At 41.7% G+C, this 72,089-nt stretch overlaps 1 protein-coding gene across 1 annotated transcript; it reads left to right on the plus strand.

The window, feature by feature from the left end:
• Positions 1-1,261: 1,261 nt before the first annotated feature.
• Positions 1,262-24,572, plus strand: CDH17 (cadherin 17; the record flags this gene model as incomplete). Its single annotated transcript, XM_079533419.1, has 17 exons — positions 1,262-1,306; positions 4,408-4,506; positions 5,193-5,330; positions 6,857-6,995; positions 8,125-8,283; positions 8,576-8,775; positions 10,625-10,756; positions 11,538-11,688; positions 12,438-12,653; positions 14,459-14,535; positions 15,623-15,814; positions 16,888-17,132; positions 18,941-19,071; positions 20,276-20,512; positions 21,902-22,018; positions 22,124-22,240; positions 24,460-24,572. 17 exons carry the CDS (start codon positions 1,262-1,264, stop codon positions 24,570-24,572), a joined length of 2,508 nt encoding a protein of 835 aa, XP_079389545.1.
• Positions 24,573-72,089: the final 47,517 nt, after the last annotated feature.

A 72,089-nucleotide genomic window follows, 5' to 3' on the forward strand; every position in this document is an offset into this window, starting at 1 on the left:
CTATCTAATTGCAATATTGGGAGCAGGAGGTATCTTCACAGGTGGTTCAAAATGACTTCTCTCCATCTTGCTTGTGCACAGTTCCATCTCCTCTGGCTGCAGGCAGGGCAGTGAGGGACCTGCTCAACAGCATCAGTGCCAAGCACTGAAGGTTTGCCCTTCAGCCATACTTTTCAGACAGATCTAATGACTTTCCTCATCACCTCTAGTTTCAAAGGTGTGCTGTTGCATTTTCTTCCAGTACCCACCCAGCTAGCTCTGGTACATGGAAAAAGCCCAGTAATTTCAAAGGGTGCAATTGCACACATTCCTCAGAATGACATTTGCTAGAGAAAACACTGTGTCACACTTCAAAATAAGAGATAGAGGGAGCAGCAATGTGGACAACAATTTCTATATTTGCAGGTCCTATTTTTAGTCAGACCTTAAAGAAAATAAAGCTTAAAAAAGGTATGATGGAATGGCCAAGCACCAGGGAGGGTGCTGTGCCTCCATGCTGTTTTATTTCAGTGGACGCCTCTAAGGGACAGGGCTGAGGTGGCTGACTGATACCTACAGGTGTGAGCCAGGTGAAAATGGATCTGCACTGGAGTCATAAGCACTGTACCCCCACCTCACCTCTCTCCAGGACAAGCCTCATCCTTTTAGTTAAAATCTGGTAGCAGTGAGGAAGTAAGATTTCATTTCATTTGCAGGAGGATGTAACACCGGTCACTGCCTTTTTTGGAAAACCAGGTTCTCTTGAGACATGCAGTGCTCTCTGGTTTGGAAATTTCATTTTCAGTAGCCAGCTAATTTTAAGGGGTGCTCCCTCTGCTTCTGCAAGGTGCAAGGAGTGGTTTTGTGACCAGAAGACAGGGCCCTTAGGGCAGCTTCCACAAAGATGTACAGTTTTCTGTGATTATATGTTCCCTTTCAACATGCTTTTGCATTTAGTAAAGCAGAAATGAAGAGGGCTTGTGTGGTGCTGACCAGCCCAGTAGTGAGACCACATGACTTGACATTTTGTGCTGATTTTGACTTATTTCTAGCAGTCACCTGGGGCTCTCACAGCACCTGGGACCTCCAGCAGCCTGGGGACAAGTGTGTTGTTCCCATTCCTGCAGCCCCTGAGAGGGGTGAGCAGTCCTTCGGTGTTCATCTTTATAACTGTATAAAGGTTTACCTGTAATCTCTACGCACAGATAGAGTTGGCCAGCTCATAGGCTTAAAGTTTCTCTCACCTCTTCTTTGCAGGAGCTGAAGTAAATCATATTCCAGTATGTTTAAGCTGTGTGGACTTCAATTTCTGCTTGCCGTTCAGTGGGTGAGTTGCAGCTTTTCCTTCATTTATCTTGGAAGAAAATGTCAAAGGTTGCCCAGGGGCCTCGGAGCTCTAACATGAAAAGAGCTCAGCTAAGCAGCCGTAAAACTGGGTGCTGGAGGACATCGCAACCGTGTATGTGATCCTATGGCCAAAGGTTAAGCAGCCATGTCACTGATGAGGAAAAAATATATATATATTTGGAAGAAACCAGTTTATCTATTTTGCCTCTTAAGTTTCTCCTTAGATACCACGTTTTCCAATAGATTGGCTTTTTTGCCAGTTAAGATTTAAAAATACTGCTGCAAACCATTAAGCAATGCAGACATCTGTCACATCCTAGTGCACTGTCCTGTATTATAACTCGTACACAGTAAATGAATGTTGACTGAGCACTGGAACAAGTTGCCCAGAGGGGTTGTGGAGTACCCTTCTGTGGAGATATTCAAGACCTGTCTGAATGCCTACCTGTGCGACCTATTGAAGGGTACTTGCTTCAGCAAGGGGGTTGGACTTGATGATCTACGGGGGTCCCTTCCAACCCCTGCAATTCTGTGTTTCTCTGTATTCTATGGCATATAATGGCATATGGTTTAACCCACACATATTAATTATTCAACCTCATTATTTCAAGTACATAAATTCCTTAGGTAATTTTGTGGAGATGAAATGTGTAAATTTTGGCATTTATGGACCTCATCTTCTACATTCAATAGATTTCCTGGTGTCCATAAAGGCTTCACTGACTGTTTGTTCTTTAGAATTGAAATCAATAGGAAAGCTAGAGTGAATCAAATTCAAGTCTATGAAAAAATGCCTTAAAATGTGGAGACTCCGGGCGTAGGACTGGTGTGCAACAGGAAGCACTTTGCTGCATCTTCCCTTACCAGAGGCAGCGGCACTGGCAGTGCCAATCCCAGGAAGCCATGCCACAGCGTATGGCTGTTTGAAACTGAGCTGTCAGCCAGCTAATGGGTCAAGGACTAAACCTTATTTCCCCTTTAGGCCCCTGAGGAGTGATTCATACTGTAGACATACGTTTGGAAACATTTATGGTGCACATAAAGCAATTTTAATTGACAGGAAGAGATATCTCATTTGCTTCACAGCCTGAACTTTGAACCTGTTGGGTTTTATGGTGTCAGCCTTTGTTCCTCACAGTGGGGCAACTCCCGCTGTCAAACACAACCAAGGAAAACCCCTCCAAAAAATGGCCCTGGGAAAACCTCCAGAGATTTGCGGGGGTCAGGCTGTGCCCACCAGTGCCACGTGGGGAGAACCAGAGCAATTCAGATCTGGGCTCCTGCTAATCCCCTGTCTTGAGATGAGCTATCAACATCCAGAGAAAAAGCAAAGGGCAGCCATAAAGTATTGTATCCTGATATGCGTAGCTATTACATGGTTTCTTTGGGTATGTTTCTACGGTCACTAATGCTCACTAGAATTCATTCCTCTCACCTCACAACTCTTTCCCCAGTTCTCACAATATTCCAGTTTTCCCATTTGCAAGAAGTTACCCTTGCAGGCAAAGAGGGCAAAATCTCTGGCTATTTATAAGCACAATCTGGTGTTATTCAAATGCAGCTTGTGACACACACACACAGAACAGCGCTTTAGGGTAAATTGTGCTGAACTTAGCTATGTCATAGTTGGAATTAAGTTTTCCCTTGGTGATATATAAACTGCGCTTTTCTGTGAGAGGCTAAATAGCTGTCCTGGCAGCATCAGAACCAAATCCAGGGGAAAAGTCATGCAGCACAGTGCCTGACTCCAAAGAGCTGTGAATAGTGTGGCAATGTCTCTCTGAATCCATAAAATAGAATAAACTCATTTTTCTTCCAGAATAAAGAGAGGAAAACTCTGGGAGGATCTCAGCAGGGAGTGCAGCCCAACAACAGCACTGTAGTCCTGGCAGGTAGTTTGTCAGCACTGATGTGACTTTAGAGACAGAGAGGAGAATAGATGTACTTTAGGATTTTGATTTTGCCCTTGCAGAACTGCAGGTTGAATTGTCTCGTATGCTGCTCTAAGAGACCTTGTCTTTTTCATTTGGAAACAAGAACTGCCCTGAAACTTTAGGGCAAGCGTGTGCCTGGAGATCTTCGGGCGCCAGACAGGGATTGGTTATAAAAGTCATGAAAAATTTGTGAAAAAAAAGCAGCCTGCGAAGGGATTGCCAGCAGGATATTAGCTGAGCATGTTTGCTGCAGTAGGGCTTTACACTTACAATGTGAAAGCATAGGACCTGTGTGGTACAGACCTGTGTGGCCTGCTCTGATGTTGGGAATGGTGGAACTGGGGACCTGAAGATGCCCAGCTTGTTCCCTCACAACACATTTCATGATTCCATTTGAATTATCTGAGGAAATAACATGGGGTACATCTCCAGTTCGTTTCCTTCTCCAAATGGGGTGCTGGGGTTCCCATAGCATTTGTGCTACAGGGTTGCATGGCTCCTGGATGGATGTGTTGGTTCTGCTAGGGACATTGGTGTGGTCCTGTAACACTTCTGTTTATTTTCTTTTGCTCTTAGTCTAACGTCAGCTCTTCAGTGTGCCTGTTTGCTCTTGAAAGTTGGTCAAATCTCAGTTCATTATAGAATCATAGAATCATAGAATGGCTTAGGTTGGAAGGGACTTCAAGGATCATAAAGTTCCCAATCCCTGTCATAGGCAGGGTTGCCAGCTGCTAGACCAAGTGCTAGATCAGACTGGCCAGGCCCCCTCCAACCTGGCTTTGAACACTGGCAGGGGTGGGCATCTACAACCTCTCTGGGCAACCTGTTCCAATCCTTCACTGCCCTCTCAGTAAAAACTTCCCCTGACATCTAATCTAAATCTTCCTCCTTTAGTTAAAACTATTCCTCCTTGTCTTATCACTATATACCTGTGTTTAAAAAAGAAAAAGAAAAAGAAAAAAAAGCATTCTTTAAAAATGAATACACACTCAGAGATGTTCAGTCAAATATCTCTTCCGTTACACTGCAGCAAAATGACTTGCAATGGGCTTGGAAGTGGAGGGTTTCTGTTTGTGCCTGATGACAACAGATGTTCCTAAGCTGCTCTCTTCTTCTCTCCTCCTTCCCCTCCTCCCCCCCCTCACAGGCCACATGCCAGAATTTGGGGGACCTGCATTTAACTGGACCTCTTAAAGACATGAATTTTTCAATTCCAGAAGGAACGGGAGTGCGGGCCATTTACCAGGTAATCAGTGTCTCCTGATATCCACTTGTCAAAAACCCATAGTCTTCACGTGCTTACCTCAGGGACAATTTTACTGCCTGTGCTGATGGGACAAGCAGTCCCCTGAAAGGATTTGAAATTAACTTTGATTTCCTTTACCTGTGAATTCAAGAGTCTATATGCAAACAAACAAACAAACAAACAAACAAACAACAGGAGACAACCTCTTCTCTTAAGCAAAAATATTAAGGGCATATTGTATGACAGAGATTAATAATATCAGCATTCCTCGAGAATGGCTTTCCATGCAACTGTGTCATCATTTTCCTTAGGCTCTGAGATTTTCTTCCCAAAACCACAACCACAGAAGGACAGATCCAGCTCCCAGGCGAATGGAGGATGTGTGTCATTATTTTCCATTCCCGTGCTCAGACAAAGTCCTGTCCTAGACAGACGTTTGCTTTGGAAAGAAACCACACTTGGGATTTCCTGCAGCATTCAGGAAATGGTGTGAAAACGCTGTGTTTTGGAGAGGGATCAGAAAACAGCAGATTTTTTGAGCAGACTCTTGCAGTATCATTCTTCAAACCAAGCACACTATTGGCAATAGATTTTAAAAGACACAAAAGCCCAGAATTATTTAAATTATGCTGAAAGTTCTGGAAAAAAAAAAAGTTGATTTTTCTTCTGATTTTTCCTCATTTTAGTTCACATCCGAGTCTCCCAATGTGATATTCAGAGCAACTGGCGAAAAGGATGGACTAATTGACATTCTGCCAGATACAGGAACACTGTATCTCAATGGGTCTCTGGACTGGGAGACCAAAGCTGTGCACAATCTGCAGGTAAAAACTCAATGAAAAATAAAAAGGAAGGGTTATTTGCATTCAATTTATTTTGGGGGAAACATGAAACAAATAGAAAACTGTGCTGGAATTTCAAATTGTTTATTTTGTCTATATTAATAGCCAGCTTTTTATTTTTTTTATTCTGAGTGTTGCTCAAAGATGTGATTTTAGAGTTTTGAAAGATTTTGCACAGGAAGGTTACACTGAGATCAAGAATTATCCTCGTGTCAAAACCAATCCATTAATAGTCCTAACATGAGGAGAAAACTTGATTAGAAGTGAAATATGGTGCCACAAGTGAGGCTTGCCTGTAACTGCTGAAGACTGTTGTGGTGAATCCTATGGCTAGAACATGAAAATAAACTATCATAGTCTATTTAGGAAGGTTATTATCTACTACTTAGTGACAAATGATGTGACTAGAAGATATTTAGACTCAGAAGCACAGATGTAACCTGTGTTAGCAGCAGAAAACTATTTGGCAGATGTTGGAAGCTACTAGAGAAAAGATGATAGTATGTTTGCCCTGTTATATTAATTCCATAAGGATCTTATCATGAATGCTGTTGGGAGTAGGACAGCAAATACACATCTTTTTGACTCAGTGCAGCCTTGTGCTCTTATTCTATGTCAAAAATGGCATTTCCTTCTTTGAGGCACTGACATTGGAGAAAGAAATGATTATGAGAGGATCAGTGTCTGAGCAGACAGAGAACATGATGATGCTTTAGCTAGGCTTAGCTATTTTTCTACAGAACAAGATGTCTAGATCTTCAGGTTTAATGGTTTCATGTTATCAGCTCTAAAGCACACTTGGAATGGCAAGTATTAGAAAGGACAATTTCCTAGCCCAAGAAGTTATTAACTCTAAATTCGTAAATCCTTTACAGACGAGAAGAAAAATGGCAGAACTGAATAATGATATTTGGTTAAGTATAAATAATTGTGATTTGATCGATTACATGCAAACAAAATAAAGTCTGACAAATATAATATATACTTGGTGCTTGAAAGTCAAACAAGGCTGAAAAAATGAGAAGTCAAAGTGTTTGGAACAAAAATGTAATCAGAACTAAGTTGTATTAACAAACTTTTAGATCAGCTTACTTTTCTGGTTGATGTTAACTATGGCACACTTGAATTCTCTATATCATATTGAGTTTTCTCCTTGTTCTTTAGAAAACTTCCATTTCTGCTTAAAGGAAATCTTTAGGCCAAAGCTGTGCATGAGCAAAAGTACTTTGCTGAGGCTGGAACATAGAAATTGCTCTCTGAAAAATGTCAGCAAATGCAGGAGGGGGTTATTCTCTTTTGCTGACATTGCTTAGTATGGTGAATCATTGTAAGTGAGCTATTGCGGTGAATTGGTCCCTGTTGTTGGAACCACTCGATGATGACTCTCACCAGATTTGTAGCACAGTAAGAATGACCTTGCATTTGACAATCTGATTTTCATTTAGGTTTTTAAATCCTGAATTTATCTGCATTGAATTATTCTTTTGTTTTTCTTTCTTCAAATCTAGGTGGAAAGCCTGGATAAAAATGGAGAAGTAGTGAAAGGTCCATGTGCTGTTACAATATATGTTGAAGATATCAATGACAACCCACCAAAATTTGACCAAACACAATACACTGGAATTGTGAGGCAGAACTCCCGTGCAGGTAATCATTGTAGTAATTTAATATTACAGTCAGTAAGAGTTAGATAGAAAAGTTAAGTGGTAAGATGAATTGGGTATCATGCTTCAACAAGCTGAAAAAAAAGTTTTCCTTCCTACAAGATTGTACTAAATAAAGATGCAAGCAAGTATAATGTAAATGAATATGCAAAAAAGTGACTACTGTGTGGTGTAAAGGGATGAGTGTAATCAGAAATTTTTCATTCTACTTCTTGCTTTGCAAGTATTACTTAATAGGGAAATATTGCTGTCCTCTTCATTGCACTGAAAAGGAAAAACAAACAACTCTATGCTTGAAGAAGTCCAAAAGTTAAAAGTTGCCTAAGTTTATGCAGAAGGAGAACGTTAAAAGTATGCAAATCTTTGAACATCAGAGTAGACAGTATTTGCCAGAGAAACTTGGATTATGGACTGCAGAAATCTATTCCAGTCTTAAGGAAGTACCAAAAAGCAGTTTGAGACCCATATTTTGGAAATGAAACAAATAGCTCAGCCAGCTCTATCACTGTGACCATGGAATCAAGAGGAAACATTCAATAATATGCATATTAGGCTATATGGAGCTAGAAAACCATTCTGCAATATTTTGGTGTATACTTTAACCTCATCCAAGGCAAAAAGATTTTGAATGTTACATAGGTGCTCAAAATGCAAAATTTTGTTTATCTTACCGTGCATCTCTGTGGGTTTTTTTTTCATTTTATGATTGCTCCTTTGTTTACAGGGAGCGTATCACAACTCCTTGTATGGCATTCTTCTCAGAGTGCTTTGAGTTGAACTGATTTGCATAAGGACTACAAAGTGACTCTAAAGTAAGAGATATCAGTGAGCTACAATCCAGTTACAGGCACTCTTTGGCTGGTAGAGTTATCTCTTCCACTTCTACATCTACTGGTTTTCACCCCCGTTGTGAGCCTATTAAGCAGAGATAGTGGACCCATGGGGTGGCACACAAGAAATGTAATCTCCATGCCCAAACATAGCTTAACACAAGAACTGTGAAATGAAACAGAAGCAGCTCACTGCAATCTGACTTCTTGGCTAGTGAGCTCTACACAGATGGACTATGTGTTGAGACTAAATTGTTATCACTGTCTCTCTAATCCAAACAGGCAAGCCCTTCATGCGTGTCCATGCCACTGACCTCGATGATCCTAGAACTCCCCATGCGCAACTGAACTACAGCATTCTCCACCATTTTCCCAATCCTTATGCAGAAATGCTTTTCCAGATTAATAGTTTAACTGGAGAAATCTCACCAAGTAGGACAGGTATGTAAAATTGTTTGTCTATCAGAAAAGAAGCATATATTTCTGGATATGCATAGAAACAAAACTCTGAATACACTAAGCCAGATCCTGGGGTTAGTTCTGCTCTTTGAAATCTAGAAAACCAAAAGCAGTAACCTGAAAAATATAGCTTGCTGAGATTTGTACAGAGATCCATTTGAGGAATAAGCCTCCAGCAGATGCAGAAGCAAGATGCATATAGTAGGCAACAGTCAGGTGGAACATCTCCCAGCCTCTGCTTCATTTCGCTTACAAATTTTTGCTCTGTCCCTAGGCTCTTACTACTTAGACCCCCAAAAGCAGGACACCTTCACACTCGTCGTCTCTGTGAAGGACATGGCAGGGATGACAGAAAATGCTTTCAAAAACAGTGTTGACGTGATCATCACTGTGAAGGAGAGCCTGTGGAAGGCTCCTCCCACCATCACAATTAAGGAAAACTCAACCCAGCCCCATCCTGTCAATATCAGCCAGGTAAGGCCCTTGGCTTCAGTTCCTGCAAGGCTACTCAGTACCACAGGATTGTTTTATTCCAGCTCACCGAGTTCAGTGATTAATTCTCCAGGACTTTAGCTCTTCCCAGTTATTTTCCGTATGATATCCTTTGGAAATGATCTTCAGAACAGGGCTCATTAGCATATTATTAGTATGAAATTAATGGGCTAAAGGTATGGAGATAGAGAGGCTAGACTTTGTCCTTCAGTTTGGAGAGGCTGGTAGCATCACTTCTGTGCAAGAATATCCCATGAATGGTGGAAACTTTTGAAAATTTTCTTATAAGGTAGTGTCTGAAAGAAAAACGGTACCTTACATGGCTGTTTGCCACAATATGAAAGATAAAGTGAGGACACCCCGAGTGAATTAGTTTAGAGATTGAAATATAGAGGTCTGTGAGAAAAATCTTTGAGGATAGTAACAGGTACTTCTAGTGACAGCAGATGTGTGTTCTCTGCTGAAGATATGATCTTGCATGGGTGTCCCAAAGGATGGAAAACCCCATGTAGTCCCTACAGGGATGAGCTGTGTGTCTCTTCTCATGCTCTCAAGATACACCGTGGTAGTTCCTGATGTGTGGCAATTTGGTGCCTCTGCGATGGTGCTCCTCTTCTCTCCTGCTGTGTTTTTTTCGCCTTTCTGTAACACATAAGGTCCTCCAGGCTTTGGGCAAATCAAGAGCTGGCCCACTTAAGGTAATTCTGAAGTTAGCCTTTTCTGTCTACAGAACAGCCTGTCAAGGGTCCAGCTCCACTGCAGCCCCGTTGTGAATAGTTCCCTTTACCCAGAGACATCTTCTGTGGCCACTTTTGTGTCACATAATGCACATGCTTCCTCTACAGTACCTAAGAAGGGCTTAAAAACCTCCTTCAGATTCCTGCATTCTGATGGTATTTCTCTTCTGATATTTCACTGGGCAAGCAAAATATTTTGCCCATAATTGCAGAGTGAGAGTGGTATATGCACCAATAAATATTAACCAACAGACTGACAGCCTTTCAGAAATGTTTGACTTTGAAAAGCACCTTAGCACTGGCACCCTCAGTGCAATCATCTCCTGGGTCTAGTTGAATTTGTCCAACTGTGTTTGCAGGACTAACTGCTTGGGTGCAGTTTCCACTGGCCTCAGTGACAGCCCAAGGAAGCCCAGCGTGAAAAATAGGTGGAAGAACAGTTTGGTGCTCACATTCTAGGTGGCTCGTATATAAATTGTATGTGGCAGCTGTTGGTGTGCTGATTCTGCCTACTGGAAAGTGAAATGCAGTTGCTGTTAGAATGTATGAAATATAAACAGTAATATCAGCTCCTACACTAGTTTGACACTCCTTACTTAATTTAATTTTAAATCTGAAGTACCCCACTAAAGATTCTGTGTCACAGACATTGATGCATTTAATGAGCTTACACACACTTATGTGCAGGTAGGTAGTGGATATTTGCTTTGATGCTCCACGTCTCTGCATTAGACAAACCAAGAACAACAAGCTGTAAAAGGCAGTGAGAGGAGATGGAATAGATGAGCGTTAAGACAGTTTCTTCTCCTGTATCGCCATTAATTTTCACAAAACCCTCTCACAAAAAGATAGCCCATGTTTGACAGCTGGAGAAACTGAGATAAAATTGCTTTACCACAACTATTCAGAGAACGGGAGTAGACTCTTGGCCAGTTTTTCTGAGCCTTGTCCTGAGAGTCTGCCAAACTGCTAATTTTCTTGTTTATGTATCTAAGAGGAATGCAATCTTTTCTGTTTGTGGCCCAGAAATGATCCCTGTTAAATCTCAATCCACACTTATGACTTCCTGTCCTGACTAATTTTTGTGGTTTTAGGTGCAGTCAAATGAGCCAGATGTAATTTATGAGGTTTTTGAAAAAGAGAGTCTGGCCAAGCTCCCATTTTCCATCGATCAGAATGGGTTTATTTATGTGACTGAGCCATTGGACAGGGAAGAAAAGGATGCTGTAAGTAAACACGTGCAACTTAGCTGGTGGGAGAGAGCATAGTGGGAAGCTGATTAGTGGTGTGGGAGTAAACACAAGGAAGCTAAGGAGGACACGGGGAAAAAAGGAAATTAAAGTTTAATTTCTTAGTAGATGTGAAAGCCTATTCACCTACTATACTATAAGAGAGACTTATGTTTTCTACCCTACAATACTTCCACGTGGGTCTGGTGTAGCAATCACAACCCACGACATTATGTATAATATGCAGTGCAGAACACACCATGGCAGAGTTGTTGGTTCACAAGAAGAGGATATTCTAAATCCACTCCAGATCCCAGACAGCATAGCAGAGGAGAAGTATTAGTTGCAGCTGTAACTGTAAAGTTACCTGAAGTCCTCTATATGATGGGCTTCTATACAGAAAACCCTCTGTTCTTTTTTCTTGGAGGAAATCTGGGGACAGAAAGGCTAGGGATCAGTTATTCTGGAGGAATCCCTTCTTTGGATGTAACAGATTCACTTGTAAACCGACAAAAATGAGATATTCCTGCTTTTCTTGAATTTTTGAGAGTAAGTTCTCGGGACAGTGACATATTCAGGATTTTGCAGTTCTTTTGAGAACTGAGATCTTGTGTACAAAGGTGTAATGGAACAGCTCTGAAGTAAACAGAGGGAAAATGCTGAATGGTTAAATGAGGGAATATTTCGTTTGCATCGAAAGCTCCCATAGTTATCTATTTAAATGCAAATATGTCATTTTAGACATTCAACACACCTAATCTCAATACCCTCATTGCAGTATTCGTTCTTTGTGATCACAAAAGACAAAGAAGGAGAACTGGTGGACAAACCTCTGAAAATTAATATAGTTGTGGAAGACATTAATGACAACCCCCCAGTGTGCCAGAATGCCCTTACTATACTTGAAGTTCAAGAAAATGAAAGCGGAGGTAAGAAGATATCTTCCATTCATTCATACACACATAATTCTGGTCCTCTTATTTTTTCTGGCTGGCTGCAAACAGAGACAGAAATTTGGACCCCAAAGTGTAAAACATTATTCTGTGCTAACAGCCCTCTTGTTTCCATGTTGACAGTTCACACAGAAAGGAGATCAATAAACTGTCTGAAGTCAGATTCCAAAACTGCATTTAAAAAATAGTCTGCAATATAAAACATAACATTGCATTTTCCCACAACCATGGGTTTGGACTAATGTTAAAATGTTAAAAGAAAATGTTAATGTTAGAATGTTAGAATGTTAAAAGAAAACAAACAAACAAAAACCCCACAACAAACCAACACTTATATTATCATTTCAGTTGTTATCATTTCTATAAATGTTCATCTGAGCTCATTTCTTCTCATCCTGGTGCTCCTCCAGCATAATACTTCTGACTTCAGTGGGCCATTACCAAAATTTACTTCTATGTCTTCACATCAGTTATTTGGTTTCAAGTCTAAAGTATCTATTGCAGATAGATCAATAGACACTTTAGATCAGAACAAATAGCACAGGCCCAGGCCAGCTGGTTGGAATGCTAAAGGAAAAAACTATAAGAAGTCAAATGATTGTGTCCATTGCAGAGTTTTCCACTGAGCTGTATATTTATTAGTGTTGCTGTGGTCAGTGTGTACCTCTGAGCAGAAATAGGAGCACTGTGCTATCTGGCTGACTCTGTTCTCCCCTCTGTCCTAGGAAGCAGCATTGGCACTCTGTCTGCCACAGACAATGATCAGAAAGACACTCTCAATTCTCGGCTGAAATTCAAAATTCTGAGTCAGGATCCTGCTGTTCCTACAAGTAATCTGTTCTTTATTCAGCAAGACACAGGGGTTTTGCAGTTATATGGCCATTCATTAAACAAGCGCATTGCCTCTAACTATTCCCTGAAGGTGCAGGTGACAGATGAAGGTATGTAATGCTTTCTGTTATATGTTGAAGTAATTTTGTTCACATCCTCACTGTCCAAGAGGTGAAATGAATCCTAGGGAGTTCACTGGAAGCATCACTGGATGCTGACCTGCTCCAGAGCTGTCCTTCCTTGTTCTTGAGGTGTAGAGATGTTCAGCGTGACTCACAGTGCAAGTGATGGAAGGAAACCAGCTCTAAGGCAGTGCATGGTTAAACCAAGCACTTTGTTAACGAAAGATTTCCTTGCACAGGGGAAAAAAAAAAAAAAAAAGAGAAGATGAATGCTTGATTGTTTACATAACGCATTTTCTCCCTAAAATTTCTCAAACACACTCATAAATACATGAATATATAAATAAATGCATGCAGAGAGTCCAGATAATGTATTTCAGAAGATTTAGAGCTGAACTTCATCTTTAAAAAACATAGAACCATAGGATGGACTGGGTTGAAAAGGACCACAAAGATCATCCAGTTTCAACCCCCTGCTATGTGCAGGGTCGCCAACCACCAGACCAGGCTGCCCAGAGCCACATCCAGCCTGGCCTTGAATGCCTCCAGGGATGGGGCATCCACAACCTCCTTGGGCAACCTGTTCCAGTGTGTCACCATCCTCTAAGTGAAGAACTTCCTCCTAATATTCCTCCTAATATAAGCCTCTTCTCTCTCAGTTTAAAACCATTCCCCCTTGCCCTATCCCTATCACTATCCATCTTCGTAAACAGCTGTTCTCCCACCTGTTTATATGCTCCCTTCAAGAACTGGAAGGTGACAATGAGGTCTCCCTGGAGCCTTTGCTTCTCCAAGTTAAACAAGCCCAGTTCCCTCAACCTGTCCCCATAGGAGAGGTGCTTCAGCCCTCTGATCATCTTAGTGCCCTCCTCTGGACCCGCTCCAAGAGCTCCATGTCCTTCCTGTACTGGGGGCCCCAGGCCTGGCAGTACTACAGATGGGGCCTCACAAGAGCTGAGTTGGGGGGACAATAACCTTCCTCTCCCTGCTGCCACCCCTTTTTTAATGCAGCCCAGGATATAACAATCTTGTCCGTTACGCAAGATCCCAGGAATCCTTTGTGGTTCACTGTATGGAATGTAAAGCTTAAAGCCTTGAGCTGAGGTCCTCAAAGAAAGGTAACATTTGTGTTTGGAGGAACATCCTTGCACACAAAGCAGCGAGATGAGCCCCTTAGTGAAACAGCACAACTAGGAAAACGTTGCTGGAGGAGAAGGCAGTGAATTATACACTTTCTTGAATTCCAACCAAGCAATTTTTAACTTTCAGTTTATGGAGCACATGTGGAAAACACAAAAATCCATTTATACTGGAATAGCTTACAGACAGACAGAGTTTTAAAATCACAGTCCCCTAGCTAGGGTTCCCTGATCAGGCAGTGGGCAGATTTATTGGGATCTGAAGTTAAGTCTGGCTGGAATGAAAATTAGGGCAGTGTCTAATGGCCCACCAAGAGGACAAGGTAAAAGAACATCGCGGGGGTAAATTTCTATACGCAAAAGTGATATTGGGAAAGATGGCACAGCTCATAGCTGATCTATAATAAAAGAAAAGGTGAGGGAAATGAAACAGGATGAGCCAATGTTGAGGAAACTGGAAAGGTGAATGGTAGGACAGAGAGTGAGATTTTCACTGATTACGGGACACTAGAAATCAAGTTCTTACAACAGCAGGGCTTTGCTTGGTTCAAGCAATTTGACAGTGTTCACTTTTGCACACAGTGAACTCTTTCAGAGCAAAGTTATTTTTGGCAGAAGGGTTGCTGTGACATTGCTTGTTCTCTTTCCGTGCAGTTTTCCAGACAATCTGTGATGTGCAAATACATGTCATTGACATCAACGACCAGATTCCCATCTTTGAAAAATCAGATGTGAGTATTTATAACACCATCTTTGATGTTCCTAACAAGCTTTTGACAGATGTTTGAGCATGACTCAATGTCCACAGAAGTCAGTGGGAAACTAACCATTTACAGAACAGGTAACAGAACAACAAAGTGAGAATAAAGTCAAGGAATTGCTGCAAAGCCTGCTTGCAATGTGTATCCAGACCATAAATGGCAGTGCTTCTATTAAGGCTGTTCATTTCAGAAATGTATGTTCTAGGGAGGGGAAGAGGGAAGAAGAGACTTTAAAATTAATTAAAATGGCAGTCCAATCCGAACATAGACCTGCTGGCCCTTGATCCAGAGCAAGTGTCAGGCTCTTGCCTTTCACTCTGGTGGAGCTGCTGAAGCCTATAGACCTTCCCTAACTTTAGGCAGTTGGCCCGTCTCGCTACAGAGGCCAACATGCCTATACCTGATGTGCACAAGATCCTGCTGTACTTCAGGCAATGGAAGCACAAGGATCAGGAAACCTATCCAACTCATCAGACGTTGGTGGCCTCTTGGGGAAGTTGTACTGGTTTTTGGGCTTTGCTGACCACATTGCCCAGCTATCTGTTGGTTCTGTGCCTACGCAGAAAGCTCTTTCTTGCCAGAAATTCTTAGTTCAGGACCTGTTCTCAAAATTGCTGGGTTATAGCACACGTCAAATACAGTAAGTTATGCTAGACTGCTAATGTGGCAATGATCAATAGTGCAATAGAACAATTAAATATTCAACAGTCTCTGTGATCAGGGTGCTCAGTGAGAACAGAGCAGACCTCTGTACTGTCCCTTCTGCTGTGAGCATTGCATGTGCTTGGAGCAATTTCAGCAGAGGACGTAAAAGCTGCCCCAAAGGGTCTAGGACTGCTAGTTTGGACTGTACTGGTTGATTACCCATGGACGGGGATCCCCTCATACTTGCTAAATGTGCAGCTAAAAAAGAAGATAAAGCAGCTTTGCTGTAGTGCCTTTCTTGCTGATCTTGGGCAGTGAGTTAGCCCAGCTCTACTATTGAGCTTATTGCAGAACTCGGGTTTTAATCTACAGATGATGCTCACTGTGTCACATCTCACCAATCTCTTCTCAGTATCACAATGTGACTGTTCCTGAAAGTCTCCCAGTAGGAACGGTGTTATTAGAAATTCAAGCTACTGACGGGGATGAGCCTGCCACAGGCAGCTCCCACATCATTTACCAAGTGAAGGAAGGAGATCCAAACAACGTGTTCATTATAGAGACAGATTTCGAGACAAACCGAGGATTCCTGAAGATTAACAAGGTGAATAGATGGATTTGTTCTTCTCCTCTATATGCCTACACACTGCTGCTGGCTCTGCTGTTGCTCCCTTCTCTAACAGAGCAGGAGATCTTCATGTACCACAGGGGAAAAATTGCATTATTGGAGTGATTGAGAACAGCCACAGTGGTAGGCTATCATGGAACTGATCTTCCACCCTACTGGTGATCTAGGATGTTGGTGGCTTTTGCCCCCAAGCACAGGTGAAACTGGCTTGATTCAGCATAGGACAGTTTGTTCCTGCAGAGACAAACGCTGACTGTGGCAAAGACAAGGTCAGCGTGTGCTGAGGTGACTGATAAATCCCACATGCTGAATGTTGGAATCAGAAACACAAGGAAGGTTTTCCACTGAATCTAGGCATTTTAATAACAAAATACTTCTCCCTTTGAAATTAGCCTTTTTGGAAGGGCAAGAACTATGGGTCTGAAAAAATGATTGCTGAAAAAATGATTTTCCAAGGAGTGACACCTTGTTAGCATCAAGTTTACCTGCCACTAGCCAGGCCAAGAGCAGTTATTCAAGCTTGACCACAGTATCATTTCTTTCTTGAGGAGGTAATTGTGAGAAACTCCATGGTGCAACAATCCTCACAAGACTTTTATAAGCCAGAGGTCATCCAAGGCCTTCTAGTACAGAACTATAAATACTATTGCTGTAAACAGGATATTAAACAGTTATTAAACTTAGTCAGGCAGGTGGCAACATTTATTAGGAAATGTGGTTGCTGAGGAACCCTCCAAATGGGCATATGGTTTCATTTAAATTGACTGTTCCCAGTGTCATTTTACTCTTGACAGTTCTCCTTTATTTCCTCTATATCTTGGGAAGAAGAGGATTTTGCTGTTTCTCATGGTGAGAAAGGCAGGGGAGCTCCTCTCTGCCCTCTGGCAGCAGCACTGAGGACCTCTGCCTGTGCTTTGCTGACTCCTCATGGGTCAGGCTCTGCCAGGTGGGCCACAGATGAAAAACGAGAACATTCTCACATCAATCTGGTGCTTGCTGAAGCAGGCAGTGGGACCATTGCTTAAAGTACATTTTTCTGATTTATCCAGGCTCTTGATTTTGAAACAGCTGAAGTGCACAACCTGGTGATCAACGCCACAAACCCCGAGCCTCTGGTGTCAGGAGTGCAGTACAATGCCAGCTCCCTTACCTTGTTCAAAGTCTTTGTAACAAATGTGGATGAGCCTCCTGCCTTCCACCAGGAAGTTTACACTGCAGAATTATCTGAAGATGTTCCTGTAAATACTCTGGTCACGACAGTGGAGGCCCACGATCCTGAGGGGGATGCTGTACGGTAAAAAATGTGACAAATACTTGTTTATTTATTGTACTTAGGATTTATAATTTTCTTTCTAATACGAGTAAAAGGTGTTTGGAATACAGAAAAAGTTTTTTTTTTTTAAGAAAAGCTTGCTTATTCTTATTTCCTAGTAGAAGGAAGAGATGTTGTTGAGTGGTGGCCAGTGACCTACCCACAGGAGACTTCCAGGCAGTGCTTTTTCAGTCATCTATCCATCTGTGTTGTGACAAACACTGCCAGTGGGGCCCTGGAGCAGTGAAACTAAATGTGGAAAAGAACAATATATGTCTCCAGGAAAAAGTTAGAACTGGTTTGAAAATAGCAGGGTTTCCAAATGCACATTACCAAATGTCTTTAAGGAATGAATGATGTACTGAATGCTCCCAGGAACCAGTAGGGCAGTAGCTGATTTTCGTGTCTGTCAGGCAACTTCAGCACTTTTTATCCTAAAACACAAAAATAATAGTGACGCTCAGGTCCATGACTGATAATTCATTCATTTTCTTTTCTGACGGTCAAAGACTAAAGATCTACCTTCACTCTGAATGCAAGGCTGTGTGCAAGCCAGTTCCTATGCTTGTGAGGGGATGCAAAACCTCAGACTGGCTCATTTGGTGCCTAACACTTTGTCATAAGGTCAAGATGTCTTCAGCCTCTGCCACATCTCAGATCCATGCACAAAGCTGTGCCACATGGTGTGAATGTACCTTTCACAGCAGTGTTGGGTAGAAAAACTATTTGTGTGGTTCTTTCTGAACAATTCCCAGCTAGAATGCTGAAAAGATCAATCCAAACCAAACAATCCTTGAAATATGACTAAACACCAAGTAGTTAATGGAGTTGCAGAATACAACCATTAGGCCTTCTGTGTTTTTTTATTCCCAGTGGTTTATCATCTGGCTTTCTACTTTTCCCTAACTTTTGGGAACTTAACAGGCTTGGCCTTCAGTCAAAATGGTTTGACAGTGAGCCACATAGTCCAGAAGCTCTGGGGGATGATGACAGAGACAGATGACAGGAATTCATGTTTACATGAACCACATTTATGCCAAAAAATAGGTTGAAAGAAGTACAATATAAAGAGTAAAAATGTACAAGCATGTCAGCATGCTGTTTTTAATGTAACGAGTACTGAAAGAACAAAAGTAGTCAATGAAAGATATTCAAACAAATGTTTTTAACTGGGTCATGTGTTCATGGTTAAATTTGTATAAATAAATACCCAGAGACCTTGTGCTTTCTTCTTTTTCTTTTTTTAAACAACAATATACAGGCAATTAAGCAGTGATCTTTAAAGCACTCCCAGTTTCAAGGCTGCTCCTATGGTAATCATACAGCAGCCCAGCTCAGGGTGCTGGCCCCTTGCTTATCCTGGCTCTGCTGCTTTTTATGTCCCTGCCTCCTATGGCCTGTGTCCCCATAAAAACCAAGGCACGGCAGACATGATGGGGAGAGAGGGGTATGGCACTGGGACAGAGCATACTTCTAGATCAAAAGCTAGAAATACAGCAGGTTTTACAGTTACTAGGAAGGTGAAGCACACATAAGCTGGAGGAGTGGTGGCATTCCCATAGTTCTGCTCTCACTCTATACCCTCTGAACTAAATCACTACCAGAAATGAATGGGTTTGACCTCTCTTCCTCTGTCTGTCCCTTCTGGTTGGCTGTACTACTTGGACCTTTCTCTTCAAGTACAACATTAATCTAGCTACTTGCCTATGATCAATAAAGTATTTTCTCTGTCAACTTTTTTTCATGATCTGGAATAGTGTACATGCTTTTTTTCTTATTTCTTTCTAAAGATATTCCTTAGAAGGTGACTGGAGAAAATGGCTGAGGATTGATTCAACCACTGGGCAGATATACACTGCTTCTGCTTTGGATCGAGAACAAGAACAAGCGTACAGAGTTAATGTTGTTGCATCAGAGATAAGTAAGTGATGAAACAACTACATGCATGCACACAAATAAATCCTCTGCCCTTCTTGGTGTATGAGTAATGATCGTATCTCCCATGAATTCATGAGGACCGGGCAGCAAAACTGAACACATGAAAAGTACAGGAATATGTGATACATCTTTAGAAGGATATATCCCTTAAGAATTAAACTTTCTTAAAGGATATTTTGAAATTGCAGAACATGAAGATTAAAACAGCTTTCATGAAGTCAGCTATCATAAACCATTATATTTACTTGAGCAACAAGGCATACAGTGAAGATCACAATTTCTTCAATGTTTTCAGCATCAACTTTTTCACCATTCTTTTTCTCCACAAATATAAAGATTTTAGATTTTTTTGGTAGGCATGTCTAAGGTTCCCAAAAACATATCTGGAGACTAACTTGTAATCCTACATAAGATTACAAATAATTTTATTACAAATAAAGCTAATAGATTAGTTAGTCTGAAATTCATTGAGGTTCATAGGTCCACTAGCATCTTTGAGGTAGTTCACATGTGGAGATTTCCTTGTGTGTTTTAAATCAAATAGAAGTTAAAAACTCTGGGCTATATCTAACTGAATAGGTATAAATCTTGTTTTCCCCCTTATTAAGCACTTCTTAAAAATAATGCTGTCCTCTGTTGTGGAGGATATAAAGATGCAGTTACTGTATGTCAGGAGGAAGGTGTGCTTCCTCAAACACTGAGTTGGAGTGGGGCCATTCCTATAGGAATGGGCAGAAGAAATAACAAGATTCTGAGAGCTTTTCCCAAGTATCTTATGTTGGCCCTGTAGCAGGGTACTGACTTGTGTTTCTCATGTACAGAAAAGAGAGAGGAAATGTTTGGAGTTTCACACTTAAAAGAGTGCTCCAAAGAGTGAGTGCTCTGACCTTGAATACAACTGTTTCTCAGATACAGTGGTCTAGCTGCCTCCTTTGGTTTGCCAGTGTTAGTTGCCAGTAAGTTAAGTTAGCAAGAAATAAATCACACTGTTTTAAGAACTGGTAGAAGGTACCACCAGTCTATCTGGATCTCCTGAGACCTTGCCTCCACTTTCCGTGAATAGAGTACCACCTCCCACTGCCCACATGATGTTGACCAGGATACCTATAAGATAGCTGCAAATGAACCAACCCAGCCTCTACATCCAAGCTGTGATTTGTAATTTTGCATTCTGTTAAATTCTACAGATAACGCGGCTCAGAAATTCACAGCACCCTTAGTATTAAACTTAAAGGATGTGAATGACAACCCTCCACGGTTAAATATGGATTATCCTGTTTTCTTCTGCTACCCGCTCAGAGGAGGAGAGAAAGCACTAATTCGAGCTACTGATGATGACGAACAGAAATTTTACTCAACAATTACCTTTTCTCTCAAGGATGATATTGATACAAGAAATAATTGGGAAATCTCAAAAGTCAATGGTAAGTTAATAAAGTTATTCTTATAATGAAATGAGGCTCTTTAATAGTCTGGGAAATATAAAAAAATATTGAATTCCTTTCTATTCCTACCATCACATACCCAATATTTCAGGTAGAAAAAAATGTAAGTTGTTGAGAAATTCCATACATTTTGGTATGCACTTATTTGAACACTGAAGTATTTATTTATTTATTTATTTAAGAGTAACATTAAGCACATTGCAATTTAATATTTCACTGCTACTGAGGAGAGAAGAAACATATAGGAATGAACTATACAGTAAGCTTAGAATAACATAAGTCATTTCTGACAAAGTTAGAGATGTTTGTAAATTGTCTATGAGTTACTGCTATTTGTGTACCAAGAGAAGTCCTGCCTCGCAATCCAACTATATTTTTTGAAGGAGGACAGTAAGCACGTGAATAAGAAGAGTGCTGGGTTGATAAAGCCCATTCCTAAAAGTCTTCTGATGAAATGTCTCACTACATAAGTCTGGATTGGCATGGTGAGAGGAACAAGTTTTGAAAGAATAAATTATCTAAAAATCAGAAATTGGAGTAAGTGGTCAGCTCTTGCCGTAGAGGGAATTCATATTTGGTTTTCTATACTATTTTTTTTGCTAGGAACTGTGCAGTTCTACGTATCTGCAAAACATGTGGATGTGCAATAAGGAGGCAAAGTTCACTGGTGATCCAAAGTTATTTGAGCAGAAACCAGTTGACTGTAGAACTTCTTGTCACAGGATATTTTGGATATAGAAATATTCAACAGATTCAAATAAAGAAATTAGATCTTGTCCAGGAAGTCCTTGAAGTGAAAATGAAGGCTAGGAGACTATTAGGAGAAAATAATACATGTGCTTGTCTTTTTTATTGTAATCTTCAGTTACTGTTTAATTCTATTACTGGATAAGATATAGGCTTAGATGGACTTTTAAACTGATCCCAATGAATGTTACACTTGTACATTTCCCAGTTTTAGATTGTCTTGGACATGTCAGCCTAAGAGCAATAGAAAGCTGATTTGTCCTCCAAATTTTCTTGGGAACAATTTTAGTTGGTTTTGTCTTATAAGAGTACATGATGATTGATACTCTTGGTTTATATGTGATGGCATCACTGTAGCAAAACCCAAGATTAGATTTGACTGCTGCAGAAATTAAGAAGGAAATTCTCTGGCCATATGACACAAGAGGCCAGACTATGCATTCAGACAGTCCCTTTTGACTTCATGTTTGCAAACCAGTAAGACCTAGAAAGACCTGGAGGAAAACAGGAAGTGCCATCACGTGGAAAGCAGCCTTATGAAAAAACATATGCAGCTGCAATGAATGTTGAGCTAAATTTCTTCCCTGTGCTGACACTAATATACCTTTTTGTTATTTACAGCTACTCATGCTTACCTCTCTCCAAAGCATACTAACTTTGAAGAGAAAGTATATACTGCTCCAATGATAATTAATGACAATGGAGTACCACAATTGGAGAGAGAAGTGGCACTTGAAGGTATGCTATGCTCAGAACTATTATTTCAAGACAACAGTAACATGTAAGAATGATCAAATTGCACTGTTAAACTTCTCATTAACTTCATGGCACTTCTTTTTGCAGTAAGCATCTGCACATGTTCAAGTGAAAATTCATGTTTTATACAAGTAGAACGTGAGCACTCGAAGCCAAGCACCGGTCAGGCAATTGGGATACTTCTTGGCGTCCTGATAGTTATTGGTAGGTGATTTCTTCTTGGCTGACATGAAGTCTGGTCTTTGAGATGCTGCTGCTGCATTTCTGACACTAATTCACTTCTTCTGTGGAGAGATGTCATAAATGTTGCAGAATAAGCAAAAGAGAGATTTCATACCTCAGATCATGATCCTGTACCACAGTTGCTGCAAACTTGAAGGTTCTTGGTCATAGAAACACATTTCTTTTGTACTGCATGTTCTTCTGCATGCAAGTATAATGGCATAGAAGGCTGTTATGACAGAAGAAAATCCTACACTTATAGCATATTGCCACTTTATTGCTAACTACCACCTTTTCCCCATCAGAGAATGGACTGGAAGCCTGTCTTGGGCTTTCAGATTATAGTGAAAATAGCAAAAAAATGTCCAGTCATGTCATGCTATTTACTGTCCTTAGATTTCCAGTCATCTGCTACCCTTAGATTATAATTATTATTTCTTTCACCTGTTTGAGCTTTGTAGGTTTCCATTTTCCAGAATGAGAATAAATTGAGCTGTGGAAAACTGGCACTTATTTGAACAAAGTAAATTATATTAAGTGTTACCATGAGCTTGAGCTGACAAATGGCTTAAAACTTTTCCAAAACAAAACATAATATTTTTCTGGTATTCTTTTTATGAAACATAAGTGAAAAATCAGTGAGGATGATTGTTGATGGGTTCCAGTACCCATGCAAGTAAAGAACAAAAAGAATTCAGTGCACAACACCCTGTGATTTTTGAATATAATGATCACAAGCACCAGAATGGGAGACTGTGAATGAGCCATGAAGAAAAGAGGAAAGATCCATGGAGAAAATCAAAGAAAATGATTAAATACTTTATAGACCTCACATTCAAAAGAGTAAGGTGAAGCTACAGGATAAAAGTGGGGGAAAAAAAAACAAACACCCAACTTATTTAATAATGATGCCAATTTGTAAAGAGAATGAGCCTCCAAGAACAAGTTCCTATTTACCCAAAAAGAGAAAGACAAAATACTATACATCAAACCCTTAGAGACATAGAAAATGCCAATGCATATTTGATGCACACATGTTCATATTTTGAAGATGGAAAGGAAAAAAAAAGGGATCCAAAAGACCTACAATGGAAAAAGCCATGCTCAGATTAAGTAATTGACAGAGAAAAACATTAATCTGCATCCTTATCCTCTCTGTTCAAGCTTCTTACATCATTTTTTTGCACAATGCCTTAGTTTGATCCCTCTCTTAGCATGATGCTATATGTAAATACAAATGATAATGGGTAACTAACTGAGAATATTTTAATTGCAAGAGTCGGCTGGCTTTAGAGAGCATAGTAAAATTTGCTACCACATTGTAACTTCAAAACAAAAGAAAACAACACAGTGCATGTAGCTCATAAAAGACTTTTAAAAATAATTCCCAAAATGATTTTACATAGTTTATTTTTCAACATAATTTTTCCACTTTAAAGGAAAAATCAGATGATAGCGTCTTAAGGAGAGCTAGCATGGATCAGAGATCAGAGATGGGCAAGGAAAAAAGGAAGAGAAAGGTATCTAAAACATTTTTGAAATCTGGCTATACAACAATGCTGAGTTTGACCTTGTAGCTCAGAAGGTACGATCGTAAAAACAGTCATTTTTTGGAGGTGTGTCTGACACAAGAATGAATTCCTGCATGAGCTAAGGGCTATCTGAGACCTCAGCACTTTTTGTTCCAAATGAAAGGGTCCTCTGTAGTCTTACTTTATTTAAAAGAAATATTGACACTGGAAAACAATTCAACAAAGCACAAAGTGAACTGCAAACCTTCAGCCAATACAGTTTGATGGGACAAAGTCTTTCATTCAAGCAAAATTCTCTCTCTTTAAAAGAGTTTCTCTCATTGAGGAAAAGATGAGAGAATCACTGAATCACAGAGTGACTGAGCTTGGTAGGGACTTCTGGGTCCATGTGGTCCAGCCCCTCTCCCAGCAGGGACACCTACAGCAGGTTGCACAGGACAGCTACTCAAATATGAATGTAAGAGAACAGCTGTGGGGGAGATATTCAGGGCAGTGAATGGGGTCCATGAGCATACTGCTGCCCCAACACTGCATGGTCATTCCCCAGAGCCATTTGGTTTCATTCAGGTTGTGAAGCAGTACATATATTGCAGTGTCACTGTCAGTCTCTGCTGAAATGCCTTTTCAGAATGTTTTCTTTACTGACAAGTTTTTCTCTCTGTTTTTCAGGTGCAATTATAGGAGGTGCATTTTTTCACATGAAATACAAAGAGAAAAATAAGAAGAAGAGCCAACAGAAAGATGCAAAAGATCAGTCTGAAAGTGATAAACTGAATGCATGACTGCTTATGTCATCAAGAGAAAAATGCCCTTTGGGCTGGGGAGAGGTGACCTTTGTATCTCCCAAAGCCCAGAAGTGTATTACCATGAACTGAGGATACAAGCATGGAAAAGCAGGCTCCCAGGGTCTTGTCCTCACTTTTGCGGGTAATTATATTCAGCAACATACACTTCAGCATCAGCCATTAGTAAAAGAATCAGCTTTGACAACTGTTAGCTCATGACACCACCAAATGCTGAGCTCCTGCAAGGATCAATGTATGGAACCAGTCTTTGTTCGGCAGCTAACACAAACACGGACTTTCCAGAGGACTAACATTTTATTTGGCTGTACATCTACTGCTCTATACCTCTCCATAAGTATTTGAACAGCAGAATGGGGAATAAAATCGTATTCTACATTTGAAGATGCATCATGAAGTATCAGGAGCTCCTTTGAGTATGAGCAAAGTTCCTTTGAAACACTGCAGTCTGAAATCTGCCCTGGGTCATATCTACCTGCTTACATTATTCTGGTGAATTTGTGCTAGCAATATTCACTGGCGATGTGACATTTCGGTTTTTTGTTTATGGGATCCAGTTTGTGAAGTGCCATTGTCTTTCATTACAGTTTTGAGGTTAAAAAACATGCACTGAGTCATGTGGAAATTGAGTGATGTCCTGTTTTATCATACGTGCAAATATTTTGCTTGCCTCCTACACACTTGATAAGAATAAAAATGTTCTTTAATGGTTCTAGTGTCTATTTTTATTAAGAGAGAGAAACAGTGCATGTGAACAAACCACTGCTGCTTGGTCATCTGTAGTGTTTAACCCTTACATCACGCATATTGAAAATGGCTGTCTGATAGATGCAATGGTTGCTGAAGGTACTTGTGTATTGGCTTCAGTAAGGACTTGGACCAAGAATGACTCTTCAAAACAGAAAGCTTTTCTCATGACAGCATGCCTATAGAAGGCATTCCTGGTGACAATTGGTGACAGTTTGAGGGACGCTTTTAAGCTATAAATAAAAGTTGACAAATATTTTGTTAAACTGAAAAGACAATATACTTTTGAAAACATTGTAGAAAAGGTCATATGGAAAAGGGTATTTGTTTACATGTGTGTGCTTTTTTTTAAATAACTTTTGCATGCGGCACAGAACTAGAAAGAAAAGAGTACTTTTTGGGTAGCATTGCATTATAATAGGTTTTCCTAGAATGCTGCCAGCAAAAACTTCGCTTTTGGGCTTCAGCGAACCCAATTGTTGTATCTCCTACCCCAGCTGCCAAAGCTCTGTTATTTGCTGTGGGGCTCGCTGCTGGAATGTATTTATTTTATGATGGGAATGCAACCCATTATATTTGGAAAGTATGACATTCAATTACGTCAGTGTGTCCGGGGTTTGGGATTAGTATATTATTTTATAAATAAAGCAGCCAAAGTTGAGCAGTCATTGTACTTGTATATACCAACATGGCTTCATCTGAAGATGGGGAAAATGTACAGCTGTTCAACTTTCCTTTATCTCCCCAACCTGTCCACTTTGCTAGTTTTACAAAGAGCATCTCCTATTTTAATCAGTTTCTCTGAAGAAAAGTCAATAAATTACACACCTAATTTACCTGCATTCCTGCTGCCAAAACGCATCACTGGTTGGGCAGCAGGATCTCAACCCTTCCTTCAGCCTTCAACAGGCATTGCTGCAGTTTCTGTATCCTGTGGGGAAACTCAGTATGGACAAAAAACACATAACTATACTTGTAAATGTGTAAAGATTAAGACAGCACAGAAAGCAGAATTTAGGACAAACCTCTAAATGACAGTTTTTTGAAGTTGGACTCATCATCTTCTTGAAAACAACATTGAAATATTGTCCAACATTCATTTTGAATGTGTGAATAATATGTATAGTATCTCTTCATAACTTGCACATAGTATGAAAAAAACTATGTGCAAAACATAGAAAAAAGTTCTGCAATCATTAGAACTGATTGAGTTATTTAAATGTGTGATACTTAAAGGACTAAAGAAGCTAAATCTCCACAAATTATTAGGGCCAGTTTATACACTGAAAGCAGAAGAACACATTTTGATCACTTTGGATTTCAGTCACATCTTCCTTGCCAAGAAAAATACCCCTCAAGTCCAGTGATGAAATCTTCTGAGTACACATCTTCTGGCACTGTTCCTTCCCATGGCTCCTCCTTTAAGGATGCAACATCCCATTACAAGGTTCACAGATAGCAGAAGATGTTTCACTGCATTCTGATCGTTTTCTACAAGATTAAAGACTTATCAGAGTTTCAATTATCTCTAGGCTTAATGATACACATTAATTAAACTGTCATTATGCCTGCTCTTCAAACATTTTGTAAATATGAACTTGAAAAAGTACAAAGAAAAAATTTATCTGGATTTACAGGACGAATGCCACAAAATAGCAGCTCCTAGAAAAAAGTAACAGTTCTAAATCCACGTTTTGAAGTCTAGTTCCCCAGTTCTACTCACACAGCTGAACACACAGGGCTGCGTCCACCCCATGTACTGCTGCTTTGCCTATTAGTGGGGACGGAGAAGGAAGTCCCCCATGGGGAGGGATGGAACCATGGGCTAGAGGAAGGATAGATGCCTACAGTACATCTGTATGTGATAAATGTGGGGGGAAGTGTATCTTTTTGCTTGTGAAACAGTCCAACAGTGAGCAGTACTGTTACATGGACAACTGTTGTGTGGCTAGAAGACACTTACATGGGACTAGGAAGCTGAGCAGAAGGGGAACTGGCTTTGACTGATACTCTCCTATGCCCTCTGTGTAGCAGCTAACCTGAGATGCATTCCACAAGGAGTTGAGAAGACTTAATATAAAGAGAAAAAACACACTTTTATTTTGAGCGTCATTTCCCCCACATTCACCAGAACTGGGAGCTGAAATTAGCGAATTGCTTGTGCAAACTAGAACAAGGAGCTACATAATCCACTCCTTCTAGACACTAGAAACCATGTACGGTCTCCAAACATTATTCCAGCAGTGTTTCCCTCCCAGACAAGTCCCCTTTCCTGCTGGTTGACTTAAGTCTTTGAATGGAGCACCCAGAAATGTGCAGCTTCAATCAGAAGACATTATCCTAGAGCTACAGGTCATTGACACAGAAGTGGAACAGCCTGTGTGGATGGAGCTCAGAAGAGGGAGGTACCACGGCTTTTGACCAAAAGGCTATGATGTTGCACATGGGCATCCACCAGTGCAATAAAAGCTGTGGAAACATTCAGAGTAATGGACAACAGTATGGTACCAAGGATCTTCAGCCAGGAAAACACTTCCAGTGTTTTAATTACATATCCCAAAAGTAAAACACAAGATTAAAAGAAAGACAGCAGCAGATATTTGAACCCGTTGCTGCACAGCATGTTCCTCCACTGATAGCAAAAGACCATGCAGGGAGATAAACCAGATGAACCTGTTCTGCTTACAGACCAGGCATCAGAGATAGGCAAGCAATACAATTGCAAAAGGATATTATGCTCAAGGGGAAGAATTCTCATGTGTTTGCAGCTGGGATGACAACTATTATTACTATGCTATTACCGCATGTGTACTTGCATCCAGTTAATTCAGTTATGGCATCAGTATCAGAAGAGAACACCCCTCACCATTCCTAAGCTATTCTGTAAGATGTATGTTAATGCTGAATATGGTCAAGAAATGCGTTTCCACAACATCCTATTCCAGCACACTGCTCCTCAGGACTAAAATGTAACTTGCAAGCACTCTATGGAAGTGTAGCTCTTCAGCACATCACCTGAGTTACAACTCTGGAAAACTTCTCAGTGGGTTTGTAAGAGCAGAAAGCCTTTTCCCAGCCAGCTGAGCTGACAAACAGCTGGTAGGCAGTGGCATCACAGGTGCTGGATTGCATTACACTGTTTCATCTATGCAGAAGTGATGGTGGGAGGCATCAAAGAGTGGAAGAAAAAAAATATCAAGCAAAACATGCTGCAAAACGAGAGGAGAAATGCATTCCAAACCTCAGCTGAAAACTTGCGTGACTGTCTGTGCCTGATGGTTGTAAAGTTCCTCTGAGCCATCACTGCTCCACCTTTAAGGAGGATCTTCAGGATGTAGATACATCCTTCAGAGCCTGTTGGCTGCAGAAGAAGCAGCAATGGCAGTGGCCTCAGGAGCTGGGGCACTTCCAGGTGCCACTCTTGTTAAGCTCCTTTTGCTGGTGGGTGCTTCTGCCAGACCTGACTGAGAAGAAACCTCTTTTTCTTTCACTTTTGGCCAACATCTGAAAGGCTATGGATTTTTTTTTCTTGCCCTTTGGATAACTCTGCTGATGTTAAAATATACTCTTATGAAACTTTTTCCATTTCCCCAGGAAATATTTTGTGTTAATACATTCTTATTGATTTTATCTGCCATGAATTTTGCCAAGTCTAATTCTTAGAGCCTTACGTTTATTGTCTTAGGCCCTAGTTGAGAAGTGTTTTGTTGGGCTCCTTTCTTTTTCCATGATGCACAGTGCTCTTTTTCAGTCAAGGCATGGTCAGGAACAGCTTGGTATTGCTGTGTCTGTCAGGCTGGCTGTGGGTCTGACAGAAACAGGGTGAATGAGCACGAGATGAGGCAATTTGCTACACACTCACAACAGGGAGCTGAAGCCAAAAGAAAGCTGATTGATGTGCAATAAGTTGAGATAAGATGGGAATGAGAAGGGGACACATGAGAAGCTTGAGGCAGTGACTGTTTGCAACTGCTTTGGTTATGTGGTATCACGTTCTTGCAAAACGCTTTGTACTAACAAGTCACTTAGTTATAAATGTGTATTTTAGGAGCATTTGGGATTCTTGCTAATTTGTCACTCTGTGAGCTCTGGGACCATGCAGGCAATGGCAGCCCCCTGGGGCAAGGGAACTGTGATATCACAGTGACAAGATGTCCCCAGCCCACATCACTCCTGAGTTGGGCACTTGTTAACTCTTCAGACACAAGCCCACGTTCTTGCCTCATTTCCGGAGATCCTGAGAGCAATAGGCTCTAGTTGCAAAAGCAAGTGCCTTCTGCCCCACGTGTAAAAGCAAGGCCGGCCGTGAGATGCTTTCTTGGTCTATTTATGAAGTTTCACCACCTGCAGAGCCTGCCTCCTCCTCTCAGCTGGGCTGAAGCCCCCAAGGGGCTCCTCACACACTGTTTGCATGATGATGCACCCATCTCTGACCACAAAGACAACTCTGTGCGGACCAACCGAGTGCCAGGTCAGCCATGAGCCACAGTGGTAAGAGGGTGTCCCAAGGGGGTGGTGTCCTGGTAGGGGCTGCAGGGCACCCAAAGGCTCTGCTCAGGAGAGGGGAGGAGCTGTGAGGTGCGGTGGGGCTGTAACCATGCAGAAGATGTCCAGTTAGCAGCAAGGTCAGGGAGTGTTATGACAGCCAGTGGTGATAGCTGTTTCCCCAGAGTATTTGGAGTGCAAGATAGCCTGAACATTTAAATATTATTGATACTCACAGCCTCCAGAGCTTGTTTAATCTGCAGGGGCTTATCACCCAGCTCCAGCCTGTGTCTGATGTGCATCCCTGCATATACACGTAGCACATTGATTTCCTTTTGCAGTGTTTTCCTTTGCTGCTAGAAAGTTCCTAGGCTTCTCAGAGGGGCCAGTGGCTATTTAAACAGTGTCAGTTGTTCTCTTGTCACTGAGTGTCTTAAACAAACTCTGCTAGTTTATGTACCTCTGCTCTGTGTATCAGCATTTTACTGTGTTCAGAGAGCTTTAAATTCTCACAGTAGAAGCTGTGGCTTCTCTTCAGAAATCTTCTACCATCACCACTGTAACTGTCCAAAATGTTTGCCTGAAAGTTGAGATCTTGGCAGTGTCCACTGTGGAGTTCTGCTAACCCTATAGTATAGAATTCTCTCTCTGAAACCATGCCACCAGAGCACGCTATAGAAGAATACAATGAGGTGCAAGTACAATTCAAATATATTCTGTTAATATGCACAGATTTGCACAGGACAATGTTGGATGGAGTTCATCTTAGCAAAGAAATGCTGCCATAAATTACTTCTGTATGAAAAATCCTGGAAAAAAATTAATGTGTGGGTGAAGCATTTCTCATGCATCATATTGTTCTCTGTGCCACCTCTACTTGCACCATTTTTTGATTTCATGCAGTGTTCCCAGCAGAATAACTATGGCAAACCTGCCAGGCCACCACTGTTTCTCAGGTGTACCACTAAGCCTTCAGAAGGTGATGACATGATGACACAAAAAATAGGCCAACGCATTGCCACTACTGTTTATTAATTACCATGAATGTGGAACAGCTGAAAATGGAGAAAAGTTAAAGCAAAAGGAAGCAGAAATCTAGATTTGCATCCAAAGAGACTGAGACCAAAGCCAGGGTGTCATTGTCTGGTCAGTGGACAGGCCTTTGGTTGAGGGCCAGGTTATGAGTCAAAAAATCAACGAGCCTTGAGTACAGTACATAGAAAAGGAATGAAGGTGTGCAGTCATGCCCACGGGCCTCTGCTTCTGCATTCTAAGAGCACACTTGGGTATCTCGATGGAGGATGCAGGTCTCCCACAGGTCCTGGGCCACAACTACAAGGCTCAGGCAAGCATCTTAGACGCTCTAGGGGAGGGCTGTCTTCCGCTGATGTCCAGAAACAACCCACAGTGTTCTTCCTAGTCTGTGAATATGTGAAGAAAATCTCTTGTGGCAGGATCTTCTGGGGTTCAGTATGTTCAGCTCTTCATGACCATAGATAATAACTAACAGAGGAGGGAAATGGGGAGGGTGTGAGCAAAGAGAAAAGTTAAGCAGTGAAATATGGCAGTCTTTCTGGAACGCCAAGGAAATGAGCAAGGAAATGCCTGCATTGGTGTTTTAACTGGAAAATAGTTTAGGTGACAGGAGCAAGTAAGCCTATGTTTTGGGGACTTCACACAGCTATCAGCTGGAAAATTGGGAACTTTCAAAGGAGAAACACTTCATAAATTCTTGGTATGACGGCTTATCAGCTTTGCTACATTGAGAAATCCATCAGAGCCAGGAAAGCAGAATGGAAAGCCCTAATCTGATGAAGAACAAGTCCAGAAAGCGAAGGTATGGAGGTCATCATCAAGAGCAAGTGCGGTCAAGGTTTAGGTGAACCACATCACTCTGGTGAAAGTTTGAGAAGGCAATGGTGTTACCTTAAAGTGACTTCCACTGCAGGGAGTAACGGGCAGAGTTAGGTAGATGAATTTAAAAATCACTTTTAGAAGACTAAGGATTCACCACTGAAGATAAGAAATCAATGTGTACCTCAGCCTGAATTGCTCTGATTGGCATCACGGGAACCAAATGCTCTAAAGAGCAGTGGGCAGTGAAAGATTCCTGCATAGAAGACCCCAGACTCCCAGGGCAGCATTCAGCTGATACAGGCGATCCAGAGAGAGTTTCTGAAGACAACGTCACTGAAGTCTGGGAGAAACAACTGTGGGCCTCTGCAGGCTGGTGTGATCTTGGCTACTGTGTGAGTCAATACATATTTGGATCTCAGGCTTGTATGTCTGCCCGTCAGAAATTACTTCTGTCCCAGTATTTCCAACCTAAATTGTACCTCCAGGAGGAAATCTCACCTTTTAAGATGCAGCAGAATTAAATTAAATCCAGGACAGCTGATTCTATCTGTGAAGATCGAGTAGATCTGTACGAGGATTCTCACTCTAACTGTCCTACATGGACAATTCCACTGGAATGACCTCCCTAAACTGTACATTTTTTTCACTGTTGTAACTGGGAGGTCTCAGAAAAGTATAACTCACATTTTCCCCCTGCAGGGTGTTTACTTTACTCTTTTGATTACTTGGCTGATAAGAAAGTTACAGAAATCTAAACAGTGAGAAGAACAAGGATGAAGCCGCCAGTTGCTTTGATAGCGCGGCCTTAACTGCAGTCAGAGGCATCTACCCCCCACAAAGAGAAGCTCTGCTGAGTTTTCATATGTCCACACAAGGATGAGGTAACCATCTGCTTCAGTTGCTCCAAAGAAAGATGGCTTTGTCTGGAACATATAATCAGTCACATTTGAAGAGGGGTCACTCACTTGAAAAGCCTTCGATGAACCTGTAATATAAACCAACACAGAACCAAGTATTTTTAAATTATTTGGAGCAGTAAGCAAGATCCTAGTTTCACAGCAACAACCCACATGAGGGACATCTATGGTCCGTTGGAAGAAGTTGTGCAGCTCAGAAATACCATGACTGTCACTTTCTTCTGATTAAATGGACAGATTATCTTAACAAAAAATGTCCCAGGGCACAGGAAAAATGAGGATTACTCTAAGCTTCCAAGAAACAAAGTTATTATTTTCTCATGTCAGTTTAGATAGATCTAATGTGAAAATTTTATGGATAAAATCCTAGAATATCACAGGAACATTTAAAGATATTTGGGTATTTCAAGATATTATGACATCCATATCAATTGAATATGACCTTCCATTCTCTGCCCTGATAGATGATGGTATGTTCCCCGAAAGCTGGCTCAAAGTTAAGATCTATGCTGTTGTGGAAGTTGGACAGACCAGCAAGGCAGAGTTAGAGGCCAAGCAACATGTGCCTTGTGTTGACTTTGAAACCATTCATTTCTGAAGAGCAGGAGATACAAATCCTCAGATTCGACTTGAGTCAGAAGTCCATGGTTTACATAAATGACACAAAGCCTGGACTTGCCCTTGCTGGAGGGGCTACCTGAGGTGTTTCCTTGGATGCATGTAGCCCCACCTGGGGCAGCTCAATGGAACAGAGAGAAAATGGCAAGCAGTGATACCGGAGGTGGACAGGACACACAAGCTGGCAGGCATCAGTGTGAGAAGGGGAGCAGAAAAAGGGCATTATCTCTAGAAGAGAACAGTGAGGGAGAAAGAGTGAAACAACAAGACCGTACAGGAGTACAGGGATGGAATAAAGCAGTAAGGAGGATATGGCCGCACTTCAGAATAGAAGAGTAGCTATCTCCACCAAAAACAAAGGATGATAAAAAGATGAGAAGATAAAGAAAGTAACAACTAGTTGATAAATGTGTGCTTATGAGAAAGGTTTTCACATGCTGAATCACTAACAGATTTGTGGAAAGATTACGGACTGTTTTGATAATTACTATCAAGTAGTACTAGCATTTGAAATACAAATATTTTAGCTAAAAGAGGAGCTGCAAAGTTGAGAGAAAGTGCGCACTCCATGTTTAGAATAGATGACAAAATTAGAAATAAAAGAGGATAGGCAGTAATGACTTGCAACAGGATGGTGTAAAAAAAGAAATTGGTATTTCTAAGATGAAAATACTTTAGGAAATCTGACTAAGGAAATCTAGGGATAATATCTAGGGATAATATCCTCAGGACCCAGACAACAGCATGGAGGAATTTGTCTTTCCCAGGTAAGGCGTAAAACCTGCTACAGCAGAGGCATGGTGAAACAGCAATTTATTGTGGATATTGAGAGTCATGTGTTCATAGTAAAGACATGAATAAAGGCACATCACTGACATAGAGCTCTGTGAGTGTGTACTTGTGAATGTAGAGACTTATGAAAGAAGACATAGAAGGGATAAAGGAATATATTTCTGGGAACACCATTCAGGAAAAGGTTAAAAATAGGCCATGGTTACAGGTGGGAACTTGTCTTAGGTGTTCTGAATTAAGTTTAGATTTGGCTAATAATCTCCAATGCTAAAGAGAGAAATGCTGTCAGCAATGATGTAAATCAGTGATGCAAACTTGGAAGGTGTGTGGTTTGCTTTTTATGATGTCAGTAAGTGAATGGGAGGCATTGTAGCAGAGTATGATCTCAGCCATCAAACTGAAGCAGAACATAAGGGTTAGGATGCTGTGACTCGGATGCAATCATGTGAACATACTCTACCTTTCCCAGGTCAGTTTTGAAGAACAAACTCTATGGGGCCTAGATGTGCAAGGTGGAAGGTGCCTTCAAAAAGTTACTGAACAAACAAAAGTTTTGTTAGACTTGACTTCAGCAAGTGGGAGGAAAATCATAGAATGCGTATTTATAAATCAAAACTGTAGAAATAGCATTCAAAGTTTAAGCTTCCTAAACAGATAGCCAAAGGTAGGCCTATAAAGTAACCCCGTAAGTCCTAAAGCACAAGTTTTGGTAAAAAAAACATGAAAAATTGTGAAGCTGAAGAACTGAAGAACTTGGAGCATTGAATGAGGAGTAATCTTGGAATTTCTTCATGTCAAAGATGCAAAAACTAATTGCAGAGAGATATTAACTTCTGGTGAAGCACTTCAGATGCATTTTGCTGAGTATCCTCTCAAAGGAAACATAAGAAGCAAATAAAACTGCTTTACGTAGCAGAGAAAAAGTAAGACTAGACCAAAATTCAGAACAGATTTAGAGGCTGCAAGATTCAATTCATATCTTTGTTTAATTTACAATAAAAGAAAAGAAATAAAACATTGAAAAGACACAACTACAGGAAATTATTGCATTTGAGATGCGAACAAAACTTCAAGGACTCTTCTAGTGGGCTTCTATTCCCCAAATTCTGAAAGAATTAGGACTATGCAATCATAGTTTTGGTAGCAAGTTAAAAATGGTGCAATGATGAGTGAAGGACAGCAAATACACCTCTGTTTCAGGAAGAAAAAAAACTGTTGTAAGTCAGAACCAGTAGTGTGACTTCAGGAGTAGGCATGGCTTTAAGGAACAAATACTACTTAAAAGAAAGAATAATTAGACAAAATGGGATAATTTACAAAGTTTAATTATCTCAGGCTGATAGAAGTATGAAAGGCAACAGATTTAATCCCACTGAGTGTCAGCCACTGTTTTGATACTCTATCAAATGGGTAATGATTAATATAATTAATGAAGGTGGAGCATAGAACCAAGATTAAAAAGCATTCCCAGATTTCACAAAGAGCAGAGAAAACCAGACCATGCTGAAAAGGACATTGCTGGGTGGAAGTACATTGTGAGTGGAGTTTTTGTCCAAGGTCAGTCTCAATTTCATCTATTTGAATATTTTCCTTTGGGACTTCAATGAAAAGTGTAGTTTTAGCAACTGCATCTGTTAGAGATACAAAATAGTCACTAATGGTGAATGCAGTGTAGTATCAGAGTACCACAGAGGAACAGAAGTGACATTGAGGAATTAGTAATAGAAGCTGGTTGAAAATTAATAATATGAAGGGCACCGTCACTTGGGGATCAGAAATAATTTCTGCTGTATCTGAAACAAGGAGTGGCGGGGGGAAAGGTCTGCCATATCACTGTGCTGCTGGATGAGCAGGAGCCTGTTGCAACATGGCTTGAGAAAAGCAAATATGTGCCCAGAGTGTATCAGAGGAAGTAACTCTCACTGCAGACAGCAAAGTGTAATTGGGTCTCCAGGATGCTGTGAGACCTCATCTGAAGTGCTGCGGACATTCCTGGTCATCTCCTGTCAAGAATGAGAAATTTAAATGGGAGCAGATGCGGAGAGTGAGGAGGAGAATGGGCACAACTGTGCAGGAAGGAGCCGAGCTGGCTTAGCAGGGGAGAGAGAAGGAATACAAAGGGGTTCTATAAATACCTCAAGGAAGAGTAAACACCAGGGGAAGAAAAATAGCTATATAAGGGAAAGCGGCATCAGATGGGAATCTAAACTAGCTACAAAAAGCATTTGTGTAGAGCATAGAACACAGTTTTTATGACTCAGAAGAGCAAAATTGTAGCACATCTTCCTAGGAGAAGCAGTGAAACAGAAATCTGCCTGGTATCAAGGTATGGCAGGATCCCTTTGTAGGATGACACCTATCAGTGCTGTCTGAGCAAGAGGAGACTGCACATGGTACTGCCATGTGCTCCCACTGGAGGAGGTGGTGGGAAGTCCCTGGTTCTGCTGGGGTCCCAAACCATGATTCATGTGTCTGAGAGGGCAGTCTGGTTTCATGGGAGCTTTGCAGTTCTTCCCTGTCCCTTTTCTCATGTGGAAATTTAAAAGCACTCATCTGGAGAGGCACTGGCACAAGTTGCCCCATCCCAGAAGCTCTGCATGCCCCATCCCTAGAGGCATTTAAGGCCAAGCTGGATGGGGCCTTGGGCAGCCTGATCTGGCAGGAGGTGCTCTACCAATGACAGAGAGTTGGAACTAGATAATCTCTAGTCTTTTTCTATCCCAAGCCATTCTGTGATTCTGTGATATAGAGCTAACAGTGCCTCTCCTTCCAGTCCTGCTTTCATAGTGTAGTTTGAATGAGAAGCTCTCCACATCAGTCTGTCTCATGCTGTACACATTACTATGCATGCTGTACAATTATACTACATATGACTGCCAGTCATGAACCACTGATTCCATTCGACAGTAGAACACTTTCCCTATATTGTATTCTCTTTTAAGTATTGCCATTATTCTCTACTGCCAGAAACGCGTGTACCCTCACAAACTATACAGTACTGACTCCTTGCAGTAGAAGATTATGTCTGCTTAAGTTGAAAAAAAGTCATGTTTCCACAGGCCACACATTATACAATAAAGCTATAAGCTGTGCATGGTTTTGCAATCTGTTTTTCTTGTAGCAGGAAATGTCTTCAGTAGTACAGTGGGTGAAGAATAACAAAAACAGGCTACGGTTTGGGAGTAAATGAAACAAAGCATGAAGTGGATTAAGTGCTACCATCACTGTCACAGACATGCGATTAGGAGAACTGCTTTTTATAAAAGCTCCAAAATCTTTTTGAAGTCTCAGCTTGGATGGAACTAATCTGCACAGGAAGCAATCATTTTTCTCTCTGTCTATGTAATTGTTGTTCTTAACATTTCAGCTCCCCTAGAGCCTTTTTAAGAAAAGTCACTGCTGGGCATTGGAGAACTGTAAATTCTTCATCTTGCACAGCAACGGATGTGCCCCAAAACCCAAGTTTGCCCTCATGTTCAAAGCACAAGATGTCAAGATATTCAGGGCTAGATACAGGTTCATGTAGCGCACATCACTTTGTTGTGAATTGAGGGAACCCACAGTCAGGATGGATCAGAGTGCCACATTCCTGTTTCCAGCCATTCTTCATAAATTGAAACTCCTCCCTTTCACTTTGAGACAAAAGTGGTGCTTTGCTGGGATTTCCTGGAGAAATAAAATCAGGAGCGGGCCCAGCACGGACTGCCTTTCCCACAGCATGTGAGAAATGTGTCCAGGGGCTCTGCCCTCATCCTGCTCTCTGTCCTCTGGACAGTGGGGGGAATTCCTTCACTGCAAGTATATGGGCAACTTGGGATTCACAGGGAGAAAGAAGAAAAAAGAGAAAAACAGTGCCTGTGGCACAGAATACAGTACAAGAGGGGAAGCAAACTAGTTGCAACTGGCAGAGAAAGATTGGAGAGGCACTTCAAATACGACAAGGTTCATGCTGATGGCCTTATCAGCATTTTGGGATTTCCTCCTTCCCTCAGATCTCTGTTTCAGCACTGGTCCAAGGGAATCAGAATACAATATTTTGGTGCTTGTGGGGGAACCAGAATACATTTGGGGAAAATTCTTTTTCTAATGCCAAACTGGAACAAAGCACCTTGAAATTTTCACAAGGTAAATGACATTGGTGAGTGCCCACCATTTCCTGTCCATGAGAATATTTCACATTCACTTTTGCATTTCCAACAAGAAAAACAAAACAAAAACCACCACAAATGTTTTGAAAAAAAGATCACCCTGAAGTTTTTAAAAGAAAAGCATTGCATTTTAAAAACTGGCTGCTGAAATTACTTGTTTAAAAATAAACACCAGACTGAAATATTCCATCCTCCATAAAAGGTTTCTGGAGGTTTTCCTTTTCCAAAATAAGACACCCTTGACATAGCCATGTTTCCACAGAAAGTTTCAGTTTTGACAGGAATGGCTTTGTTTGACCAAAAAACAGTCTTCCACTGGAAAAAATTTGGCCACACACACCCATGCCCTTTTTTTTTTTTTTTTAAAGGAGTTCTCAGGGTGTCTGTCCCAGTAACATCAGCCAGAGGTGAATGCTGGCATTTATGATCTAACTGCTCTTTGCACCACCTGAGGAGGGTTTCTAACAGGTCTAGGTGGCTGAGAGCAAGGTCTGCTGCAAATTTTAGAGGAAGAGAGGTTGTTGCATGAGTAGTTCTTGGTTTTCAGACCTCCTAGGAGTCCACATCATCACCAGACATCACCAAGAGTTCATAGTTCTTCAGGGCCCATCCAGGATTTATTGTTATTTCTTGAGCTTGTTAATGGAGCACTGAGTGACATAGTTTAGTGGGCATGGTGGTGATTGGTTGATGGTTAGACTAGATGGTGTTAGTGGTCTTTTCCAACCTTAATGATTCTATGATTCTACTTGAGCACCAGTAGAGGACAGACAGGGCCTTGACAGCAAACAGCAAAATTCACCTGTAGTGCAGAGCCACATAAACTGCCTTCACCTCTGCAAAAACAAAAAACAAAAAAACAAAACAAAAAAAAAACCAAAAAAACCTTCTTTTAAAATGCCTGCCACGGATAAGTTAAACATAGCAGATCACTGCTCATAATCCAGCTATCACTTGTCTTCACATTACTGGGAGTTGAAGAGGGGCCTGGTATGGGAAAAGCCATGCAGCACTTGACTTGTGCATTTCCCTAAAAAATGCAAGAAGAAAGCTCTTTTACTCCTCAAAACTTTTTAAATGAGCATGAGAATCTTTTCCAAAAGAAATCCATAAAGCCTAATAATATTTATTCCTCATTGTGTCTTTGATGTGGCATCTGTCCTTGGGTCCATATTTTGAAGGGAAATATAAAAAACATGTCTGGATGAAACACAGTTTCACAAACCATCACCTCATGCCAAGCTGCAGCCTCAGTACCACTACTGAAGGACCATCACAGCCCTTCTTTGAGACAGCACAGTCTCTCCTCCAAGTGCCAGAGCTACCATTCCCACAAGGGCTTTTGATTTCTGCAAAGACCCCAGAGTCAGGTGCCCATAAATTGTCCCTTGTTCCTATCATGGGGATGTCACAACCCAAGTGGTGTGAGAAGGCGCTTGTTCTGACACTAATGGCCTCCAAGAAATAATGAAAACCTGCACCATAAGAAGTGGCTCGACAGTTCTTCTTAACCATCTCCATGGTGGGGAAGGAGGAAAAGTTGTTTTTTGGACTTAAATGTTTCCTTCAGAGATGTATGCTTCAGAGTTGGTGCTTCTCTAGCTCCTGAGAGGCAGTAAACATCAGCCATGAAAGGGACAATAGCAACACCGGAGAGGCAGAAGCTGGGGTGTTGGGATTGTGAGAGAGCCCTCAGCATGCAGTGCTGAGCTTTTGCACTAGAAATCTGTTCCACATCTGAACCACATGTGTCTGTCCCCATTGCTTGCAAATGACACAGGAGGTAGCACAACAAAGAGGTAAAGCCTACAGAGCTTCTTTGCATTCAGAACCACCAGCAGGAAAGTTCAACAGATGGGAGGCAAGAAGCCTGTTCTGCAAATCCTTCTCTTTAAACAAGTGTTTTTTTCCACATGTCAATGGGAATGTTCATCATCATTTATCCTGGCACTGGCCAGCAACGGCAGTAAAGCCAGGGTCTCTTTTGTTTGTAATCTCTGCTGAGCAGATAAATCATTGCTGTGCATCATCAGATCATTGCTGCTTTATAACACCCTGCTCATTTCATTACAAAAATCCACCCTTCAACAGAGCAAATTAATTTGTCTTTTTGTTGTCCTCACATTCCTTTTGATATTTAGAATGTGATTTCTATGGAAAAACAGAAGTACTGACCTGTGCCTGGGGCCAGCTAACATCAGACTGCAGGCTGTGGCCAGCACAGCCCTTTCTGGGCACCAGCCACCACTTAGTAGATGGGTTGCTTTGAAACAGACCCCTTGTAGTTATCCAGATCACATCCTGTCATCACTGACTTGCTGTTTCATCCTTCTGCAAAAGCAGGATAGTTCTGGAATGTTTATTAAGCCCTATCCTGTCTAATGTCAAGTGTAAAGCTTCCCTGGCCTTTTTTTTGCAAGTTCACCTGGATACACCCTAACAGCTACACTGCACTGCACATCTGCTCAGCAGCTGCCTTCAAATCAGGAGATGGCCATGTCTCAGAGGTGTTATATTTTCAGTATGCAACGTGCAAACATCACTGAAGGACACCAAAATGAAAAGCATGTGCAGTTCCCCATTGTATTTTCTAAACGTGCCAACCCCGAAAAGAGCACAGAATCTTGGGCCTCCAAGACAAACAGGGATCCTCCCCAGCTGCACAATGAGGTCGAAACTGTACCCATAAACCATGTGTGCGATGTGCACAGTGGAAAGTATCCTCCACAGGAGCTCTGAACAGAGGGAAACCATGGTTGGGATAAAACAAATAGACATAAAACAACTCATCTGCTGGTGTGAATCTTCAAAGATATTGCACTGCAATATCTGATGTCTTCTGATTTGACTTTTTTATTTGTGAGACTTATATCAGCTGTTAGTTTCTTTGGCTCACTGTGGCAGTGAGGAGTGATCTTCAATGCACAGCTGGTGGAAAAATAACAGCAGTAATGATGGTGCAGCCAGAACTGTAGTGTTGAGCAGCTAACTAGAAAATAGCCCGGGGTCCAGAAAACACATATTGATCATAGAATTACAGCATCTTTTGAGTTGGAAGGGACACTTAAAGGTCATCTGGTCCAATTCCCCTACAATGGACAGGGACACCTACAGCTACATCAGGTGTTCAGAGTACCCTCCAAACTGTCTTTGAACATCTCTGAGGACAGGGCCTCCACCACCGCCCTGGGCAACCTGTTCCAGTGTCTCACCACCCTTATTGTAAATAACTTCTTCCTCACATCCAATCTAAGTCTCCTCTTTTTAGCTTGAAACCATTTCTCCTTGTCCTGTCACAACAGACTCAGCTGAAGAATCTGTCCCCTTCCTTCTTATAGCCCCCCTTTAGATATTGAAAGGCCACTCTCACAGCACCTCATAGCCTTTTCCAGGATGAACAGCCCCAGCCCTCTCAGCCTTTCCTCACTAAGACTGTGGAGATTTTGTCCCTGCTCTGAACACCCAGAAATGAACACAGATGCTCGTAATGAGCTGCTGCATGCAGTTCAACTAGGTTCAATGCACCTCCCTCCCATCCAAACATTCCTCTGATGCATGCCCTGGGCTGTCCCAATGGTGTAATGGGGCAGCAAGGACAGTGGTGAGCTGTGCTGTGCCAGGTAGCCTAGGTTTCAGGGAGAACTCCTGACTACCAAGGTGGCTTTGAATGCATGTGGATGTACACATGAAATGAGGTATACACCAGCTGCTTCCCCTTTGGCTGCAATATGCTGTGTCATCTCCCAGGTCTGGGCTTCTTCAGCACTGATGCTGAGACCTTTCCTCCAACATAAACCTCTGAACTTCTGCAGAGCACAATTTGCTGGCCCCATAGTCTGTGCTCACTGGGAATGGCAGCTTGCAGAGGTTTGTTTGCTGAGACTTAGACAGCTTGGAACCCCATGTTTTTCAATTAAAGAAATAAAAAAGGTATGAGTATGGCTGATTTTCAACAGAGAAGACAAAACTCAAAGAAAACGTATGTAACATCTTTCGTAAACAAAATGTGCTTTGGAGTTTAATTGAGGCTTTGCAAGAGCATGTAAATATGAAGCATACTTTATCATGCTTTGTCATTTGAAAAACAAAGAAGCATCTTCTTGCATGTTAGCTGACCAGCTCACTGCTTTGGAGAACACTTTCTTAGGCTTGCTCAATCCTCATGTGCCTCCAGACCGCTTGGCTCAGACCATGCTTTGTCTCCCAGCACATCACACCAAGCTCACTGTGCCCCATTTGCACATGTCCCCCTTTGCTCTGCCCTGCCTAAGTCACGCTGGGCTCTGTACCTCCAATGCAAAGAGTTGCTGCCCATGGCCAAGGTAGCCTTAGCATCTGCATCCTTACCTGAGTTTTCCTGTCAGTCTCTTTATATTTGACAGCTCCTTGACCAGGGTCTGATAGGGAAGCACCTCTGCCCTCCCTTCCCATTCTCACAAGGGAAGCGATATGGCCAACGTGAAAAGTATGAGCAAACTCTTTATTAATCTTTGGGAAGAAACGTTACTCTGTGTGTCTGCACATAAACTTGTGGAGGTACAACAGTGCACTCTGTGTCCTGATTAATACAGTTCTGGGACTGTCATTTTGTTCCACAGATAAAATTGCTATTTGTTAGTGAATCCTCTTCTGATTTTTTTTTTTTTTGGTTACATGTATTTATTCTGCATCATTTTGTTATGTTTCTTTGTTTCTGATTTTCAAGAGATAAGCATAGGCTGCAGGCCATGGTTCAGTGATTCGTAATACAAAGACAATGGCTTCTTAGTCTAATCAGAAAATTTAATCTAATAAAGATAAAAGCATGCTCTGCCTTCAAAGGGAAGCTTTGTGTCTTTCTGTTTGGTGTCATAAAGGAAACTTTTGCCAGTATTTGTGGTAAACTATAATACTGGTTGAATGTTAAAATCTAGATGTTGTGCTTTCTAATGTAAATCCACAGTGTTCATCATGACCAGTTAGCCAATGCCATTTAAGGTAACTGGAAGCCAGTAGGAGGTGTATCTTCTCAAGTATGATGCTTTCATGCTGCAATTGCTAAGAAGGAGGGTCTGAACTGGGGGCAGGAGCAGCCATGAAATGCTCAGCTATCCTTACTGTATTAACTAACTTGGAAGTGGAGAAAATTATGCAGGATTACAAGTAGAATGAGGAATGGTGTGTTTCTCCCTCCTCCCTCCCTTCCCTCCCCTTCACTGTTTTAAGTATCCCAAGCAATTTATGGCTAAGTTTTAAATTGTTTGCCAAGCAATGTTTAGCTCAAGACTGGACACAACACATAACAGGTTGACCCCCGTACCATTGCTTCCCTCACAGCTCTGGTTTGTGTCAAACAGAAACAATAAACCTCTGTTCAAAGGAATTAGTGAAGTGAAATGTGTCACCCTGAGTCTATTCTTCACAAGACTGATGTCTACAGTTCAAAATCCCTGTCCCCATCAAAGCCAGCATGTCTGCAGAGATGGCAAAGAATGAATAAGAATGGGGAATGAATTATTCTCTAACCTTTAGAAGTGAATCTTGCTTCAAAGCATTTACAGTACAGGCAAAGTTAGAACTTGTAGATGTGCCTGAAAATAATGAATCTCATTGCTGTCAGCCTCATCCTTACCTTATAATCTTCCTGAAGTCAGCATCTCAGCAGCATCACACAACTACAAGAAAGAGTAGCTTGCTAGTACTTATTGTTCACTGCTTTCAGAAGATATTTCATAGTTGTTATGGAGAGAATCACACCATGTGAAGGTGCAGTACAGACTCAACGCCAGGCAAAGAACAACACTTTTTCCATGTGTGCAAATTCAAGGAAGTTCTCAGCACTCTTGGACATGCACTATGTCTTCTCTCTAAAGCCATTGAGATATTTTTGGTGCCTCCAGTTGGGTAAGAAAACAGGGAAATCAAGACGTGCTACAAATTAACGGAGGTAGCAATAAGTAGTACTGCAGCTGTTGCCAAAGGGAACTGACAATCCGTAGTGTTGCACCTTCACTGTGCATTAGACCCCTGGCCTAGCAGAAGTTTTCATGGATATTCTCCTCTTTTATGAATGATGGGAGAAAGATGGACTCCTCAGTTGAGAATGTTTAGCCTCTATTGCTTGAAAATGCCTTGTTATGCCCTTGATGGTGTCTGAGCAAATAGCTGCCAGTGCCAGGATGAAGCTTGGTGGGATTAGGGCAAAAACTGGATTAGGTTACTTCAGGCAGACAGGCCCAATCATTCTAACAAAACAGATCCATTACAGAGCTACTAAGCTCCATCTACTAAGCTACAGGGCTCCATCCTGCCTTGAGATGAGACTTGCTTCCTTTGCTAGAACATGATTTTTTTTTTATGACAACCAAAGCAGATGTATGCATCTCTGTGGGAGAAGAATCCATCCAGCTCACAGCCTCACGTCCAGTCTCATGTGCTGACATCTCAGAAGTGCTCAGGAAAGTAGAGAACGGGCAGAGTCATTGCTCTAGCAAAGATTGTGTTCAGTTCTGTAAACTTGTCCTTTACTGAGGTGGGCTCATCTTTTCCTCTCAGCTGAGATAAACTGGAACAAAGATTAAAACAAAGATTAAAATACCTGAGTTACAAAGCGCCTCAAAACATTCCTCTGACCACATACATATCCACAAACTGACATGGAAAATCTCTTTCTCAGTGCCTCCTTTCACCTGACCATTGCCAAACCAGTGAGTGCACTCCCTGTGTCCCTGGGCGATGGCATTGATTCTATGGAAAGACAGTGGCAGGAAACACATTTCATCTATCTTCTTATGCAGTAAAGTACTTTTCAGATTAGTTATATTTTCACAAGATCTCTATGTTTGGAATATAATTATTTTCACCCACAAATGGAATTAAAATGAGAAGTAATATTCTCAAGTCATCAATTGCATAAAAGCATACAAATTGCTCTTTTGGAATTATGTACCACTTCTCTTACTTCTCCCATTAATCTCACTCTGTCTATCTCTAACATAATGTTTCACTTCTAAACTTGTTCGTACATTAGATATTTTAACAAATCAGCTTATTTGGCAAATATCAAGATGTGATTTAGCTATTTTTCATAACAATTTAATGACATAATTTGTTGTTCCACCAGCAAGTTAATAGCAAAATTTACTAGAAGTAATTCAGAACTCTCATTACAAAATATCAAAGTTGATAACAAACATGTAAGCAGCTGGATGAAGAAAGTGTTGTGAAAGAGCAGGGTAATCCTCCAAATATATTTCTTAGATAAAAAGTGCTGTGTCAAATTTGAGGAGACTGTTTTGTCTAGTCTTGTTAGTGCTTTTCTATATTAATGGATTTTTCCAGTATGCTACACAAGTTGCCAAATGTTTGAGGATATTAAATTCTAACTGTCACAGGCTATTGTGCACAGCAGATTAAAAGCTGGACTCAAATACATCTGGTTGCAGCAGTAACTTTTGTAAAGATGTTTTATATTGATAACATTTATTTTCCAAAATACATAATGCAAACAAAACAGTCAAACACTACAGATGTGGCTTGGCTTTTTTGCAGCCCTAAGAGGCAGAATTGCCTGTAATTCTGCAGAATTTCCACTCCAGAACTGAAGCCAATGAGAATTTTGAGTGAAATCTGATTATGGGATGTTGACCACAGTAATTAGAAAGAGAAATATGCCTTGGGGCATTTAATTATGCCTTTCATATATGTATGTTTTCTAAAACAACGAAAACCACCAAGCAGCACGCAATACTTTATAGGCAGGAAGCCTGCAATGCATAAGCATTTGTATAGGAATCAGCATATGATTTTGAATTCTCCCTTCCAATGGTTAGATTTGCAGAAGAATAACTGAACAATCACAACTTAGAGATGTCACATTGAATTCTTTCAATACATTTGAACAGTATGTTCAATGGCTTTATTAATTTTTCTAACATTCATGAGAAATGTTTTATTAGATAAAATTGTGTGTTTGTGGAAAGTATTTATGGAGTCAGTGTATATGCTGCTATGTGTGAATGTTTGGACATACTGTCACCAAAGCTATGCAGGTAGACATTGAGATGCTCTCCTGTTTTGATGCCTCAGAGCTTGCAGCACTACACTTTACATCAGCAGCCTTCCCTGGATGTGCCTGAAGTTCAGTGGTGTCCAGGACCTACAGTATCAATGGCTGAATGAAAAAGTCTAGGTGCTATAACAGGCTGCCCAGAGAGGCTGTGGATGCCCTATCCCTGGAGGTGTTCAAGACTAGGTTGGATGGAGCCCTAGGCAACCTGATCTAGTACCAGATATGGAAGTTGGTGGGGGGGTTGGACCTTGACGATCCTTGGGATCCTTTCCAACCCAAGCCATTCTGTGATTCTATGATTCTATGATCTTGCAAAAATATTGAAAAGTTGAAAGCCACAGCACTACTCTCAAAACACTGCACTTCGTGAGAGAGAGAACACTCATAGCTACAGCCAATTAATAAATTATTTCTAGTATAGGCATTTTCTAATTCTTAGGCTTTAACGGAGATTTTTGTTAGGAAAATAACAGATTTCCAAGGATCAGACTTTTGATCCATCTTCATGTTTGCAAATGCAGAGATTACCATAAAACGTTCTTGTTTATCATGCATACACATCTTCCCTTGGACTGTTTGACTTGTTTTTAATTCTGCAATGGTTCAGTGTTCACTTAGTGGGAAAGTTTACTCTCATCTTTTCTGTTTCACAAAACAGAGGAGGAGCCAAGTCATCTTAGATGGTGACAGAAACCTTTTCCAGTCCTAGTCATGCAAATGGCATCCCTGTGGCTCCTTCCCTGTCACCTCTTTATTTTCCACCTAGTGTAGAGCTGCAACAGGGAATATCAAAATGGGGAATCACACCAAATCCCCAGCCTTGCTGTTTGAAGGGGAATTTTTCCAGCTGCTCTTAGGGTGGATCTCCCCTGGGGCTTGGTCCTCTGGACCTGGTGCCCTCCAGCCCAGTCCCATCCCCAGCATTTCCGATAGCAGCCTGCCTGGAACTGATGGGCAGGTGCTGGTGTCCCTGCTATGGGCTAGCAGCCAGAGATCCCCATTACACAGGCTGGGTACAGCAAGAAAGTGGCAATTTTCAGTTGTGCACACTAGATGTTGGAATCCATCCAAAATCCAATTTGGGATGTCCCAACCTTGGAGGTGTTCAAGGCCAGGCTGGATGGGGCCCTGAGCAACCTGATCTAGTGCCTTGATTTAGTGGTTGGCAACGTTGCCCATGGTAGGGGGTTGGAACTGGGTAGTTTTTGAGGTTCAAACCAAGCCATTCTGTGTTTCTACAAATTTAGTAGAAATTTGTAGAAATTTAGTGGTAAAGTCTTTGGGTGTTGGCTCCCACGAGGTGTAGCTGGGGGGCTGTGACCTTTCCCATTGCTTTTGAGAAATCTGTTGCTACCGTCCTGCCATCACAGCAAGCTCAGTTTAAAATCCATGGGAAGTTTTGCTGCTGATCTTAACATGGAAAGGACAATACTGCTTCTGTGTCTGTGTGCTGGAGCTGCAGCTGCTGTGCTGCTGCCCTTGAAACTCTGGCACCAAGTCAGAGCCTTCTAGCAGAGGGCTCTGTGCACAGGCAAGCAAACACCAGTGAGCATTAAAGGAAACCCTTCACAGCAGTCACAAGACTAAGGAAAATAAAGACAATATTTCAAAGGAAAGAGAGGGCATTGTTAGGCTGTTAGGTTGGTTTTTGATGCCAATTTATATTTAACCCACTTAAACAGACCGTAATGGCTGTTGTGCGAATGCAAAAATGGATTGACAGTTTCCATTTGATTAAATAAGGAGAAGAAATTGCCCTCTGGCTAGTCTGTACATTCACCGATCAACCGCGAAATCTCGATGGAAACTAGTGACCTGCCGCTGTCAGCACACCACTGGTCACAGCTGCACTTGAAGGGGCAGTCATGCAAGCACTGCCCTGGGTATTTATTTCCCATCACTCTAAAGCACAGCTCTGCTCCAGCTCACGTTATTTTCTATGTGGCAAGGGGTGAGACTCATTGACTCTAATGAATGGAACTAACAGCTCCATGTGCCCTGAATCCCAGCTCAGCACCAGCCAGGCCAGGCCAGGGATGGGTCCCCCCATGTTCAGCCCATAAAGTCCCAGGGGGCTTCTACATTTACTAGAGGTGCACAGAGATGAGGTTAGCCCAAGATCTTACTGAAACTCTTGATTCTCACTGTCTTGTGTTACACAGAGTTCAAAAGGGAACAATCTGGTGACTTCAAATTCAACATCTTGATACTTTTTGCCACCCTTTTGTAACCTCTTTCCCCAGCCAGTGCTGACAATGTGGTCCCATGCATGAGCACACTCTGCTCTCAGCTTCCCTCCAGGCAGAAGCTGGAGCGAGGAGAGACATTTAACTCATACAATTTTTAACATAGGCAGCATAAACAGCCATCCATCCTCCCACTGGCAGCTCTGAAGCCTGCTCTGAGAACTATCCCTTATTTCAAGATTCATTATCTAGCACATGAAAAACACTCCACACTGCTCTCTTAGTTTAGGGAAAAGTTGCTGTGAAGTTCTTATTAGTTTTTTGTTCTCTGGAAATGCAAGAATAATTTGCTTTCCTGCTATTTGTTGGCTTTACTAAATTCAAAGGGAGATGTAAAAGCAAGGATGTGCTGAGGTAACATTCCCATGCCTTTTTGTGGGACTTGAGCATTTTCTGTGCTCTTAAATCTGGCAGAAACACAAAATGTTTCTCCTTTGGGGTAATTTGGCTGAAGAGATCTCTGAGGTCTCTCCAAGCTGTTTCTTATGCAACTTTTGGTTGGCAACTATGATTAAAAATATCTAAATACCTCTTCAATTTCAGGCTTCCTGATAGATTTTATCTTTTAAATTTCATTAATTTGGTTGTCTAGTTCAGCCTTCATTTTTTTATCAGCTCTGTAAACAACCTGGTCTGTTTGTACCTCCCAGCCTCTGAAACCATCTCCATCTCAAGAATAGTTTAGATGTTGTACTGAGGGACACGTTTTAGTGGGAAATACTGGTGATAGTTGGACAGCTGGACTGGATGATCTTGGAGGTCTTTTCCAACTTTACTGATTCTATGATTCTGTCTCTGCTAGATGTCTGCATTTTTTCTGTACTTTCTGATTGCAGCTGCAGATCCAGAAGGACACAGAGCAAAGATTTTGGTTGTTGTGCCTCTGTCTCCTTTTTGCTTCCTTTGACAAACATAGAACAAATCTGCCCCATTTCTTTGCTTTAGTCTTCAAACTCCTTCTTGCTTTTAGAGCTTCTTCCTAAACTCTAAAGGAGCTGGGGAGATTTCTCTCAGCTCAGGGCTCCCCTGAATTTGCAATGCCATCAACTTCTTCATTAGCATGTCTCTACTAACGGGAGAGGGTCACAAAGCTTCCAAAATCATCATGGTATTTTAACAGTCATTAGACACTGGCAGTACTTATATTTTTAGTATCATCCCTCCCAGCTTGCAGATAGCTTTAAGGTATCCACACACAACAAATGAATAATAGATGTGGTAGATAATAACTCAGTTGCAACTGAGATGGCTTTGAGAATATTTTTTTTTTCTAAATCACCTTTTCTCATTGTGGGAAAGGCATTAAGCTCCTTTGAGGATGGGGCAATAACCCACGGCTCGGTCCACAGGTTGTCTGAGGAATCCCTCAACACAAAGCCAAGACACACAAGTTGGGAACAATCTGTTTTCTCAGAAAAAGAGCAGAGCTCTTTGCTAGCAGGTGAAGCGGGAATAGCTTTGTGCCATGGAAAATGAGGCCCCGACAGTGTTGCGTTATTGGAGTGAACTGTACTGTCGATACACTAATAAAAAATGGGAACACTGGCTGTGAGTACAAGGAGCAGGTTGACCTCGTGGAGTTCAGCTCAGCTTGGCTGGGAGAGCTCACAGGAATGATTAACTCAAACAAGAGTATTTTATGAGGCCTTTTCTATCACTGTCTGAGAAGGCTGGGTGGGGAGGGTGCAGATTTACAGCTTGGGAGGCACCATCCTTGGCTAAATGGAGCTCAGCCTCAGTCTTCGGTAGATTTTGTGCTTTATACTTTCATGTGCCGCATTTCTGTGAAATTCTGGTTATTGATAGCGTTTATTGTGCTTAGCACAAATCTTTGTCCTCTGAGGGAAGGGTGAAAAACGACAGCGCTCAGGGATAGAGGTCACTTGTTCTGTTTTTAAAGTGGGTATCTGAGTTCTGGTGTCCAAAACACAGGGCAAAGCTTACAGACGTGAGATGGAGAAGTTCAGAAGACAAAACTGAAGATGATGCTGGTATTGAAGACAAATTAGTAACTTTCTCTTCTAACATTTGGGTGAAATATTAAAATATTAGATATGAGGAAGAAGTTTTTTTGTGCTAAGGGTGGTGAAGCACTGGAACAGTTTGTTTGGAGATGGTTTGGATTGCCCCATTGCTGTCTTCCTTTGGTTTGTCAGCTTATGGCAACACAAGTGTCACATTAAGGACAGCCTCAGGCAGCAGAACTTTGCTTCTGATGGCTGCAGTGAGATCCCCATCTTGCTGGTAACACATCTTCAGACGTTAGGCTGGGCTATGGCAATTACAAACATAATGAGTTACGGCAGTGTTGTAACCCCTGATGTTATAGCCAGTGTCACCCGAGAACGCTGTACAAAGCTTACACAGAAGGGATCCCTGCAAGCATTAACATTTCCACAGGGTTACTCCCATTCCTAACTTCATGCGTGCAGGCTTTAGGGTCTGCCAAGATTAAGATTTCTGAAACAAAATACTGAAAAGAATACAGAAGAGAAGGAGTTATGAATATGATACTAATATACATCAAGATTAGAGACTTCTAAGTTGGCACAGATTTTTTTTGAGGACATGATATTTTCTCATTGAGAGTAAAATATAAAAGGCAGCAAAATTGGTGGTACTACAACAATTCTGTAGTATCCGCTGTAAGGATTCCCACTGAAAACTGTTTCATCTGAAAGCAGGAGAAAGAATGCAGACATAAACTGTGGCAAGTGGGAATTTAACAACATCTGATATATACTGTGCAAAAAACCCGTGCCTGTGCCATGTCCCTAACCATCCCCTCTTCTTCCTTTCTATGCTGTATCTTCTACAAAAAAGCAGTAGATGGAGAATTAGGAAGAAGTTGAAATTAAGAGTGAGACATGAATTTCAACAAGACAGCTCTATAAAAGGAAATTACTCAGCAGCATTGGAAATACATCAGAAAAAAAATAAATCCAGGATTTACGGCCCTCATCAGCTATTTTGGATGAATCAGATCCAAAAGAAAAATCTGAGCTCTGGTTTCTGGAAGAAAGAGCAATACTTAGTCACGTGCCAGGGATAGGGATGCTTCAGGCTGAGATGGTAGTATGCCTCAACTACTTTATTCTTTCGTGATCAGCCCCTGTATACCCAAGAGAAACACATTATTCTCAAGCTATTTTTTCTCCTGTTTTGGGGGGATCATTATGCAGGGCTGCTGGCCCTGGCCAGCCAGCTGGGCTCCTACAGTAAAGCAGAGGCAGCCCTTCCCTCTCCAAGCACGCAGTTCATCTGATTTGTGAACCACTGCTGCAGCCTTGGTAGTCACCAGCGAGCCACATCCTCGGAAGGGTCTGCTGGGGGTGTCTGTAGTTAGTGCTCATCAGTGCATCATTCCAGTGGGTGCCTTGGGTATGAGTGGTAAGGGATGGCACGAGGTCATGTTCAGTCTTCATTCCATGCTGCAGAACGGTGATATTTTCATTTATATGGCAGGCAGGAAAACAGCGTGTTGTGCAAAGAACAGGATGCGAGTCAATCCAGTTTAGCTCAGTATTCTTATTTGAAAGAGTTACTGCAAACTATGCAGAAAACACAGTAGCCTGCAGTTTTCAGTTCTAAATGATCCCGAAGAACTGTATTGATGTACACTATTCGTTCCATTTAGGCTGAGCTCTGATTCGCTTATGGACCCAGATAAAGTGTCACGGTATGCATGAAGCAATATCATGATATTTTGCAATCGTGCACGATTTGTGGAGATTAACTGTTTGAACTAAACAACATGTGCCATTGCAGCTGAGGTCTAGCTAGTGTTTTGTCTTTCCTTGCACGCATATCAAAGCCCCTCTTAATACCTAAATTACACAAAATGACAAAACTATTCATCCATTTTTGGAAGAATGTTTTCAGGGTAGGTCAGTAAGGTGAGATGAGAGCTGGTGCCAACCAGGACAAGTGGGATCCATTGCTCTGAGAAGCCCAACTAACCACCAGAGACCCTGCACAACAGATGTCCTACGCAAATCATATATAGAAGTGGTCATTTTCAGAGGGGATTCAGCACCAGAAGGGATTGCAGGCATCCCAAATTATCCTCTGCAAGTGTCGTCTTTCTCTATCAACTCACCACAAGGGCTTTGGGTCCCCTTAAGTAACATCGGTTTTCTCTCAGGAGCCTTAGTAGGGACTGAAAGCATGGTCACCCTGAAAAGAACAGTAGGATGCTGAAACAAGCCATGAACACTGACTTGCTGTTCTTGCTACTAGATCATCATCTAAAAGCTGACTTTTCAAAGTCAGAGATAGCTTGTAAGTGTTTTCTGGCTCCCCTGGTTCACTAGATGACTGAAGGGAAAGTAGGATCCTGAACGCCTCTGGATAAACATGCAAAGCAATTGAAGAGAGTACAGTTGAAGAAAACATGCCACGTTCATGGCTTTAAGCTTCTGCTCTTGGACTGAGCCGCTCGCTGTGCCTTAACGCACCATTTTTCAGCTTTGAACTATCATGAAAAGGCTGTTACGGGAAGTCTGGAGAAAAAGCCCAGCAGCGAGCGGGACGCTGACTCCAGCCCAAAGATGGTCACGCAGCCCTCAGGTGCACGACTACCACTGCCCTTGCTCAACACAGAGCCTGAGCAAAGCAGAGGATCTGAGCTTGCTGCCTCCAGCCTCAGTCATCCCCGCCTCTTGTTAACCACTGTTTTGGAACAGTTGCTTGGATACCGCAAGAGCCTGGCTTCGACTTCGGGAGAGTTAATTTGTCATTAAAACTTGACAATACCAAATGTATTCTGGGGTTGAGACACACTTGCAGATGAAAACCACAACATTGGTAGACATCTTTATTAAATCTAACTCAACAAGTCAGAGATGTGGGTGAGCCCCCCCTCTCCTTCTCCCCAAGGTCTCGCAGATATTTGCGAAAAGACTTGCTCAATTTCACATGCTCTTGCCTTGCTGGAGCTACGCTCAGCTCTGTTCATCTCTGGCCCCAACTGCTCAGTGGGGTCTCCAGGAACACCTGACATTTGTCAGCCCTCACAGTGACAAGGTTCTATAGCCTAAAGGCCATGGCTGCAGGCCTAGTACTCTAGCACTCCTCAATTATTGCATGTATTTAGGAAGCCACCTGAGCTTTCAGGCTTATGACTTACTTCTTCAAGGACAGGTGAATGAAAGCTTTAGACAGACGTAAGTTTACAACATTCTGACTTAATTATGTAAGAAAAAAAAATTGCACGAGGAAGCCCTTCCATCCGACTATACACCCCATTCTGTTTGGTGCCTGCTTACATTCAGGTTGGCAGGATCCCCTGAATATGCTTGTAGTGACCTTCTTGGCTTCCAGCAAGTAAAAATGGCTGATGGAATAAAGCATTTATAATTCTTGTATAGCTTTCTTGGATTTTTGGACAAATAATCATTAATCACAAGCAGTCACAGACCTCTTATCGTGGATAAAAGCTAGCTTATCTCTCATGCTTCTTTCTCTTATATTCAGAAAAATTATTGCCATTTATACAGTAACAGAATCTGGTTACTGTGCTGTTCGCTCACTGTGCTGTTGTGACTGATCACTCAAAAATGTTTCTATGATTTTCCCCTTGTCACTAATATATTGATGGTTGTGTAGGAGTCTTGCAGCAACTTTCCTGCTGTGTGTGTTGATTTAAGAACCGTGTTGTCTCCAGCTGTCTGGGGTCAAAACTGGGCTGTTGGGATCCCTAAAAGAGCAGCCACATATTGCTGGGTTATTCTTCCCCCTTCACTGGGTACATCCATTATTCGATTTACTCAGAAACACAGATTTGATTGGATGTCGCTGTCTGTGAAAGTGTTCATTAAATACAAGTTCACCGGACCAAGCCTTGCAGTCTTTAAGCAAACACTGTTCCCAAGAAGAACAATTGGAAGGGTCTTACTTCAGTGAAAATCAGGCCACTCTTTCATTGTTTCCTTATTAGTATCTCTCTCTCATCCTAACATCTAAAATGGGGCCCTTCTCTCCCTTGGGAATCATTTAAAATGGTGTAACATGTCACTAAGAACAAATAACCTAAGAAAAGTGCTGTAGACAACATTTTAATGAGCTTTATCAGATGATGAAAAATATAATGCTTCCATGTGCAGTCATGGGGGAAGCCATGAATCTTGACCTTGACAGTGGCACTGGAAATGAATGAAGGCAAAACAGATAAGGTTTTTAAGTTTCAGCTTTCAACTTTGAAAACCAGAATCTCTGTCCTTACTTGCTCTATATGAAAACTGTCTCTGTCTGCAGATATTTATGATGCTCTTCCTTGTGGAAATACCTACTTCTACAATAAATTGTAATTTTGATCCATATTGACAGAGTAGAGCAGGAAATGAATGACAAACAGGATACTTCTTTTTATTTTTTCATACTTCTAAAGAAAATAACTTTAAATGAAATTTTGTCCCAAATGACAACAGCAATTTAAAAAAAAATAAAAAAAATCCTTTCACTACTGGAACAAAATGTCCTATTTCTTCACTTAGGCATATTCAGCTATCTCAATCAAAGTTAGAAAGGGTACAGAGAAGGTCTTAAACTGAAATTGAGAGTGTTTATTGCTTGACATGTCCAAGCAAATGGCAAACTGTACAAACAGCTGGAAGAAGGATATGTTGGATCTCGGGAGGGAGGCTGCCTTACCGTGCTTTGCATTTCTGGAGATTCACTGGATCCAAGGAGTCCCCTCTCCCCATTGTTTATCACTAAGCCTCTCACTATGTTTGTCATTGCTCAGTTTTACTGACTAGTGATTTTTCAAGCTACCTTTTTTTTCATCATGAAATATTTTGAAGTTTATGAACTCTGTAAAAACGCTTTAAGAGAATCATAGAGTGATAGAATATCCTGGGTGGGAAGGGACCTACAAGGATCATTAAGTCCTACTGCTGGAGAAAAATTAGATAATGCGGATCAATGAAGTTGTTCACGTCAATTATCTTCAAACAAAGAAAAGCACCAAATAGTTGTTTTTTAAGTTGAAAAATGAAAATGTGATTTAACACCATTTTATGTTCACCTCAGATAAGATGCATCTCTTAGCATAACTCTGTTCTTACTGTAAGAAAAAAACACAAAGTAGTTACTGTAAAAAGAAGATAAATTACCTTAAATGGACAGCAGATTTCCCTGTTGGTAATCCCCGAGCAGAATAAAACCAGGCTGTGCTGACAGCTTTGTGGTGTTGGGAAGAGAAGGGAAGCTGATAGATTTGAACAGATGCAACAATTTTAAACTGTTTGCCAGTATGTGTAAGTGTAGTAATGCTCAAACTATATAATGTTTTCAGTGACAATTATATAATTTTTTTTATAGAGGCACATGCTAGGGTTAACTCAGCAAGGTGTCAAAAATCCTAATGCTATGAGAGAAAACATACAGAAGGGATAACTCCTTATCTAATACCAAAACAATGAGCTTCAGGTAAGAATAAAATAAACAGACCATTTATAAGTTACTGCAGGAAGATTTGGAAAGACACACTCACTGTTTATTAACTAACCGTAGTAAAGTCTCCATCAGTCAGGACACCTACTGACAGATTTATTTCTAAGTGTAACTGGGAGAATCTATTTTTAGAGAAGGGTAGTATATTTTTCTTGTAATTTGAAAGTTCAGCAGGAAGAAATAACTCAATCTTGTACAAAATTCCAAAGGCAGCGTTGTAGTTTTATGAGCACTAGATTTTACCAAGATTAGCGCGTTGTGCAGCAAATGTTAAATAAAGAGGTTTGCTTTTTAAAGAAAGGAATTGCTTCAAAAAAAAATAATATTGATGTTCTATTAAAGTTCCTGCAATCAAGTTAGCAAAACAGGAGGTCTAAAGATATGCTGGGAGGAGGGCATTTTGTTCCCACTGGAGAAAAGGTTCTTGTCATAGAATCATAGAATCACAGAATCAAGGAATCATAGAAGCACAGAGTGGCTTGGGTTGGAAGGAACCTCAAGGATCATCAAGCTCCAACCTGTCTGATGCCGGCAGGGCCACCAACCTCCCCATTTAATACTAGACCAGGCTGCCCAGGGCCCCATCCAACCTGGCCTTGAACACCTCCAGGGATGGGGCATCCACAACCTCTCTGTTCCAGTACCTCACCACTCTCTTGGTAAAGAACTTCCCCCTGACATCGAACCTAAATCTTCCTTCTGTCAACTTAAAACCACTTCCCCTTGTCCTGCTATTATCTACGCTTGTAAAGAGTTGATTCCCCTCCTGTTTGCAGGCTCCCTTTAGGTACTGAAAGGCTACAATGAGGTCACCCCGCAGCCTTCTCTTCTCCAAGCTGAACAAGTCCATCTCCCTCAGCCTGTCTTTGTAGGGGAGGTGCTCCAGCCCTCTGATCATCTTTGTGGCTCTCCTCTGGACCCTCTCTAACAGCTCCTTGCCATTCTTGTACTGGGGACCCCAGACCAGCATGCAGTACTCCAGATGGGGCCTCATGAGAGCAGAGTAGAAAGGAACAATCACCTTTCTGTTCCTGCTGGCCACCCCCCTTCTGATGGAGCCCAGGATATCATTTGCTTTTCAAGCTGCAAGAGTACACTGCTGGCAGTGTCACTGACATTTCTGTGTGATCATAAGAAAATGTGCTTCTTTGATTTTGTGCGACACTTAGCTTGTAGTGGAAGGGACAAACTCAGTCTTTTCATCTGAAATGCTTTGTTTAGTGAGATCGTAAGATGGGTGTGCACCGGGACTGAGTGGTAGATATCTTCGTGGTAGAACTCCAGGGTGACCCTGTCCAACCTGCAGCATGTAGTCTACACTGTCTTACTGCTGAGAAGCTGTGGCTGGAGAAAACTGGTGGGAATTCATCAGTCCTCATCCAACCAGGGAATTAAATTTAAAATGTGAAGGTCGAATGTCTCATCATATAACAAAGAGAAACAAAGCAGACCATGTTAAACAAATACAGTGTGGTTTGGAAATAGTCTCCCACCTCCAAAAATTACTAAGAATATTATGGAGCTGAGCGAACAGATGTCTTCACAAAAATATAGGTGGCTGCTATGGAAAATGTTCATGCCATTAAGCAAACAAGAACCAAAAACATATTCTGACCATAAATATTTTCTGTTTTGAAATATCATCACAATATTGCATTAGCGGCAGGAGCTGCAATTCAGCTGTTTCTGTCCAGGCTCCTCTGAGGTCTGGACTTCTTCAAGGCAGGACATCACCCTAAGTGCACCAGAGAGCTGAGCAAGAGAAGCCACAAGTTGCTTGTGGGAGGAAAGGGAAGGGGAAAGATGGATCCTGCTCTACCTAGTGGGCACAAGCAGAGGCAATTCAGAAAATATGATTTAGCTCAAAAGATTTGGATTGTTTGATAAAGATCTTGAGACACCCACTAGATCTTTCCCCATCCTTTCTCCAAGCACAAATGCATTTTCTGACCTCCTGCCCTGCTCACAGTTTATCAGCTGTGACAAATTTGCTCTACATCTCAAAGAAAAGACAACAAAATGAGTGTCAGGTGTAATTATAGTAAAAAATGATATTTATTTGACATTGTTGCAATTTGGATGTTCCAGAGGAACTTGTGATCCAGAAAGACTGCCAAGATCTCCATCAATTTAACAAAGTTGTCTGATACAGCCTGGACACAGGCTTAGCAGGAGCAGAAGGCAACTGAGAGACTGCAAAGTATTTGGGACTTTTGGGCAGGATTTCCTAGAGCTCATCTAGGAAAGAACAATATCAGAAATAAGAGTTATTTCCTTACACTTTTGGATATTTATTTTAAATTTCAGACATAGAGAGCAGGGAGGGGCAGCTGACACTAGATCTGGTATCAAACTTTTTCTTCTGTCTGTTATAGATGAATTTTCAAACTGAGCTTTAAGCAGGAGGAGTGATGCTCCATTCCTATAAGCAAAGAACAAAAAGTGTGTTTTGAATGTTACTGTATTTTCGAGCAGAGTAAGCCTCTTCACTGAAACCAAAACATTAAACTAGGAGGCAGAAAAGGCCTAAGTTTAGACCTAGATATGGCGAAGTATTGCATGATCCTCCCCAGCATGATTTCAGCACTCAGATGCATCTCACAGCTCTTTGTAATAGAAATCCTGTGATCATAGAATCACAGAATCATAGAATGGCCTGGGTTGAAAAGGACCACAATGATCATCCAGTTTCAACCCCCTGCTATGTGCAGGGTCGCCAACCACCAGACCAGGCTGCCCAGAGCCACATCCAGCCTGGCCTTGAATGCCTCCAGGGATGGGGCATCCACAGCCTCCATTGGGCAACCTGTTCCAGTGTGTCACCACCCTCTGTGGGAAAAACTTCCTCCTAATGTCTAACCTAAACCTCCCCTGTGTCAGTTTAAAACCATTCCCCCTTGTCCTATCACTATCCATCCTCATAAACAGCCTTTCCCCCTCCTGCTTATACGCTCCTTTCAAATATTGGAAGGTGACAATGAGGTCTCCCTGGAGCCTTCACTTCTGTAAGCCCGGTTCCCTCAACCTTTCTCCATAGAATAAAGTCAAATTTTATAGGCTATAGCTTGAGTGATTTTAAAATAATTACTTCTCAATAGAAAAGCTTATGGATTTGAAACAGCATCTTTGTCTTTGGAAAAAAACCTACTCATGCTCAAAAGAACCTTCAATCTATCTGTGCATTCACGCAATGCATTCAATTTCACTAAAGTCCCTGATGTTGCAGAAAAGCTGGCATGTTCCCATTGCCTTTCCCTTTGTCTTATCATTACTTGTCTTCATTGTGAAATTTTGACCTTCAGTTAATGAAGCCATGTTTCAGCTCTTTGACAGCAAATTTTCTCCTTGGTTGGAGCCTATGGTTTCCTGAGGTTTCTGCTCAGTCTCTGAAAGTCAAAAGGCCATATGTGTTTGAGAAAAGTCAATTCAAACACAATCTCTGTTTGATTCAGAACCTGCCAATCAGATCATTCTGATGCCTCTAAAAGTCATGGGGATAAAAAGCTCACCAGACATCCTATCTTATATTGCTTGCCTTAGCAGGGACAAGTTCTTTCCACCCTATTTTTCTCAATTAGGGAAATGTATGCATTTAACATAACCAGATCCCAGCCCTGGTCTCCATACAGAAGGTTGAGGAAGAGGAAGGGGTCGTTTGCTGAAGAGACTGCTGGTTGCAATTAGTCATTGGAAAGGCACAAAGAAAGGAAAAGGAGAATGGAGCATAAGCAGAGTAAAGTGAAAGGGAATGAAGAAAAGAGAAGGAAAAGAACCATCCTCAGTACTGCTGCTTCATTACCTGTTCAGAGGGATTTTGCAATGACATTTGGCTTACTCATCCCTACTGTGAGCTGGGAGAATGATAAAACAATAGGAAAATAAAAAGCAGACACTCACCAGAGAAAATTTTTCCATTTGTAGTGAGGTTAGAAACAAATAATCAAATCAAGACTGAGTGCAACTTTTGCTTTTTCCACAAAGTTTTTGCTGCCAAAAAGACTTCATGTCCCAGCGATCTGGTAGCACTGCCAGGCGGGAGCAGCCTCTGCCTGCTGGGATGGCTCCCACCAGAGCAGCCCTGCACTGAGAGCCTGGGCTGCAGCACTGGCCTTTCCCTGCTTCCTGCTGCTCCTGCTGCATGCAGGACCAATGTTAAGTAGAAATTCTTTACTCAGAGGTGATGAGGCACTGGCACAGTTGCCTAGAGATCTGTGGATGCTCTATCCCTGGAGGTGTTCAAGGCCAGGCTAGATGGGGCCCTGAGCCCTGATCTGGATGGTGGCAGCCCTGCCCACAGCATTGGGTTGGAGCTAGGTGGGTCTTTAAGATGCCTTCCAACCCAAACTGTTCTATGGTTCTGTGATTCTATGATTCAATGAGTCTTGACATGATCTCACAGCACCTGGGTGAATTCAAGCAGCAGAAAAGCACAGTTACTGTTAAGAAATCTTGTTAGGCACCCTTTGATTGTAGTGCTTAGATACCATGGCATACCAAACATTGTGCTTGAAGATGTGGAACAAAGCTCACTTAACCTTGATAAGCCAGACTTCACAGTGAAAGTTTTACTCCTTCACAACTAGTATGAGTTCAGAGAGACAACTAAGATATTAATAAAATATGCAGCATAATCCACACAACATTCTTTCTTTTCTATTCTCCTGTGAGAGGGGCTGGTTTGTCTCCTGTTTGGGAGTTTCTGTAAATCAGATGATCCTTGTGACTCTGAGCAACTCTTTTGCTTAAATTGTTGTCAATGTGATCTGCAAGGTGTAGGACAGAAAGCAGAAATGTAACTGCACTGTATTTGCACTGCACTCCAAACTGAGAGAGAATGGAAAAATTCAGAGTCAGACTGGAAAAATAAAATCCCCGCTTCTAAACAGTAAGAGCTGTGAGATATCCACTGTTTTGCTTAATATTTTTTCCACGTTAAAAGAGTGTATTTGCTTTAAGGTGTATTTATAGAAGGCATTCCACTATTCTGCACTTTACTGCACCTCTAATTCTAATTGATGTTAAATATTCTGTGGCGGAGAGGAGGTGCAACAGAAAAGGTGTCATTTTCAGTACAGTAAGCTGAAAATGGTTAATTTAGCTTCAGCTAAAGAGCTTAGAAGCATATTTTGCTGTGCATTGCTGCCCACTCAGTTTTGGCTGTTGTGGTTTCTCAGTGTTGTTAAACTTCAGGCACTCTCCATCTTGCTGCATACAATACACTGTACAACTTCAGTACATCACTGAAGTTGACCGTTCAGTGATAGCGTTTCTCATGGTTAGCTCAACCAGACACCCCAGAAAAGTGCATTGCCTTGGTGGAGATCCCACTGCATTCAGGGAAAACGTATGGGAAGCCTTTTTCTGCCCAGCCCTGACTTGAGCCACCTCAGTACTTGTGACAACGTAGGAAAAATCAGCAATGCAGAGATGGGCTGCGAGCTGAAGGGTGGGTGACCAGCCCATGTCCCACATCCACTGCCAAGCCATGGCATGGGGAGCAGCTGTGCATCGGGGTCTCCAGCTGGTTTGCCCCATTCTGCAGGTTGTTTCTCTCCTGGACATTCAAAACTTGAGCTTTCCTTGAACTGGGAAGCTATAGATTGAGAGAGTCTCTTGAATTTGTCAAATGTCACGCATCCATTGCCTCAAAAATTTGCACCAACAGATGGAAAATGTGGAAAATCTCCCTAATCTCACTTCTTGTCCAGGAAAACAGGCTGTCTCCTCACAGGGAGGACTGAGGGTATAATACTCCGGTTATAAAAGACCATCTTTTTCCATCTTCAGATCATTAAATTCCCATGAGGCCTCGGGATGTTTTCATAATTATTTCCAGTTTCTAAAATTTCTTGTAAATACAGCCTTCTCAGCTCCACCAACACAAACAAACTGAGCAGGGCTGAGGACTGGCACCCGCCTGTTCCCTCTGCCCAGCTTTGCTGCCTGGTGCCATGTTGGCCCTCAGGAGCCTCTCACATCAGGTTCTGGCTGTCTTCAAGGGACAGTCTGGCCAAGGAACTTGCCCCATGGGTAATACCGCTCTGCTTGGGGAGGACACTTGGCTATACGGCTTTGGCCATGCCTCAGGCTGCAAGGCCAAGGCTTGGGGATTTTGTTTACGGCGATAGACACAGACCATTAGGCCCACTGTGGTGCCCAGAGCTAAGTTTTCTTTCCTTAAATTTGTTATTTCAGTTTAAAATGTTGAAAAATCTCTGAGGGCTGTGCTGCGGTCCAGGAATACATCAAGTATTTTTATGGAATGTACTGAAGGGTTCTGGGCTGTATGAGGAGAGCAAGTGAGGCTGATTTAGGTTGCAAAGGCTACCAGGGCAGTGCAGAGGGAAGACGGTGGAAGAGGGTGGACTCAACAGGATGGGCATCATCATTCCTGGCAGCTGGTCTTGGCAGTGAGGACACAACACCAAAGCCACACACACATGATGCTTCAGAGGGAACCAGTTTGTGTCTTCACACTGAAAACTGAATGCTCTCTTTAAATCTATCTACCTGCACAGTCTGCCACAATCCCTCTTGCACATCTTCATTTCAAAACAGAGAAGCTTCATTATCCTTGTGTAGTAGGGGCCCAGTTTTTTGATAAAAAAATATATGCATGTGTGACACAGATATCTTTTGACTACATTATAAAAACAAGGGGAAAAAGCCAGAGAGCTACTTGATTGGGTAAAGGAGTTTGAAAGAAAAGGAAGCAATGTAAAAACAAAGAAACTAGGAAAATACTAAGTAGCTTAGGCAAATTTATCCTGCACAAAGCTGGCCATCTGGAACCAGTTACTGAAGAAGAGATGTGGGATCACATAGATTGTTTCTGGAAAAAGAGGGGGATGAGGGGCATGGAAAAAAAACATGGTCAAATTAAGAGCCAGCCACAAATACTGAGCCAGATGAGTTTTCCTCTTCTTATAATGACATCCATTCTCATCTTTCTATATCTTGGCTAATCACTGTAACAAGGGAAAATTGCAAAGAGCAAGATGTAAAGGAGGAATCAGAAGGACCTGGGTAAGACAAAAATAACTTCATTAGGATATGCCTCTCTGTAGTAAAACCGAAATTCAAAACAGGGTTGTCTCTCTTGTGCAATAGACATCTGTTGCTCTTCTGAAGTCTTTGGGCACAGAAAATCTTTCCAGAGAGCACAGAGCAATCATTTGGGTGTTTTGACAGGTTTCCAGCTGTAAGCCATATATTTGTTTTATAGCAAATTTTAGGTTAGTTCCTAGAATTTAAAACACATTCAATCTGCTTTTGTTTTACAATCTGTAAATGCTTTTAGAGTGCTATTCTTTACTTAATGATAGATAGGCACAACACAGCTGCTCTCTTGTGGCCTGTATTTTCGAAGTAACCTTATTCTTCCCTACATGCACTGCTCAGAGTTTTGAATATGCCAAAAGAATACAAGCCAAAACTTCAGCAAGCCAAAAACGCTCTGAAATAGGGTTAACCGAACGCCCAGAAAGGGTGGACAATTTGTAATTCATATTTGCAAGGTGCTGGTATGGACTGCCTCTTACAGTCAAGAGAGGATGGCTTGTCTACAGTTGGTACAGGGATATGTTTATTTGGCTCAACAGCAGATACTGATAGTAGTACAAGGGTTCCATACAATGTAGGCATGTCAACTCAGAGCCTTTTGGACAACTGAGTGTAGTTTCTCAGAAGGGCCAATTAACACAGGTCAAGCATTACATCAACATGATTATAACTGCTTGTGGTAGTCAAGGCAGCTCACTCAGAACTGGTGCCTCAGTATGGCGCTGTCCCATAACCCTGCTGTGGGAAGAACTGATGGGAGCAAAAGCCCTGTGAAGCACATGATCAGACAGACAGCATCAGGTCTCGCCTGGATGCCTACCTGTGCTACCTGGTGTAGGGGACCTGCCTTGACAGGGGGGTTGGACTCGATGATCTCTGGAGGTCCCTTCCAACCCCTACAGTTCTGTGATTCTGTGATCAGTGCAGCAACCCAGCTGAAATTAATTCTGCTGCCTCCCCCAGCCATTTCTGGCTGTTGGTTGGTGCCTCTATTTAATGATGTGCTCTGCTGTGCCCTGAACTCTCATTCAACAGGGTACATTATGACCTTCCTGACAGCAATTAAAAAAAAAAAAAAAAAAAAAAAAAAAGAAGCCAGTTTCTACTTTGACTTCAGTTTATATTTCAAATGCTATGATAAAATGATCTCCTAGAACTAAGGCATGTAATGTGCCACTATAATGAACACCACAGGCTCTCAGAGTTAGGCTGGCACTCAAGCCACGTTATTAGTGCTTGCATATAATCTTCCTTTTTAGAGATACAGTGCTGACAAACCATAACTCGGGACTTGCCCAGATCACGTTCCTGCCTATAAACACAGCACATTCACAAATCAACTCTATACTTAGCAGGACAAGGCACAGCAACAACTCCAAATTCACCTTCTGACAGGTCAGTGCAAACACACTGAATTCTTTTCTTGATGCCAAGTAGTTCTTCAAGGAAAATAATTAGTTTCCAGAAAGTATTTCCCCCTTTTCCTACAAAGCATTGGGACGGGAAATCCTGTCAGCAACAGCTGTGACAAGCATTTCTTTGTAAAACACTCTCATTAATACCTTCATTCTTCTCGGAAAATACTTGACTGTTCAAAACAAGCTGCCCACAGGCTCTGCAGATCTTGGTCTGGAACTTCTTCTTCTAAAGAGTTCTGAATTCTTACCCCCGGACCTAAATTACGTGCCTCAACCTTTTGTGGGCTTCAACTGGGAAAGCAATAGTCCTCTATATCATTTCAGGCCCTTTCCCTTCTTCTGCCAATTTTCCCTACCCTTATGACATCTTCCAATTAACAATTTATTTTTAACATAAAGTGCTGGGAAAAGCCATTTCATTAACTCTTTTGCAGCTGGAAAATCACGAGACAGTTACCAGAGCACTACCGAGTGAAGAGGAAGGTGGTTAGAATCATAGAATCACAGAACAGTTTGGGTTGGAAAGGACCTTAAAGTCCCAAACGTCTGCCATGGGCAGGACTGCCCCCACCAGCTCAGGCTGCCCAGGGCCCCATCTACCCTGGCTTTGAATGCCTCCGGGGATGGGGCACCCACAGCTCTCTGGGCGGCCTGTGCCAGGGCCCCACTGCCCTCTGAGAAAAAAACACCAGGAGAACCATGCTTTATTGTTATTGTTATTATGGTGGACCAGGAGACCATTGATGTATACACACAGAAAATGAAATGCTTGCTCCTCCCAGAAGCTTGCACTGCATGCACTGTAAGTATAAATATTGATCACGTTAGATGCTGTGAGTGAAGATGTAATTTACTCTAAAGAGTAAGTAAGTAGAATGCACTTGACAGTGCTACATGGTCAAACAATAGCACTATTGTGGACAGGCATAAGACTGCATTTGTTAAAAGACAAGAGAGGAAATGCTGCAAGAGAGTTGTAACCTTGATCCCAGCTGTGCCCTGAGAAAGAAAAAAAAAAAGTTATTTACATTCCTCACAAATAAACAAGGCTACATCAAAGAAAATACTGGACATACCACCAGTTTCTTCTAACCTCCAAGATCCTAATTTTGAGCTCAACAGGGTGACTTTATTCCTCCAAGTAACCCTAGAAAAATTGAAGTAGGGAATGGTTTTATATGACAACCTGTCAGTAAGTTAGAACTGTAGGCGTTATTAGGCTGATCAAAGCAAGCTGGGATTCATAAAAGAGCTTCCCACAGGCACTGATCCAAAGCCTGTTAACGGGAATCCTTCCTCTGACTTCAGTGGGATTAGAAGACCTCCCACTCATCCCACCAAACTCCTATCTGACTGACAATGAGTTTAAAGGATCTATCTCGCACAGGTGGTCACCTTGCCTCACAGAGGATGCTTCATCAGAAGCTCTCCTGAAAGGCTGATTCAATGCCTGAAGAAAAGAGTTCATGTATTAGATGCATGGCATATGTAAACACAGGAGGACATCTAGTGCAATGTAAAAGCTCAGAATAGGAATTTTTTTTATGCGTTTCAGAGGATATTTCTAGCACTCAAACAGTTAATGAGTTTTTGTAAATTTGCTTGAAGCTCACTCTGACTCCTTGACAAAGGAGTTACTCTTGCAGAAAAATCAGAAACTAAATAAGCTGTCATTTCCTGCACTTTTTCCTTATGTTGGATTTGAGGCACTGGCACTAATAAAAGGTGCTTTCTATCACGTCTCCTCCTCCCTGCAGTATGCCCTGCAGTCGCATGGAAATTTTTGCAAACTTTGGCACTGTCTGCATTCTAGCAAGTCATGCTAGCAAAAACAATGAAGCACAATTAATGAGAAGACTTAGCTTGTAAAACAGTACTATGCATCAGCAGCAAACAAGGAAGAAGAGCCATCTGGATGGCCCTGCACACAGGATTGAGAAAAATAAAACTGATCTGTGGGTAAAGCAGGTTACAGTGAAGTGTTTAATTTCATCCACTGTAATATTCCAACTGTATTCCTATATGAATTAGGAAAAGATACAGCAACCATGGCAGCAAGGAATTATTCTAGTGTAGAAGACTCTTACACTGATCAATGAAGAACAGTTTTGCAAAGTAGAAGGTCTCAGCACTGTGCTATTTTCTGAAAGTGCAACATATTCTGTACATGCTTAGAAAAATGCATAAGTTTGGTAAATTCTGTAAATTCTCTTATAGAATATCAAGAAAAGCCACAGATTAGAATTAAAACATTCCCACATATTTTAGAGAAAAAGATAATCTAGAAGTTGACTTCACTGCATAGGGCAATGGAGAAAGTGGCGGAGGTCATCAGTTCATTTAAAACAGCTTCAACTCACTTATACCTACATACACACATTTTTTATGTGAAGCATCATGATTATGAATATTAGGAATATGAATAGAATAAATTCTAGTTTAAAAAACAGTGTTGGGCGATAGCTAATGGCATTCCTATGGGCAGACAGGCATGGGACAGCACGTACCCACTGCACAATGGAGACAGCCTCAGCGATAGCTGTGGGTTGCGGCTTTGCTCTCAGCTACTGCAGGTAGGAAACGAGTCTTCTTTCATTATGTGCTTCCACAACAGGGAAAGAGTCCTCCTTGTCTGTTCTTTTCTTTTTTTTTTTGGTCTAAATCACTATATCATACCCGAGTAAGAAATCAGAAAGAGAATAAATATTTAATTTCAGCTGTTCAATTATATACCTACTATCTAGAAAAACTGCCATGGCCAAATGAGCTCTGCTTGTTTGTTTGTTTGTCTCACTAAGTAACAAAGACAACTTTGCTTTCTGAAGAGTATATTTGTATATCACTAATTATCTTTTCTGAGAACACACCAACCAAAGTTTGCATGGAAAAACAAACAAAACAATGTCATTAAAATGGGTCCCAAGAACATTTCAGTTCATGGTCTCAACCTAATTAAAATTGAATGTGGAAACAAACATGCTTGCAATTTGCTAGGATAATATTGGATATTCATGACTTTTGTCAGTCTGGCCCATATGTGACAAAATGAAGCACATGCAGTTGAAGTCTAATATTACAGTAATGCAGTATAAGTTGCATAAATTGAATTAACATTGTAGAGAATTGTACCAGCCTTTAATCTTACAAATCTTTACTTAGAATAGCTTGTTAACTCATCAAAAAAAATCTATTTGAGAATTTCATGCTGCTTCCCTTGCTGGAATATGTAAGCACATATATAAGAATCAAAACTAAAGCCTGGACTAAATCATAACTCTGCTTTGGAACTCACTCTGCCTACTCCCAGTGCTGTACTGCGTACTTCCAATTTTAAGCAAGAACTGGAAGGATGTATTCACTTATAATAACAAATAATTGTTAGTAGTACATTTTTCTTTCTATTTGAACTTTAGGATAATCTTAAATGCAAGCCACTGAAAAGCCAGAGACAGATGATAGACCATGAGAATAGCCAGTGAAAATGTGCCATCACATCCCTTGGTAAAAAAAACATTGCCTTCACTTGGCTGAACTCAGTGATACGTTTAAAATAGCTGCAACCAACAGTTTTAAAGAAATAAATATAAAAAAAAAAAACCTGCATATGAATACTATCTGAAACACCCAAACGGAGGATTTGAGTGCAGGGAGCATATAAACAGGAGGGGGAATGGCTGTTTATGAGGGTGGATAGTGATAGAACAAGGGGGAATGTTTTAAACTGACACAGGGGAGGTTTAGGTTAGATATTAGGAGGAAGTTTTTCACTCAGAGGGTGGTGACACACTGGAACAGGTTGCCCAAGGAGGCTGTGGATGCCCCATCCCTGGAGGCATTCAAGGCCAGGCTGGATGTGGCTCTGGGCAGCCTGGTCTGGTGGTTGGCGACCCTGCACATAGCAGGGGGTTGAAACTGGATGATCATTGTGGTCCTTTTCAACCCAGGCCATTCTATGATTCTATGAAATCCCTAGCAAACAGCTAAGGAACTCAGGAAATACTGGTTCAGTAGTGTGCAGGATTCTCTTGTATGAGCTGGGTATGTTTATATTTTGTGGGATGGGGTCAGGAGGCTCCAAAGAAATATTCATAATCCCTTTACTCTATGCTAGTAAATAAAAACCGAGACGGAGGAAAAAGGCTGATGATCTGGGGGAATTAATTCAGGGCTGCAAACAGGTGCTTGAATTTATGGTGAACCCAGAGGCAGAGGAAGATTTGGTACCTAAACCACTTCTCTCAAAGAATGGAGCAAAATCCACTGTTTTCTAGCTGCTTGGTCAGTGATGTCAGTGCTCAGGAAGAGAGAGACCTGAGCTCAAAACATTTGCCACTTCTCAGCAGGCCACAGTCACTGCTGGCGGAGGGGAGGAAGGAGAGACAGGGACACAGCCCCTCCTTCTGTCCAAACTGCATGCTGGTTTGGAACTGTAGAGAGTTGGCACTTCAGAAAGAAAGGGAGTGAGAAGTCTTAAAGAAAACATAATGGCTCTGGTAAGGATATTTGACAAGGATAAGGGAATGCTGTAGCTCCCACTTACAAGATTATGCCTGTTGTTTATATGAGGTAGTCAGAGGCAAGAGGCAGAAGCAGTCCTGCAGCAGAGAGGAGAAAGCAGCCCTTATGGCTCTCTGTATGTCCTTTGGCAAAAATTTGTATATTCTGAATCTTAGGTATGGGGTCCTCCAGAGACTGCAGCACGACTCTGCCCTAATTCCCCCAAACTGGCCCAGCTGTAGGGGAAGCCCTGAGCCTGCTGTGCTCTACTGAGAGTATTTCACCATGCAGGATAAGAGCTTGAGGAAAATGCCGAGGAAGACAAAGTGCTAAATTGCTTCTGGACCAGATACTTCCAGTCTGTCTAAATTTATTTCTGAATGTAGCCGTTAAGAACACACCTGGTTCCAATCTCAATGACAACCCTCCCTTGCACTCCAGTAGGCAGTGGAAGGGATAATTCCAGTTGTCCTCCCCTGGCTGAAGAACCAGCTGGGCTCTAACACTGCATCACTGCATTGCAAATCTGTGTGTTAGCAGAGCAGGAGGCACCAGCGGGCACAAGGCCACCACCTTACGAAACTGAGCGTTGCACGGTCCTTGCTGCAAGTGTTGCACTCAGCCTGCATGGTCTGCTCTGGCCTCCCAGGGGATCCCCTGTCCTGCTTCTGGAGCTCTGTGCAGCACAGAGCAGCAACACGACAGATCACACAAGGATGGGGACCTTTCTGCAGCCAGCAATGGTTTTAATGCTGCAGGCAGTGACCTGCCAGCAGGTTTCTAGACATCCGGCAGCCAGGATAGATAAAGGTGGGTTCAAAGCCACAGGTATGGACAAGGAAGTTCAAGACTCCAGGTCTAAATCCACAGTCCCCCTTCCAGGAAGAAGCAGATTCGCAGAGCCAGTATTCAATGTAATCCCAGCAATAGGGCTGCAGTGACAAATCCAGCACCTGTAACTCACCTGTAAAGAGTGAGAGGGCTCTATAGCAGAGCCCTGCCTAATGATGGAAGCTGGCCAGTGCCTGGAGGTGACCAAAGCCTAACGGTTTAAAGGACCACACACACAAGAACATTTCAGTGCTCACACTGTTCTCTTAGGAATAAAGTGAAAGGGAATAAGATGCTAATTACTTTGCACAGGCTCTGCTCCACAGTGGTCCTTAGGATTGGTGATTACAGACTGTTAGATGCTAACTTTTAGGTCTCACAGTCTAGTCACTTCAGCCTTTTGTATCATAGCATCATAGAATCAAGGTTGGAAAAGACCACCTTGAACGTCTAGTCCAACCACCATCCCACCACCACCATGCCCACTGAATCTTTTTGATATATATATATATATATATATATAACTTTTGTTATAGGTGGTTAGGAATTGGCTTGATTTTTTTTTTCTAATTTAAATCTTAATGTATTGCTTCCACTGTCAGCATCAGAACCAAGTAGCTGCACAGGCATTCTGTTATTCAAATGCTCACAACAGTCTGCAGTTCTTTGTGTCTTTACATAAATAGCATCATCTATCACAAAGAAACAAGGTCTGCATGCATGCATGAGAAGAAATAACTTGGATTAGGAGTAAAGCGGACTTTGTCACCTCTTGTTTCCTCTGAAATCCAGATGATATGCAATACTAAAAAGCCCACAGCCAGATACATCACTGATTACAATTGCTTCATTCTTTTTTAGCACCCAGTTTTCTAGCCATCAACGCTATACAAATCACACAGCAGTAGGTTTCCTTCCATGGAACCTTTGATGTCTCCACAAATAACTTTGCCATCGGGGCTGCCGTTGCTTTGATCTGCCGCCACCACAGCTTATCGAAAAAAAAATCAAAACTTTTTTCCTGCGCTTGCAAAATTCCCCAGGAGCTGCAGACAAACAAGCAGAGTTCGTTCCCATCCCCTGCAGCCCTCCCCAGCCAGAGCCCAGCTGCTGGCTGAGCAAATGCTGCCCTCTGTCTGGCTGCTCATCTCCTGGGCCCAGCTGAGCTGTAGCAAAGACAGGGAAATGACACATTTTGGCTCCGGCGGGCAGGCGATAGGTGTGTCTCAGGAGGACCTTTGTTCATTTCTTGCACGTGATGTTTAGAAAGACAACATTTCCAAAGTCTGTAATATTTTTGGGTACCTATTACCGGAGCCTGCAGCTTGTGGAGGAAACTCTGCAGGGTAAATGAGCTGTTGTGCAGTTCCCTCGCTGCTTTGCTCATTTCAGTTGTAAAAATCAACACTGGAAATCCAGTTGGTATCCTTCTAGGGTAACTAAATTTCCAGAAGCAACAAGGCCTTTCTTCCAAAAACTCTAATCCCAGTCAATTTAAAATGATATAGATAGATCTTGGACAATCAGGAATGCTTGCACGAGTGCTTTAGTTTTTATATATGAAATATTTTTCAATAAAAGCCCATTCTGTACTGCTGAGTTTTCTAGAGGTGTCAGGGCACTCCAGAAGAGAATCTTCCCAAGACAAGGCCAGCTCTTGTGTTTGGCTAAAATATTTCTAGGGTGGGCTATGGTCATCTCTTTGGCAATCAAAGCTACTCTGAGCATCCCAATTGATAGATGTCTTAAGGAGTCTGTAATTATAACTTAGAATAACATTTTTTCAGGCCTTCTAGCAGTTTCCTATGTTGATTTTGCATATTATCTTTCTAAAAACAGACGAAGGATGGCTGTAGTGTGGGACTGCAGAAAATATCTGCAGAAACCAGTGGGTGAGGGTTTTGTTGAGAATTGTCCCTTCAGCTTCACCAGCACAACTTTCAGACTCCAGCAGGAGATACGAGCACCGTGAAAAGGATCTAAACCCCCAAACTGGGTCTGAGGGAACATGGGAATGTGATCAGGTATGAATCTTTACAAGGGGTGAGAGATTTTGCAGGAGGGATGCATCTGATTCCCTAAAATGGGGCAAAGCAAGAGGAAGAAAGGCTTTACAGAAGCCTTCGCTCCTTCAGAGGATACAGCTTTTTTCAACTGCTTTATGTTTTTAAGCATATTATAAATTAATGAAATTCATTACAACATAGTGCTTCAGAAAGTGCCAAATACTCAAAGAAACAGGTTGAAATTTAGGGAAAAGCCAGTCCAGACCTTGTATTAGTCTTCTAACATTATAATAATGTTATTTTGAAACTGTTGGAAACAACTGGTTCTTCAAATAAATTGTTAGAAAACATCCCTGTTTGTTTAAAA

Source organism: Tetrao urogallus (assembly GCF_951394365.1).
Source record: "Tetrao urogallus genome assembly, chromosome: 3".
NCBI classification, from domain to species: domain Eukaryota; kingdom Metazoa; phylum Chordata; class Aves; order Galliformes; family Phasianidae; genus Tetrao; species Tetrao urogallus.